The sequence below is a fragment of the Letharia columbiana genome (assembly GCF_014066305.1).
Source record: "Letharia columbiana isolate WasteWater2 chromosome Unknown Sc0000033_s0, whole genome shotgun sequence".
Classification (NCBI taxonomy): domain Eukaryota; kingdom Fungi; phylum Ascomycota; class Lecanoromycetes; order Lecanorales; family Parmeliaceae; genus Letharia; species Letharia columbiana.
The window spans coordinates 387304-459392 of NW_023501076.1; the positions used below are offsets into that span (position 1 = coordinate 387304).

Sequence of the window (72089 nt, forward strand, 5' to 3'; positions counted from 1 at the left end):
TTAATTAAAGTTAATTAAAGATATAATATATTAATATTTAATTAAGACTATTAAGATAATTATTAATAAAATTAGCGTTAATTAAAGTTTACTTATAATTAATTAAAGTTAATTAAAGATATAATATATATTTTAAGAAATAATATTAAATATTCGACTCGAACTCTATAGTCTTATTTAAATTTCTTTTATCTTATATCTTACTTAATCTAATACGCGTTTTCTTATTATTATATTATATATATTATTATATTAATATCTATACTTTCTTTAAACGATATATTTATAATAGTAGCGTTTATCGAAATTAATTTCTATCTTAAAATCGATATCGCTAAATTAGACGTTCTCGCGAATTAAGATAATATTTATAAAGAACTTTAATTTTTAGAGCTTATATTTAAAGTAATAAAAGAGAAGTTCTCGCGTTAACTAAGATATAAAGATCTTTAAAAAAAGTTTATAAAATTATATAAGAGAAAGATTAATATTATTATAAGCGAGATTATTTAATTACTATTTATTTCTAATTATATAATTATATAAGACCTTAGCTTTCTTTTTAAATTCTTATATAAATTAATTTTATTAATTAATAAGACGTTTACGAAGTAAGAGAAGCGATTATTTAAGAGGGAATCGATAAAAATATAAAAAGATAAATATATGAAGATCTAGAAGCTCTTAACGATTAAGAGATTAATAAATCTCTATTAATTTAATAAATTATTAATTAAAAATCTCTCTAGTATTAACTTTCTTTAATTTATTATTATTAATAATTTAAATAAGTATAAGCTTATCTCTATTTAGAAGTTAATAAATAATTTAATAATAATCTCTTAATTCTAGAAGTAACTTAATCTTAAAGCTTTTATTATTTATCTTTAATTAAAACGATTTTAGAGCGATATTAATAAAAATTCTATAATATTATTTTATCTAATTTATAGAGTAAATAATACGAGCTTAATTATAAATAATAATAATAATTTATAAGAGATATATAAGTATTAAAAGCGAGTATATATATTTAAATAGCGAATATTCTTATAGCGCGTAATTAAAGATTTATTAATTTTACTTCTTTATATTAATAATAAGTATTAATATTAATTCTAGCTTCGATTAAGACGTTAGATATTAAAGTTAATATCTTTAAAACTTCGCGAGATTTATTAATATACTTATATTCTTAATCTTAATAACTCTCTAAAATATTTAAATATCTAATTTTTTCTTCTATTAAATAAAAATAAATCTTAAAGTTTTTAATCTCTTCTAATCTTTATAATATTTTATCTTAATCTAATTTTATTAAAATTTTACTTTCTCTTTATTCTATTATTACTTAATCTTTAATCTTATTACTTAATTTACTTAATATCTATAAAGAAAATAAAATAAATTTTTAATTTATTAATATTAGCTTAAATAAGAATAATTCTTAATTATAAATTTATTATTATTTTTTATAAAAGAAGTTTATTAATAATTTAATAGATAATATTATTATATTTAAAACTTATAAAAATAATAATACGCTTTTATTATAAAAGAAAAGGCGTTTAATAATAAAAGATATTATATTAATAAAGCTCTTAATTAAATAAAGATTATATTCTTTTAATTAACTAACTCTTATAATATTAAAATTAATAAAATTATAAATTAAAGAAAGATATAGAATAATATAAAGGTCGATAATAAAGATCTAATATTAGAGTATATATTCGAGTATTATTAATTATCTATTCTTTATATTAATTAATATAATAAAAAAATAAAGCTTAATAAAAAAGAGAGATTTTAATAATTTAATATAATTTAATAAATTATAAAGTAAGTCTTATAGCTTAATTATAATAATATAAATATTAATAATATTTAAATATTTAGAGACTTAGATTACGTCTTAAATTTATAAAAAATATTAATTTCTATTATTTTAAAGGTTTATTAACTCTATAATTTAATATAATAATATTTTTAAGTAAATATCTATAAAGAAGCTATTAATATAAATAAGTCTAACTTTAATAAGATAAATATATTTAATTCTTTTATTTAACTCGCTAATATAAATATTTCTTTAGACTTTAATATTATTAATAAGTTAAATATTTAAATAATAACTTACTCTACAATTTAATATTCTTAAAAAATATTAAAATATTATTATTATCGAAGTCTTTAAAAAGTCTCTCTTCGCGAATAAATATCTTATATTATAATTTATTTAAAAGAATTAATAGTCTTAATATTCTTTAATTAAGATATTTAATATTATTTATTTATATAAAAATAAAATAAATTATATAGCCTAAATAATATTTAAAATAAAATTCTTTCTTATTATCGTTTTAGTAAAGACTTTAATAAACTAATTTATAAAAATTATTAAATTTATAAATCTCGATAATCGCGATATTATATAACTTTATATATTTTATATATATAAATTAACTCGATATTATAAAGTTAGCGCTAAGCTCTTAATCTCTATAAATATTAAATTATTTAAATATATAATCGACGATTAAGCTTAATCTAAATAAGAGAGATTCTTAATTCTAATAATTCTTAAGTTATATAAAAATTATATAAAAGCTATAATTAAAGATAAAGAGAAATTTAAATATAACTTCGCTATCGATTAGATTTATATTAATAAATTTTATAATATAAAATTAAATATCGTCTTAATTCTTATATTAATTAATATCTATAAGATAGAGTAATTTAGAATTATAATTAATAATCTTATAAGTATATAAAAACTATATAAGAAGAGGCGAGTATATCGTAATAGACTAGCGAAGAAGTATAAATACTATTTATTATTTATATATAAATACTTAATTATATTATAAATTAAATTCTTTATAGATATAGTAATAATAATTCTCTTAATAAAGTAGTTATAATAAAAGATAAATCTTATTATATCGATAATAATAGAGAAAGTATATTATAAGATTAGAAAGCGAATAGAGAATATAAAAGCTCGCTCGCGTAATTTATCGAATAAGAAGTTAAAGAGAAATATTAATAAAATATAAATAATTCTAGATAAGCTAATAATTAAATAAATAGCGAAGATAAGAATTATTAATAGCGATACTTTACTTATTAAACTTTTATTATATAAGATAAAAAAAATTTATTTATATATTAAGCGAGAATTAAAGAAAGATATTATAGAATATTAATCGAATTATTTAGAATTAAATTAAAATAAAGTATTTTATATAATATAAAAAGATCGTAGTCTAAGATTATAATATTTCTAATTTTATCTATAACTTATATTTTAATAGAGCTTATAAGCTTTAAATAGTAATAATAATTTTAAATATTCTTAATTTCTTTAAATAATATTAACTAAAGCTAATTAATTCTAAGTATTAAAATAATAAAAACTATTATAAAATAAGATAATAACGATTAAACTTTATAAAGCTAGATAATAAGAAAGATAATTAGCTTTAATATTTAGAATATAATATTTATAATTACTATCTAGACAAGCTAATATAAGATATTTTTAAACTTATTATCTTAAAATAATTAATTAATACTCTTAAGAAGAATATATATAAATATATTAAAAAATTAATTATTTTTATAAATTCCTTTATTATTAGTCTTATTATTAATCTAATATATTTTTCTTCTTTATCTAATTAATCTTAAATAATACTAATAAACTTATAATAACTTAAATAAGAGTATTTAAATTATAAAACTCTCTAATACTTCTTAACGATTCTTTTTAAAAATCGTAATAATATAATAATATAACCTTTCGAGAATAATAACGAATCTCGCTTTCTAATCTTTATTAAATATTTTATAAATATAAATATAATCTTAATAAGATTCTTTCGCTCTATAAATCTAGATATCGATTAAGAAAAATAATAAGATATCTAAATAGATAATAGGATAGTATAACTATTATAGAAAAATAAAAAGATTTATAATTATTACTTAATATTAAATAATCTAAAAAACCTTAATAATAAGATATTAAATCGAAATATATAAAGAGAGATAATTCGATCTTAGATATATAATAATATTAAGAATAAGAATAATAATATTAAGAATATAGATAACGCGAATATATAGATAGCTTAGATATCGCTTATTTAATTTTAATACTATTACTATATTTAATATTCGAGCTAAATAAGTAATATATTCGAGTTAATTAATAGTAATAATAGATTTAATATTTAACTTTTATTAAATATCTATAATTCTTTTAATTATAATCTTTAATTATTAATATAATCTCTAATCTAGCTTCTAAATAATATAAATTATAATTAAATATTTAAATTAAATAGGCGATTTAAATAATCGATAGACTATTAAATCGAAGTTAAATAATTAATTATCGCGCTAATTATTAGCGCTTATAATATTATATTCTACTATTTTCTCTTTATAATTTATTATTTAATATTTACTTTATAAACTTTATATTATAAATAATATTTAATAAAATCTTTATCGAAGTTACTCTTGATTTTAATATCGAGTTTTATTTAATATAAATCTTTTATCTTAACTTCTAAGACTAGCTTTCGATCTAAATAAATTATTAATAATATATTATATTCTTCTTTTAAACTCTATTTATTATTAAAGTAAACTATTAAATAGATTTTTATCTATAAAAAAGATTAAGCTATTTATTAAAGTACTCTAACTCTAATCTTAATTCTTAATATCCTTCTTTTTTATATCTTTCTTTTACTATACTTCGTATAAGATAATTCTTAGTAAATCTTAAAGTTTTTAATCTCTTTTAGATTTACTAATATCTCGCCTTAATTTAAATCTACTAAAACTTTACTTTCTTTCTATTCTATTATTACTTCGCCTTTAATCTTATTATCTAATCTATTTAATATCTATAAAAGAAATAAAATAAATTCTCGACTTATTAATATTAGTTTAAACGAGAATAATTCTTAATTATAAATTTATCGCTATTTTTTATAAAAGAAGTTTATTAATAATTTAATAAATAACGTTATTATACTTAAAACTTATAAGAGTAATAATACGCTTTTATTATAGAAAAGAAGATATTTAATAATAGAAGATATTATATTAATAAAGCTCTTAATTAAGTAAAATTACGTTTTTCGATTAACTAACTCTTATGATATTAAAATTAATAAGATTATAAATTAAAGAAAGATATAGAATAATATAAAGGCCGGCGATAGAGATCTAATATTAGAGTATATATTCGAATATTATTAATTATTTACTCTTTATATTAATTAATCTAATAAAAAGATTAAGTTTAATAAGAAAGAGAGATTATAGTAATTAGATTAGACTTAAAAAATTATAAAATAAATTCTATAACTTAATTATAATAATAGAAATATCGAAAATACTTATATCTTTAAAGATTTAAGATATATCTTAAATTTATAAAAAATCTTAATATCTATTATTCTAAAAATTTATTAACTATATAATTTAATATAAAGACGTTTTTAGATAATTCTTTATAGTAAAGTAATTAATATAGATAAATCTAACTTTAATAAGATAAATATATTTAATTCTTTTATTTAACTCGCTAATATAAATATTTCTTTAGACTCTAATACTATTAATAAATTCAATATTTAAATAATAACTTATTCTACGATTTAATATTCTTAAAGAATACTAGAATATTATTATTATTAAAGTCTTTAAAAAGTCTTTCTTCGCGAGTAAATATCTTATATCGAGATTTATTTAAAAGAATCGATAGTTTTAATATCCCTTTTGATCGAGATATTTAATATTATATATTTATATTTTATATAAAGATAAAGTTAACTATATAGTCTAAATAATATTTAAATTAAAATTCTTCTTAATAATTATTCTAGCTAAAATTTTCGCGAACTAGCTTATTAAAATTATTAAGCTAATAAATCTTAAAGATCGTAATATAATATAACTTCGCGTTTTTTATATATATAAATTAACTCGATATTATAATATTAACTCGAAGTCTTTAATCTTTATAAATATTAAATTATTTAGATATATAGTTAACGATTAAGCTTAATCTAGATAAGAGAGGTTCTTAATCTTAATAATATTCGAGTTTTATAAAGATTATATTTAAATTAAAATAAAGGGCTTATTTATATATAACTTCGCTATTAAATAAATCTATATTAATAAATACTATAATACGAAGTTAAATATCTTCTTAATATTTATATTAATTATTATCTATAAGATAGAGTAATCTAAAATCGTTATCGAAGATCTCGCTTATATATAAAACTCGAATAAGAAGAAGTAAATATATTATAATAGAATAGTAAAGGAATTTAAGTATTATCTATTATTTATTTATAGATATTTAATTATATTATAAATTATATTCTTTATTAATATAATAGCGATAATTCTATTAATTAAATAATTATAATAAAAAATAAATATTATTTTATTTAAGATAATAGAGAAGAAATATTATAATATTAAAAAGTATATAGAGAATATAGAGTCTCGCTTACGCGCTCTATCGAATAAGAAGTTAAAGAGAAATATTAATAAAATATAGATAATTCTAGATAAGCTAATAATTAAATAAATAGTAAAATCGAGAATTATTAATAGCGACGCTTTACTTATAAAGCTTTTATCTTATAAAATAAGAAAGATTATCTACTTATTAAGTAATAATTAGAGAAAAATTCTTTAAGATATTAATTAGATTATTTAAGATTAAATTAAAATTAAGTATTTTATATAATATAATAAGACCTAGAGTTAAAAGTATAATCTATTTAAATTTATATATAAATTATATTTTAATAAGATCTATAAACTACGCGCTATAATTATTATTTCTAATATTCTTAAATTCTTTAAGACGTATTAATTAAAGCTAATCGATATTAAATATTATAATAATAAGAATTATTACGAGTTTAGATAATAGCGATTAGTCTTCTAAGCTAGATAATATAAAGAAGAATTAACTATAATATTTATAAGATAATATATATAATTACTATCTATATAATTTAATAAAAAATATTCTTAAGCTTATTATATTAAAATAGCTAATTAATACTCTCGATAAAGATATTTATAAATATTCTAAAAAGCTAATAATATTTATAAATTCTCTTATAATTAATCTAATTATTACTCTAATATAATCTTCTTCTCTATTTTATTAATCTCGAATAATATTAATAAACTCGTAATAATTTAAGTAAGAGTATTTAAATAACGAAATTCTTTAATACTCTTTAGCTATTTAATTTAAAAATCGCGATAGCTTAATAATATAGCCTTTTAAGAATAATAATAAATCTTACTTTCTTATTTTAATTAAGTATTTTATAAATATAGATATAATATTAATAAGAGTTTTTCGCTCTATTAATCTAGATACTAATTAAGAAAAATAATAAGATATTTAAGTAGATAAGAGAGTAATATAACTATTATAAGAAAATAAAAAGATATATAATTATTACTTAATATTAAATAATCTAAAAAGCCTCGATAATAAGATTTTAAATAGAAATATATAAAGAGAGATAATTCGTTCTTAGATATATAATAATACTATATCGTCTTTTTAGATATACTATTTATAAGTATACTTAGTTATCTTAAAGCTTCTATACTATTTTAATATATAATTATAATTTAATATTAGATAACTTATAAGATCTAGATAAAAAGATTCTAAATAAGAAGATTAAATAAAAGATACTTAATTTAAGAATTAATATTTATAATAAATATAAAGATAACGATATAAATAAAGAAGTAAAAGATAAAGTAATTTAGATATACGATAGATAAAGAAGTTAAGAAAGATATATATTATTCTTAAATAGATATTTTAAATATCTAAATAATATATAATATAATTCGACTTTATATTATATTATCTAACTTTAACTATTTAATAATCTTATTAATTAATTTTTTAAATAAATAGAATAAATAATATAATAAGATTTATTAAATAAAGATTAGCCCGTAAGATCTATTTCTAAATTAGAATCTCTATTAATTCTATAATATTCTTTCTAATATATTCTTCTCTAGAATTATTCTACTTCTTTTAAAATTCTATAATTTAATTAATTTTAGATATAAAATATAAGTCTCTATAAGTTAGCGTTACATTATCTTTATTTATCTTATTTAAATTATTCTATATTAATATTAATTTAAAAACTTAAATAATATTAATTATCTTATATAACTTAATAATAGAAGAGTCTAATTATAAAAAGATTCGCTTCTTTTTAAAGTAAGAGATAAGAAAGAGATATCTAATTAAGAGCGCGTTTAATATTTCTTATAATTAAATAAAGCTCGACGAGATCTTTAAATAATTAAAGAATACTTTCTCGAGAGTCTTTATATTTAATATTCTAAGAAAATAGTTAAGTAATTATAAATTAGATATAATTATAAAAATTAATTATATATATATATAGACTTATAAACGTAGGCGGCTAAATAAATAATCTATCTTTATTAATAATATTAATTTTATATTATAATTATATATCTTTAATCGAGCTAGTTTCTATATATATTTAAGAAAAATTATAATTAATACGCTAATATTATCTCTTAATATTATTAAGACTTAAATATTAATTCGCGTAAATAATAAATAATATCGATTTTAATATATTTATAGATATATTAAAAGAAGATAAAGTATATAACGCTATAATAGATCGAATTATATATTATATTAATAATAAAGATATTAAAATTAATTATTTTCGAAAGTTTAAAGTAATTATACTATTAATATATAAGCGAAATTAAAATCCTATATTTTTTATAGTTAAAGAATATTAGACGAGTAAATATTTATTTTTTATATATATCTACTATTACTAATACGCGAAGAGATCGTCTATCTTAAGAAAAGAAAAAGATAGCGAAGATACTAAGAGAAATACATAAAGCGATATAATAATTCGAGTCGACCATTCTTACTATTAGCGAAAGAATTTAAAGTTATAATATATATATATATAAGAAATAGTTAGATATTTATACTATAATCGTTATATTTTTTAGAATTTAATTAATTTCGAGAAATTCTATAATATAAAGAGTCTATCTTATTAAAATAATTTATAATTTTTACTTTCTCTAAATACCTTTCTACGCTTTATACGATATAAGATTTTTATTTTTAATATAATTAGCGTTTTACGTTATTTAATAGCGTTAAATATAAATAACTTCTAGAAAATTCGCTAATATAAGTTTTCTTTATAGATTATATTCTAGTAGACTTCGATTAGAAAAAATATATAATCTTTATTAAATAGAGAGAGATAACATAAAAGATGCTAAAGCTAATATTTAATTTTTATATTCTATTAATAAAGATTATAAAAAGGCGGTATTAATTATAATAGAAATATATTATTATATATAAAATAGCTTTAAGTTACTAAAAAGAATTATATATTATTTTTAATAATTATAAAGTCTATAATAGCACCGTTATCGATAATTATATAAATTATAATTTTATATATAACGCTATCTAAGAGATAGAATATATTATTAATATATCGAAGTAATTATTATCGATAAGTATTTATACTAAAAGATCTATAATTATATATATTAAAATAGATATTATTTATAGAAAAATATTTAAGAATAGAGAAGTAAATAGAGAAGTATAATTAGAATAATAATAGTTAGTAATAGATAATAATTAACTTAATATTAATTATTAATAAAAAATTTATCTAATTCGAATAGAAATTATTAATAGAAATATTATTTAGTTCGAATAGAGTATTTAAGTTAAATAGATAATCGAATTTAGATAGAGATTCGATACGCTTTAATTTAAATAAGTTAAAAACGCGCTAATTAATAGCCTCCCTTTTTAAATTAATAACTTTCCTTTACCTTTTCATTTTTCTATCTATTTAAATATATTTACTTTTATATTTTATTTATTATTATCTTTAATATTTAGTATTAATTTTATTTTAACTTTTAATAACGATAGAAGATTTATAATACTTCGTATTCTATTAAGTAAGTCTATTATATTTAAATTATAGAGATTATAAAGACTTTAGAATAGAATATAAAAAAGAGAATAGCGATAAAGAGAGCTAAAAAATACTAGAAGAGAGAAGAAAATTAAGAAGATAGAAAATATAAATTATAATTTACTTATTTGCGAAGATATTATTAATTATATATTAATAGAAAGCGAGTAAAATAAAAAAGATTAATAAGAGAAAAAGATATATTAAAGAATATAGATAGATAGATCTTAGATTATCTAAATATTATAGAATATATAAGCTTAAGAAGAGTATATATATAATATCTAATTACAATAATAATAAATTCTTAAATAACTCTATTAGTTTATAGAAGATAAAGAAGTTATTAATAATTATAATTACTATATATAACGAAGCTCTCTCTAATATTAACGATACTCTCTTAATTTTATATATTATTATAAATATTAAAAAAGATTCTCTTTCTAAAATCGAAGATAAAGGCGAAGATTATAAACTTAATATATTCTTATTTAATCTATATCTTCTATCGAATTAATACCTTAATAGAAAGCGATAAAAAAGCTCTTATTCGAACCTCGATTAAGTATTAAAATTATTAAATCTAGAATAAAAGATAGTAATATTAATTATTAGTTAATTAGTTCTAGAATTAAGTAATATCGATATAAACTAGCTAATATAAATTATAGAATTTAAAATAATCCTTATTAACGACGAAAAATTAAAATTAATAAGATGAAATAAGAATATATTATACGATTAAATATCTAAATTAATAAATATATATTAAATCGAGATAGAAAATAATTTATCGAGAAAAACCGCCTTTATAATAACGAAGTTAGAGTACTTCGTATAAGGCTTCGATATAAGAATAAGTATATATTCTAAATATAGTAGAATAATAACTAAATCGCTATAGATAATTCGATATTAAAAAGTATTACGTTAAATAAAGTTATTAGACGTTATTATATCGAAGCCGCGTTATTAGTATATAGCTCGTTTAAACCTCTTATCGATACGTCTATTAAATAAGATAAAGAAATTTAAAGCTTCGTTAATATTTTTAATAATATTAAATTATATATCGTTAATAGATTAGAATAAAGAAAGATATATAAATTATACTTTATAAGATAGCTTAAATAAAGATAATCGTTATATCGCGCTTTAGAATAATTTAATATAGCGAGAAAAATACGATTATAATATTAAGAAAGAGTATCTTAATATATTCGAGATAATAAGAATTATCTTACTTATAATAATTATAATTAGCGAAGATTTTAAATATCTAAATCTTTAAAAGCTAAATTTTTAATTAAAGTATTATATTAATACGCTTAGTTAAATAATAATTAGAATATAAAGAGATTAAAGATAATAACTTTATAAGAATACTCGATTTATATAAAGTATTAATAATTAATTTATAAGTTTCGAGGCGAGAAAGATATTAATATCTCTAATTAATTATTATTATTAATACTTTAGACTCTTTCTAATAAGAATATAACTTTTTAACTATATAGGCGATTTTCGTTCGATTCTAATAAAGAAAATTCGAGATATCGTTTAATCTTATCTTAAGGCTTATATAACGTCGTTATTTAAAGATATAAAGGCGATAATTAGCGATTTATTAATTAATCTTTAATTTATATATTAAGATCTATAAAATAGATAGAATATAATATATTTTATGAAATTTAGATTAATTAACTTTTCTAGCTAATAGTCTCTAGAATAAAAAATACTTCTTATTCTAATTAATAGTTATATCGTTATATAAAATTTTCTTTTATAGTAAGAGAGTATCTCTCGAATTTAGATAAAGAAGTAAGTATCTTTAATTATTCTTATTTAATAATATTATAATTCTTATAATAACCGCCTTTTATTATAATCTAAAGAACTATAGTTCTAAATATTTTTATATTAAAAAATAGAATAGTAAGAAAGTCGAAGATAAGCTCTTTACTATTATTCTACTACTTATATAATTATAATATTTCTTAAAAATATATAAGTATATTAAGAAGTTTTAGAGAGATATAAGATAATAGAAAAGACTTATTATATACTATATATTACGATAGCGTATTCTAGAGATATATCTTAGATTAATAAAAAAGATATAAAGACCTTTTAAATTAAATAACTTATATAAGAATTCGCTAAATAATATTATTAAGAAATCGAGCTTCGTAAGCGTCTTAAGAGAAGTTATATTAAGATTCGCTAATATTAAACTACTTAAAAGATTAGATTTAAATTTATTTAAAAATAACGAGAGAATCTCGTGGGTTATTAAGAAATAATTAATATATAAAATAACTAAATAAAAAGAAACCGATTTAATAAATAATAATTAAAACTCGAATCTCTCTAAGCTTAAAGTATAAATACTTCGTATCTTAATAAGTAGAGAGAATAAATAAAAAAGGCTAAACTTTAATATACTATCTATAGCTTTACTATAGCGAATAAAAAAAAGATAATTTATAAAAAAAATAAGTATCTATAAATTAATAAAATTATATTAGATAAAGAGAAAAAATATAAAGAATATATAACGTAATAAATAGAATAGAGAGAATTAGTCTCTTTATTTATTAGACGAATTAAATAAGAATTAATAAAGAATTAAATATCGCTATAGCGCCTTAATTTTTAATTATTTAAAAACCTATATTTTAGAGATTATAAATATTATTAATATTACGATAAGATATCGCGATAAATCTTAAATTAATAACTTCTATTAGATATCTAGAGATATCGAGTTTAATTCGAATTAAATACTCTAGAGACGTCGTTATAATCGGCGATATTATTTAATTTAAATACGCTATAAATATTAATATTACTAGCGAGACTAGCTAATCTAGAATTTTTATAAATATTATTATAATTAATAATACTATCTAACTTAAATAATCTCGAAAATCTTTTTAATATATATTTAATTAGTCGAATTAAACTTTTAATAAATATTATTATTATTAATAATATTATTTAACTCGAATAATCTAGAAAATCTATCTTATATATAATTTCTCGAATTTTTAGATATATACTATTAAATTAATAGCTTATAATTACTTTAAAATCTAGTTAACTTAAATAAATACTATCTTAACTTACTAAACGCGAAGTTTACTATATTTAATTATTAAATTAGCGAAAAGAGTTAGATATAGATAAAGTCTACTTAATAAACTAAATCGTGCTAAATCGTGCTTTTAGGGGGGGACCGGGGGGAAAAAAAAGGGAAAAAAACTTTTTAGATTTGAAAAAAACAACAACCCCCCCCCCATCCCATAACCCCCCCCCCCCCCCTTCCCCCCCCCCCCCCCCCCCCCCCCAAAAAAGAAGAAGGGGGGGGGGGGGAGGAAAAAGAAAGGGAGGGGGGGGGGGGGGGAGGGGAAAAAAAAAAATGTGGTGAGGGGGGGGGGGAGGGAACCATCCACACACGTATGGGGAGTGGGGTGGATTGGGGGGAGTGAAAAAATGTAAATAGTGCCCGAGCCCCTATTCCCCCCCCCCCCTTTCCCTCTTCCCCTCCTCCTCCCCCCCTTTTCCTATTTTTACTTTTTTCTTTCCTCTTTCCCTTGTTTGGGTTTTGGGGGGGGGTTGGGGGTTTGGGTGTGTGTTGTTGGGTTTGTTGGGGTCTTATTTATTACTTCTTTCTTGCCCCTCCTCCCCCCCCTCTTTTTGGTTAGTTATTGAAGGGAGCCCCCCCCCCGAAAAAGGGGGGAAGACACGGCGATATCCAAGGGGAATAAAAAAGGGGCAGCGAAAAAAAAAACCGTGAACGTGTAGGGACTGGGAGGGAGAAAATGTAGGGGAGAATGGGGTTGTGGGGGGGGGGGGGGAGGGGGGGGGAAGGGAAAAAGGGTGGGAGAGAAAAAAAAAAAAAAAAAAATGAAAGAAATAAAGTTTTTAGAAAAAATTTTAAAAAAAAAAAAAATAAATAATTTAAATTAAAATTTTTTTTTTTATATATTTAATTTTTTTATTAGAGCCAAAGGGAAGGAAAAGAAAACCCAAACAAACCAAGTAAAGACAAAAGGGGGGGGGGGGGGGAGGGGGGACCGTTAAAACCCAAAACCCATAACCACAAAAAAAAAAAAAAAAAAACCCAAACCCAAACCCAAAAACAATAAAAAAAAAAAAAAAACTATAAACATAAAAAAAATAAAAACAATAAAAAAAAATAATAAAAAAAAAAATAAAAAAAAAAATTAAAAAAAAAAAAAAAAAAAAAAAAAAAAAAAAAAAAAAAAAAATTTAAAACAAAAACTTAAAATTGAAAAAAACAAAGGATTTCGCGTGCTAGATCCGATGCTAGGTAGGATATGACAGGATCTTGGCTCGAAGCATGCATATTGTCAAAGCGCCCGCAATGACGGTGGTGACGGTAACCCCTAGCCCTTAGCAGGCGGAGGTGGCGGATAAGTTCAACAGCCCCTCAGATCATGTCAATAGTCGAGCAAGTTTCAGGGGTCATAACACAATATAACTGGGTCCCTGGCTGGTAAACCCAGCGACAGCAAACACGTGGAATTTCTTTTCGGGACTGGCGACACCATTGCCATTCACTCGCGCGCGAAATGGGAAAAGGCGAGGAGAGGTTGACTGGCCAAGCGTGATTCAGGGTCTTTCGGCATCTTACCATGGGAAATTATAACATTATTGATTGGATCATTTATCGTTGTACTTTAATCTCCCGTCAACATAATGATGAGATAATTAATTGGAAGTAAGGTTGATTTAATGGTGTCCGCGCGGATGTTACGGAGACTTCCAGTCTTTGCTTGAACATGATTGGCAGAGTGGGGAAAAGAAAGAATGGAAAAATAGCGAAAAAGTAAATGCATCTTCCCGCTGCCTGTGCCTTCTTTTCCGCGAAATAGCCCAAGCCAACGGGACACTGGATAGCCCTAGAGTATTCACCCGCGCCAATGGCGGCTGTATATCATCAACTACTGTTCTTCCCGCTCGCATCGTCCCATGATTCTACTTTACTACATGAAAATTATACTTCGACCTTCCATTTCGAATCGCCATTTGACCACATTGGAGCTAGCAGCAAGCCATTTCATGATGGTTCCTGAAATCCAAGACCCACAGGCCACCACCATCATCATATATACCTAACCGATGTAGCATTTTCCTGATTCCGGTCGCATATGAAACATTCCGGTCCCACTAACCAACGGCCGACTTGCATACATCGCGCTTTACCGCTCCATTCGGGGAAAAGGTTTCAATGAGCATAATCTTAACCCCAGGTTTCTCCTCATGTCTCTCGCGCCCTGGCTTGCAGCCTCGCAAGCTAAAATGTTGCCCTATCCCCGCATTATTTCTTCCGACTTCCCCCCCTTCCTGACGAACTCCAAATCTCCGTCCACGAGCATCGTCTGTACTTCATCTCCAAGATGGATGGAAAGATATTGCCAACGGTGCCTGCCGGCCCTCCACCACCAGGTGTCCATTCCAACTTCATCGACCCGATCAATCGTGCGCCGAACTTGATCGCTTGCAATGTCATTCTCCTTGTCGTGTCAACAGTGGTTGTGGGCGCGCGCATTGTCTCCCGGACGCTTTTGACGGATTGGCGGCTCGGCTGGGATGATTGTATGTGCTCTTTTCGTGACCGGTTTCATTGATATGTATAAATCGGCTAACGTACCGAAGATACCATCATTATGGCCTTTGTATGTAGAGACTTTGAGCAATTGGGACCACAAAGTTGATGAGTTGAATTAGGTCGGGACGGCGATTTTCGGCTCTTTCGTGATCGAGAGTCAGTGACAATCCCTTAATCCAGAAAAACGATACTGATATTCACTTTTCAGCCACGCACTTTGGACTAGGAAAGCATATATGGGATGTGCCCATGAAAACGTACACTCCTCAGTACCTCTGGGTCAGTGCATCAATCTAGATGTCCTACCAAGTCTTAAGAAGCTGACGGCGCTATTCAGTGGATCATGGCCACCTTTGCCGCCTGCCCAGCATCCTACTACTTTGTCAAGATATCCATCCTCCTCTTCTACCTTCGAGTTTTCCAGCTGCAAGCGAAGCTGCGATACATTATCTACGCCCTCATGGTCTACTGCACCATCTACTATTGGGTCGCCTTCTCCACCGTCATCGGCCTCTGCAACGTCCGGAACCGACAATGGGACCTCACGGTGACAATGAACTGTTTCGCCTACGGCAAGCTTACCTTCGCGATCGGAGGCCTTGATCTCGTTGCCGATGCCATCATCCTCGGCTTTCCCATCCCCATGGTGGTGAAGCTGCGCATCTCGTGGGCACAGAGGACATACTTGCTGTTCGTCTTCTTAGCTGGTTTGATGTGAGTCCCAGCCACGCTTGGAGCAATGCCCCGGGCTTCGTCATTAACTCGTATGCCAGTGCCTCGATAGCCTGTGCAATCCGGGTAGCTTTCGCCGTCCAATCACGAGGAACGACCGATGCCACCTTCGCCCAATACCGCGTCGTGACCTTGTTGTGAGTGGTCTTCCTCACCTTGCCTTGCAGAGGCACTGCTAACCATTCCCATAGCTGCATCGAGCACTACTTCGCCCTAATCGCCGCCTGCATGCCAACGCTCGGCCCATTCTTCAAATGGCTCCGACCCAACCACTGGAAACACGTCGCCATCGGACCCCAGTCGATAGGACACGGCCGCTATGGGGACCCGGAAGCCTTTGAGCGCGTGTGGCCGCGACCCAGCAAGACACCTTCGGATGACACGCTGCTTGGCCGCTCATCTGTGGCGCCGGAGGCGGAGCAGAATGACCCGACGTTTTCGTACAGCGTGCAGGCGCATCAGGGCCGGGATCAGACGCCGCAGTATATGGAACGGGTGTGGGTGAAGTCGGATGCGCATGGGAGTAGGAAGGGGGATCTGAAGAACGAGATGGAGCTGCAAGCGAGGGACACGGGATCACAGTCGTCGTAGTGACGGATGAGGAGATGGCTCGCAGATGGCGTGGGACGCGAAGCACGGCCGCCAATGCAGGATCGTTAGCACGATTACGAATCACGGCCGTTCGATATACTAAGTAATAGCAGCCAAAGTGTGCACTAGTTAGTCGAATAATTGTACATAGCATCAAGCGAGAATTATAATTATAGTCACATTATCAAGCCCCAATACTCTCCGGCATCAGGACCAAGAGGTGACTTCAAGAAATGTGCACAGACTCGGTGCTGCTCGGCCGATCAAGACTTACATGTCGATGAGCTTGATAGCCCGCTCCAGTCGTGGACAAACCTTTATGGCCAAAACCAAGGACACTAGAGTCTTAATTTCAGGGAGACGTCTTAGCCGTGACAGTTGTGCGCTGTAAGGAGAAGTGTTGTTTTTTTTCCAACGAATGTATATGCGGAAACCTTCTACTGACTCGCGAGCAAAATCTGCCGACCGCTCGTTGAACTCTTCTCGTCCGTCGTCAGGCTTTTGGATCGGTGGTACGAGGGTCTCAGTCCACGATCCCCCTCCGACTTCGGTCGACGGTGCATCGATCGCGACGCTCGCAGTCTGAGTATGGGAGAGCGGGGTGAAATTGGCCGTCGCGCGAGATGACGAGGTTTACTTTCTCGCAGTCTTCAGTCACTTCGACGCAGCGCTTTCAAGCTTTCACCGCAGCGTTTTCCATGGCATGTTGCTTGAATACAACCAGCTGCATCATCTGGAATCGACTCGAGAAAATTGGTGTTCTGCCCTTCAGTCTGTGCGCATTCTCGAGACAGGGACACATCCTCCTAACTTTATCAGGTCCGCTGTCAAGAGTTCAAGATTAGCTTACAGTTTGCTGACAACGCCAGCTTCGCGGAACTTTGTGAATGGCTTTGGGAAGGGGCGAGCTGGCTCGAGCCGCGCTTTTGATGTCCTGAAGGGAGAGTACTGATGATCGATGGGGGGTAGAACATTCAAGCATGCAGGAATGGAGCAAGCTTCTCGTCATTACGCGTGATAAGTTTGCTCAAAGTATTCAGTACAGATGGATGAAGTAACTCCAAGGTCTCTGGGAGACTGTCCTATAAATGGTAATCAGTCCAGTGGTTAGCAACACGAAGTGGCGGGCGGGGTCGGTAGATTTTTGATGGTGTCCCGTTGGCAAAGCCCGCTCTAGCCTTTCGGGCTTAAGTCTTACACACGCTTGACACTGCCGGCGGGAATACGAACGCTTGCTAATAGGTAAGAGTGGTACTCTCACAATTTTAGCAACAACACTGCAATCGATTCACGCGAGGCTGAGGTAAATAGTCGTTGCCAAAGGACCGGTATTTCTTGTTGTAAAGTAGCGAATGATGATAGGCCCCCCACGTTGCCCCGCCCCGTTGCCCCCTGGTGCCGGGATAGGATCTTCGCTTACTCCTTCGGGAACCTGCCTATCAGCGTCCCATTCGGGACCCCGTATATGCAAGATCATGCAGCTTACTCCGTGTTCTTTCACGTGATGCCAAAGCATCTGTTGTTGTGTGTTGGGCGGTGAGAAATTTCTATAAAGCGGATGTTTACCCCACGGGAAGCGTACCGATTGCTGTCTCAGTCTCCCAATAAAATCAACATCTTGCAAAGAGAAAGACATTGCCTCTATCTACCGAAGGGATCTAAATCAAAGCGCATTACCAACCCAGACTCAGCACCATCACCACACAATGCATCTCCTCACCACCGCCAACCAAGCCCTCAGCCTCCTCCCCCTCCTCTCTCTCGCCCTCGCCCTCCCCTCCTCCCTCACCCCCCGCACCTGCGGCACCGTCCTCCCTCCCTCAAACTTCTACCAGATCTCCCAGGGCCCCGCCGTCCTGCGCAACAACACCGGTGACCGTGGCCCCTTCTTCAACCCCTCCGCCCCGCCGGGCCAGCAAACCACCTTCAGCTTCTTCGTCGCCGAATACGCCAACGACGACGGGAAGCAGGACCTCGTCGCCTCGTTCAAGGACGTGCCGTGCCCGCCCGCGGGGAGGGGGGCGTACGCGGTCCAGTTCGCGTTCGATGGGACCGTGGGCGCCACGACGATAGGGAATACGAAGATTGATGTTTTTGCAATCACGGGCGATCTGCCTACGGAGACGGTCAATGGCGTCATGAGTGAGGCGCCGACGTGGGATAATATCGCCGCGCAGACTGGGAGTTTGATTGGGACGTTCGCTTTCCCGGCGAGTGGATCCGCGTCGTCGGTCATTTATATCAACTCCGTGACTTGCACGCCGACGATCAATTTGAGGTTTAGTATTGCGGATCCGAATGGGAATACGCCTGCGGACGATGGGACGGTGACGTATGCGCAGGATGGGGCGATGGGGTTGCAGATTCAGTATGGGTGCTAGGGAGGGATTGATGGAGGCTAGTGTCGAGTATATGCGAGAAGAAAATAGAAGGCGGTATTAGTGGAGATGAACGAAGCATGTACTCGCGTTTGTGAAGCTCAGAGCATTAGAACTGCATACTTGCATTTTACTCTCCGTGCTAGCTGCGCAGACTGTGGAACCTGGAGTCGCAGGTACCAACCCCAAACAATTGAAAAGTCAGAAGAGCGCCAGTTTGCCCCCATGTGGAAAAGTGAACAATGAACCTCTCCGTACGTCACGTCCCCGGATGTTGTGTATCCAATTGTCTCTGCAATGCCCCCGTCTAGGCATCTTTCTTCTCAGCCTCCTCACTTGGCACGCTACCATCGCTGTCAGGAACACCACGCGCCTCCTCGTCTCTCCTTTTATCCTGCTGAAGATCCGGCGCTGGTGCAAAGTGGCTCTTGGCTCTGATCTTCTTACCGTAAAGAAGGAACACAATCGGCAGTGGGACTAGCGCCAGTGCCACACAGCCCAGGAGTGTCGCAGCCCACTGTATACCCATTCCGTCAAACATGTAGGTCGCGAACAGCGGGAAGACAGCACCGAAGCCAGATCGAAGGAAGGTGTTTGCTGCCAGGGCGGAGGCGGCGAACATGAGATAGGCGTCGACGATGTAGTTGAGCAAGGAGAGGAAGATGGTGAAGATGCCGAAACCAGTGAAGAGACCTGAAAGTGTGGGTACGATCCATGGGATTTTGTCGCCTTCGAATCCAGTCCATCCGAACCAGAAGAGTCCACCCGCGAAAAGAACACCCCCAACTATGGAAATAGGTAGACGCCATTCTGGTACGGGGATGTTGTTGTTCGCTTCGAGTTTGCGCGCATACGAGGGATTCATAATCACTACGACGATGAAGGCAATGATTTCTCCGGCAACCATACCAAAGTAACAGAGGCCACCTACACCTTCGTTAAAACCGTACTGGCCCTGGAAAACAAGGGCGTAGGCTGTTAGGAAAAGGTAGAGCAGGCCGTAGATGAAGGACATGTAGAGGGTGATGAGCAGTACGATAGGCTCTTGAAAAAGGATCCGCATTGGACGTGAGACGTTCTTGGTGATCAATTCTTTGAAGTCGACTTCAATTTCCTCTTGCTTGGCGTGGATGCCCCAGTTCTTGGTGGCCCGACGCAAATCTTGGGCCTTGTTTACCAAAATGATTGGTGGGTAGGTCTCTGGCAGGAAAATGGTGATGAGAGCGAAAGCGGAGAAGCCCATGATGGCGGAGATGTACTCGGTCCACCTCCAGCCTAGGTAGGAGATGGTTATGAACCCCCCAATGAATGGGGCGAGCAATGGACCCATGAAGACGGTTGCTGAGAAGACCGCGACGGCCAAGCCACGGGTCTTGTTGTCGAACATGTCCGCGAATGCTGCGGCAACCACAGCTAGAGGGCACGAGCCGAATAAGCCGTCGAAGAATCGACAGATCATGACTGTCTGAACATCTTTTGCTACGGCGACGCCAATAGCGAACACGGAGAAGCCGAAAGCCGCTATGACAAGAGGCAGACGTCGGCCATAGAGTTCCGACCTAAAGGCAGATCAGTCAGCCCTACCAGATCTTAGTCTCGTGCTGATAATGAGAGGATGCCTACATCGGTGCCCACATGATAGGGCCAAACGCGTAACCTAGCACGAAAAGCGATGTTCCCAAGGTACCGACCTCCTCCCCGACGTGAAAGGTGCTTACGACTCCTGAAATGCCGGATGAGAAGATGCTGCTCCCCATTGTGGCCGCGAGTGCATCGTAAGCAAGGATGACACCGATAAGGAGTTTCTTTCTCAATGGCCAATTCTGAGCGTGCCTCGGATCATCGAAGCCATCAAACTCCACGACGTACTCTTCCATCTCTGGCAACATGGGAGGATACGGCTTACCAGCTCCCATGGCTGGGATTTCCTTCTGGCTTGACTTCCGGGACTTGATGGCACCCACAGTTCCCGAGTGCTGGGTTCGATGGGTCTCGATGCGATCAAGAGCATGTGGATGGGATTCTTGGTGGTTGATGCGGTTGGTAGCCGTTCTGCTCATATTGGCGGTCCGGATTGCTTCCAAGCGGACTGAGGGGGCGGACGAGGATGAGGCAGCGGAAGAGCTTGGGGGCCGATCATTGTCATCGCCTGGCATGGACCGATGAAGTTTATCCTTTTCTTCGGGGCTGAGGCGGTGATAGCGCTGGAAGAAGCTGTCGTGGGGATCCCAATTGGAGAAGCGGCGTGGGGAAGCGTCCCGCTCCTCGCGGAGCATGTCCACGTCTGCTTCATTCATCTTGATAGGCGCGTGATATGTCTATGGCAAGTGTGTGTCTTGAAAAGGCTAATTTGAACTGGGCTTACAATAGTAAGGGGAGATCAGTCGTCATCTATGACGACTGAAGGATAGATAAGTGGGGGAGGATGTTGCGCCTCGCAGGATAGAGGATGTATGTGGTGATTGTCAAATCGTCCTCTCAGGACCTTGCATGAAGCTCAATGAAGGAAGCGGACGAGATGATATAAAAATATGTACGGATGGAGTGAAGGATTAACAAGGTACAGTAAGGAAGGAACAGACGTTAGTGGGAAAATTTGAACGCGGTCAGCTTACTTTACCTTACCGGGTAGAGGCGGGGGAACGATACAGCTATACGGGGCTTGGCGCGCTATGACAGAAAAGGTCTAGATCTGAGCTCAGCAGATCCGCCACAGCGTCATTGTTCTCTTGACCCCTGCTCCTACTCTATACTCTGCACTCTTAATTATTACTCTACTCTACAATCCATTCTTGCAGGACAGTGACATATCAAATGTCAATCTCGTCTCAACATTAAATTGTGAATCTAGTCTTACAAGACAAAAAGATCACCAACATTCTATCAGCATGAGTTGTGAGTGAGCTGAGCCGGTACGCAGTACGAGTCGGTCTGCTTGGAAAATCAGCCACCAACAAGCCCAATAACGAGCACGGAGGCTTGCAGCTCGACCTTTTCGAGTCGCCCATGGCCATCATCTTCCCGTAACCTATCGAGTACCGATTTCCTTCTTAGCCTCCGTTTTCCATTGTGTCCCGTCACGGTTGCTGTAAGACTCCCTGCTTGACGCGCAGCCGTCGGCGGTTCCCGCATTGGCACCATAAAGTATGCATTGTCTTCAGACCGGGATTGTGGATGATTTCCTCTACTGCCTTTTATGCCGCCCAAAGAATTATTCACGGTGTCTTTATTCGATGGCAGCAATATCTCGACACCAGTATCGCAACTTTCTCCAAGTTCAACGATACGCCCACAGTGCACCGACTCCGACTTTACTATCACATGGATTGGCAGGACGTAGAAGTCAAAGGCTGCATCCGAAGCGACCGCACATCTAAAAAAGCCCCCTTCGTACAATCGCGCCCACTCCTTCAACGAGTGTCCAAAACAATTTGCGGTACGATGAAGAATAAATTTTGATGTTCGACCAAGACATCTTCCACCCCAGGTGACAATCCATGGGACATTTCTTGGGGTACGTAAAGACATCCGTAACCGGCACCTACCCGATACAAGCGGCGAAGAAAGCTACAACTGCTCGCGCCTTCTGTTCTACCCAGAGACACACGTCTTCCTTCTAAAATTTTCTGTATCTTCCCCAGCTTCGTTGTCCCGGCCGCTGGAGAAGTGGTTGCCAGAGATCAAGCATTGGGTGCCGGGGGCGGCCTGGGCAACAATGGGCTTGCAAACTGAGACAAGGAGCGAAAAAGAACGAGGTGGACATATGTCGGTGAGAAAAAGCAAGGCCAGGAGCTGGGAAGAAGACTGATAAGGATGAAAAAAGACAGAACTGTATATATAGAGTGTAACGCGAGAGAACAGAAAGAGCTTGAACCGGTCCTCAGAAGCAGTGGGTAGTGCAGACCAAATCATATCGTGTCGGGCTTATGCTGTAAAAATAACTGTGATGTTGCTCATGATCACTTCCAGATAGTCGCTGCTGCAATTTCACCGCCCAATGACGTCGAGGGACCATAGGTAAAGACACTCTTACGCCATTCTCTAAGACTCATAGACTCTAATGGTAGGCTAGTTGTAGGTACTCTCCGAGAATCAACTGGCCATCGTGGCGACCTTGTGCACACAAGACAGTTCCAGCGTACAAGTAGTTCGTTCACTGGCAGAGGGTCGGCATGCCCGGATAGCGCGCTTGAGAGGTTTAGTGAGTCGAATCTAGACTTTCTGGGTGACCGTTGATTACAAACTAAGAATGCCTCAAGACCTCCAGGTCAAAAGTCCCATCGAGGCATCATCCGCCGAAATTTGTCTCTCAAATTCACACATAGGCAAGAATCTTGACGAGCAAGGCATAGGCGGCACTTGCATAAGCTCCTCCTTGCGGAATGCTTCGTTTGTGGCTAGAACACGTGGTTTCAGTACGTGCAGCGCGCACTTTATACGTTCCTAGCTTCGCCGGTACGATATGCCACCTAATGCTAATTGACCCTACTCGACCGAAAATGATGTATCTGCCCCTGCATCAATCGACGGCGTCTGTACTCCCGAATTGTTTGGCACGTCCTGAATGCTTTTCAAGTTTCCGACCTCCCACCGCTTAATCTCCTTCTTGAAAACGGGGAAGACCTTATTCGGTCCACCAGGTATGTGGATGCTGCCGTAGGCTTCGAAGATCAGGACATCGTAGACTCCACTCTGCACCACGTATAGCCGGGCTTCTCCGTTGATTATTTGTATACTGTTTGGGATCTTCATATCGATGCCCTTGATCAGATCGCCGTGGAAGACACCGATTCTTTTGTCGACAAGGTAGTGGACCCAGAACTCCACTGTGACCGAGTAATCGTCGTCGATTTCGCCTTTGACCTGTACCATCACGATTAGTCGTAACCCCAAAGCCACTTTCTGGTGTTTGGAAACGCTCAACATACGAGGAAGTAGACGAGGTCTCCTAGCCCAGGGATATCGATTTCTTCCTCGAATGGTATTGTCTCCGCGACCTCCCCATTTGTGCTGTTCAGGGCAAGTATGTTAGAAGCAGTCGGGGTGCTGGCAAAAAGAATAGCGTCTTTCTTGTGAAGCAAGTTCTTCAAAGGAGTCGACAAGCGTTTCACATGGTGAGCTGCGAGGTTGACCGGATCCTCTGAAGTGGTGACGTGGGCGGAGGTGAGAGCTGGTAGCAGAAGACACATGAGATTCGACAGAACCATGAAGAACAACATGATGGTATGACGAAGGGTTGTCACCGCAGGCTGGCTAACATTCCCTTGCAGAAAGCGTGACAGGTCGAGAATCGAGCAATCGGTCGTATATAGAGCTACCCTAGGACTCTGCAGAAATGGTGCACGGGAATTTAACCGCGAGGCAACAAAGGACGCATAGACGGTTAAAGCGAGTTGGGTTTTGATTTTGAACTAGTACATAGGGACAGCCTTGATGTATGCTATTATACAAACGCTGCCTCTGTCATTGGTTGAGATAGAAGATAAGTGTGCTGCGAGGGAGTCGCACTTGGAATTAGAATGACCGCGGATACGCCGTCGCCTACAAGTAAGCCAAGTAAAGAGCCCCAAGAGTGTTGTCTGGCAATCTGCCGCCTTTTAAGCTAGGGATACCCCACTTGTCATTGGCCTAAAGACAAAGAAACTCTTTCTGGGAGGTGATAGGAACTGATAGAGCACCAACCATCATGTGGGCTGCCTGAACGCCAGTGAGGTTTTGCGGGAGCAAGTCACTATCCAGGGAACAATGCAGATGGCGAACCGGGTTCACCGTTTGGTAGCCAATACCAGCATGGACCGGATCTACCTCTCCCTGCAAAAGCGATAGCCGAGCGGGTAATATCAAGGTCGATGAATTACAGCCACTCACAGACTGGGATCTCATCTCTATTCTTGATATTCTTCAATCATCTCTATCATCTTGTTGCTGATCAGATCAGCGCTGGAAGGTAGCAGAGCTTTGGTACGCCAATTTGCCTCCTGGTGTTGTGGTGCGATTGCGCATGAGGTCAGCACTGGCTGTGTTTCTTTTCGCCAAGCGAACGGTCAGCATCGTCCAATGACCAACCACTGTGGCCGGCTAAAAGCAGGCTGATTTTGTTTATAGCATTCGAAACATAGACAACCGCGCCACACAGCCGCTAGGTCCCCCAACGCATGTCGCGTGTTAAAAAAAACATCATTGCGCATCGGCAAGCGCAAAATTCCCCTAGGCCCAAACGTCAACCTTTTACCAGGAGCTGGCTCCGAAGTACACTTCCACTGGGTTTTTATATTGCGAGCAAACCTCCACGCTTGCATGAAAGCTGTGATCCCACGAGAGGAACATATGTGAACCATTTGTGTATCTCGAAATCTTGAATCGTTTCAAGATGTTTCTATCTAAAGCTCCCTCGTGGTTCCTGTTGTGCGCTCTACTATGCTCGCAGTGCGTACTTGGTGCCCACTTACCTCGTAGGGGCCTGACAGAGCGCTCCTCGCTATCAAATGCTCAGAAACAGCGTGAACCACGGTATCTAATTCAGCCAATTCCTACTACCATACACTGCATTGATGGGAACTGACATTGTCCAAGTGCCAACGCAATCGCACAACCCGATCTCATCCCAACCGTTGTTCCGGCAGACGGGGCCAAATCAATCGGCATCCACATCCATCCCCTGACTGCCTCAATCCTCCCACAAGCCGTTGGTCAAGTCCTCATCCAAGCCCTCTTCACCGCCTACATCACCTTCGGCCGCGAACCTCTAGCCCTCTCCAATTCTTTCCACCACAGCGTCTCGTCTCGATTGCCGAACTTCAACGTCGAGTTCGAGCTGTCAGCCACGGGTAACCAGACGGCGGATTTCGTGTTGACAAATAGTCGGATTGTGGAGACGCTGTCCCTGCTGGGCTTCGATTACTCGAATCAGCAAAACGTGAGCAGTATGGTGGAATACAATTTCGATGTCGTGATTGATGTCTGGATGCAGCCCGAGGTTGTTATTGCGAGGGGGTCGGTGAAGAATTTACCACCAGCTAGTGCTCCTGCGGCTACCATCACGGCCAAGGTTTAGGGAATAAATGGATATTGGAGGGCGCTATGACTACGGCGCAGGGTTGGCGCCTATCCAAAGGCTCCTCCCTGGGAATTATCAGACTGTGAAGCTCAGACGACTAAGTACAAAGCATTACCATCTGCGAGGGAACATTTGTCTGACTTCAGAGCGCTGCTTCGATGCTTTCTTGCCTACCTTAGACACAAAGCAATGCTTATCGTCTAGTATCACCACGAGTCTGCGATCGTAGACAAATTGGACAACGGCCTCACAATGAAGGTAGAGAGACATCGGCAAGTACCAATAAATTACTATCGTTGTGACCAGGAGCAGAAAAACGTATTCTGAGCTTAGCAGTGCCTCGGCACCAGCGAACCCAAGGCCCAGCACGTTCTTTGACGAAGAATATCAGGATACTGAGACTCGAAGACTGATACCTTGATACGGTCGCCGAAAATTAATGAGAATCTAGTACTCACACGGCGGTAGCGCCACCAAGCAGGAGTAGCTTTGAGACGCCATCAACTTATTCGGCGCTTGGCCCATCTTTGGCAGCTAACATTGAGGAAGCCCGTTTCCCATGGTTGACTGGCGGCTTCGCTTGTGCGCGTAACGTATATGCCAGTCTCTATCGCTCACGCGCTATCTAGAGTCTAAAGACTCCCATAAGCTGCCGTATCTACATCGTGCAGACAATGCGAGGGATCGGCGATGGGCTCATCGTAAACAGGAAGTACAGCCAACTTTCGCGTTAAACCGCAATTCCCAAAGTAATCGAACACAAAGAAAGCCACAAACCCCTTGTGAAGCGAAGAAGGATTGTTACTTGCGATGACCGAGGGAATAGGCGCCGAGATGTAGTGAATGTTTGTTTCCGCAATGGGCAGTAGTAGCTGTGCTTATTGCTAGGCCAAATATGTACGGTCAACCATATATGCCTTGTAAAGGTCAATTGTTGTTAGCGATGGGTTACACGGGCAGGTGTTTTCTGCCTGCGTGATATGTATGAGCGAAGCGAATAGTGGGGCCACGAATGGGTCGAGGCGGTATTTCGATACTGCGTTTCCCTTGTAAAAAACCAGCCCATTCGACTGTTTTACTTCGCGTACGCATTGCCAGAATGCTGGCCGAGCAGGCGCCGGAACGGGTTCGAATTTCTGCCGTAAATAGAGCCAAAAGAGACTCAGCGATTCTGGCGACCATTCAGTGTAAGCCCGATTAACACGACTGCAATCTCATTGCGAAACACAATGGGAGTGTGGATACACCATCAAAACCAGGAAAGAACAACTAGAAGGGATAATCATCTCGGGAACATATTGGTTGAGTGATGGGAAGCCTTAGATCGAAAATGGCGGATAAGGATACATCACGCCGCGATGTGTTGCAGGGCTGGTTGGATGCAAAAGCTTCGAATCCACAAGAATGTTCCTTGCCTCCCAGTCCTTGCTCTCGTGCTCCATTTCGTAACGAATGCTCTGCTATCCTCCAGCCATGTCAATTTTCTACCAGCTTACTCTAGTTGAGACCTTCACTATTGCATCCTTAAATTGGTGGAGCGCCTTGGCCGCGCGCATCCTTTCACGATGCTAGGCTTAGCTCTTTAACCTCTCTCTCGCTCTCTTTCGTACCCAGAGACGGACATCCATTGGCTGCTCTGCTGCTTGATACCAACTCGACAGCCCACTCACCTCCCTATGTCGTTCGATGGCAGCTTCCTGTCCATCTTCATCTTTTCCAGGAGGGAACGAAAAGCTCGCAAACGACCTTTTGGGTACGATCGGCAATTTTGCCTCGACGTTGAAGCTCTAGCAGATGGCCCGTTTCGACCGCTGGGGATCCCCTGGAACGAATCGTGGAGGTCTCCCTGGTGCGACAGAGTCAAAAAACGAGCTCTGGCACTGAGAAATCTGATTGGGTGAGATCCGCTGAGTAAGCAAGATAATCTTCGACGCTATGATTCCTCCAATCACTCCGCCAATTCCACTCCTCAACATTTTAACGCCGTTGATGTTGGCAGAATCATACTCCCTCTAGACGCGAAATATTCGAATATCTGACGATATGGTATGACCGCAATACGGGAGCTGATCTATCCTACGATGTGTTTCAGCGCCCTAGTGACCCCGCAAAGCGCATAAACAAGACTTCACCGTTCCTTCTCCGCATTCATATATTGTTTCGGTGGTTCCGTCCATCTCATTGTTTCACATTCTCTGATCGATCTTGTTGCAAAGTGTAAACAATGCTAATCATTTTTTATGTATTAAACTTGACAGGTAAATTACAAATTCATACCCCAAAACCTTGGATCCTTACAAATTCACCCTAATTACATTTTCATACCCCAATGGGGTATGAATCGGTTTTGCCATTCCTTGGGGTATGAAAATGTAATTTACCATAGTGCGCTGAGGTTAGGTCTTCGGGGGTTGCGAAATTAGCCCGGACCGGCCTCGGGAACCCGAACTGAAGACCTCTAGGGTTCGCCGTGTAACTCGTCAAAACCTCGCTCCGGGGTTTAATCCCCAACTCACCCCATCCGCGATAACTTTAGGGTTCAATTTTCTAGGGGCTGTTTAATGCTTCCGGGGCTTCTTTAGGGACGTTAAACGCCGGACACTCAAAGGCCAAATTTTAATAAATTACAAATTCATACCCCAAAGAATGGAATTACATTTTCATACCCCAAGATTTGGTGGAGGGGTATGAAATGTAATTATATGATTTGTAAGGATCCAAGGTTTTGGGGTATGAATTTGTAATTTACCCTAAACTTGACACGCGTTCATCTCCTCTTGCTGCCGTAGCACATAAAGATCCTTCCTGACCTTTAAAATGGACAGAAATATGTTCTTTTGCCGAGGATTTTTGTTTCGTCGCTCTTTTCCAGCAGTTCGCTCACTCCTTCGCGAATTGATTGCGCACCACACTCCTTCGGTTTATACAATTCCCTTTTAAAGAGACATTCTTCAGGATAGTTCAGTCAACATGCACCCATCAAACATACTGCTCCTTACGCTGGTAGCGTCTCTTTTAGCACTAGCTGTTTCCCATAATCATCCCAACCCTGGTCAATGGGGCCCTTGGGGGCCTGCCCAGTCCCCCGTACTACCTCGACAATTAAGATCGCAACTTCCACTCATAACACCCTGGCCGATACTTCACTAACTCCAGTGGTGGCCGGTCCTTCCGTTGCTGCAACTTCTCCATCAAGCAGCAGCACTTCTTCCGCCTCGGGTAGTTGCAGCGCAAGTTCCGGCCAGGATTCCTTACTATACTCTGGGCCTTTCACATATGTATTCAAAGACCGGACGATTTATCGAACCTTGAGACACTTCTGAAAATTTCTCTTGGAAGTCAAGATTGTACAGCACCACAGAACGTGCCAAGAAGCTGAAGCTGACATGAACTCCTCTTCTCAGTATCAACAACAATCTCTGGGGCATGGCTAGCGGAACCGGATCTCAATGCCTCGGTTCTGCATCCGGCGGCAACCCAGTCGCGTGGAGCACTAGTTGGTCGTGGGAGAACACCGCACCAAACAGTTCGGGAGAGAACTATATCAAAAGCTACGCAAATGCCTACGACCCATCTATCGCGTGTCAGGCGCTGAAAGAGTACAAGACCAGCCCCACGAGTTAGACATGGAGGTAAGCTAGCTGGCGCTAAGCTTGCCCTAAGCTTGTCCTCAAATCTCCCCCTTGATCACTTTCGCAAGGCAAAAACACACACTGACGATGGGACCGAATAGCTACGACGAATCGCAACCCGCCATCGTAGCCGACGTAGCCTATGACGCCTTCTTCGGCGGCTCTGAATGTGTCGCTCCTGGCCCTATCTATCCCATCGAAGTCATGATTTGGCTAGGAGCTTACGGCGGTCTCGGCACATAGCGGCTCTCGAGATGCCGCCACAGAAGCTGCGCTAGCTCCTGAAATGCCGTAGGTCCAATCGGCTCCCCAGACGACGGCGGTTCCGCAACTCCGATTGGCACCATAATTAGCGATGCCATCACGGTCAATCTGTTCAGCGGTCTGAACACTGGGACGGGAGCAACGGTCTATAGCTTTTTCGTCGCTAACGGGTCTACCTACCTGGAGAAATTCGAGAGTGGATTGTCTGGAATGCTGCTGCAGAGTGTACAGGCGGGGACAGAGGCAGTCACCGGTAGTGCTACATTCTTGACTAGCTCATACACCATCAGCTCTAGCTGAAATCTTAACATGAGAAAAATGAGGGAGAGCAGGGTCTGCCAGTTTTGATAGCTATCATCGCAGCGGCTCTTCACTAACATGCCGCAAAGCTGAGACGAGCTTAGGCTCCGAGGGAGCATTCTTAGGAAGCATTGCAAAGTATTCGGGAGCTGCGGTGCTCTCATGTAGCTTCTGTGGTGGAGTAGTTGAGCGCTTAGATGTCAAACTTGATTGAATGGATTGTAAGAAAGTTCGCAAAGGCAAAGTGTTCATTTTAAATTGGCGACTATCGTGCTAGGTAACATGCTCTGCGAGAATAACCGCAAAAGTTATTTTTCCTAGGCTTCGAGATATAGTTACACTTGCACCCATCCCACATGTACTCCTCTTCTCCTTAAATCACAGACCTCCTTGCGGCCGCTAGTATCCCTTAGGCCAAAGCGAAGGTGGCCTTGAGAGCAGGGATGGAGGGCGAGAAGAAATACTCGCCTCCTTTCGGCACTACCCATGTGGGCAGAGTGAGTGAGGTACTTTGGCTCTGTGGGTTGGCGCCTATCATCGAACGAGCTCCTGCAGCATTCTGACCGATGAGAGGGTCGAGTCCTGAAATCACTGCAGCCCCCGTCGGTCCCGTCTTGGGAGGAAAGTTGGCCGTGTTCGACCAATCTAACAACCGTTAGCCGATTGTCAACAAAGACTTGTACGGATGGTAAGTTACTGTTTTGCAGAAATTGGAACCCGAAGTGAATGTTGCTCTGGTATGCTGCGAAGAGGAGGCCACGCCCGTGGACAGTCTTTCCGGATGCAGCTTCAGCTGCAGTAACTTCTGGTCCGAACTGGACACCGCGACGAAAGATACGGTGTTTCTCGTTAGCGTTCGCGGTAGTTGCGTTGAGATCCTCAATGTCGGCTCGAGGGTTTGTCTTCCGTGTGTGCGCTGCGAAGGGGCATCTATCTTGCGTCTTTGAGTCGTCTGGAAAAGCGTAGCGGAAGTTGTTGTTGCGAGAGGCGTCTTTCCCGAGGGCCGGGTCATCATGCGTTGGTGCAATATCGACAGGTGCTCCTGTGCGCCATCGCCACCATTAGCATAAGCGACAAGGCTCGCAAAAAAGGCACAGGCCAACATACCGCTCATCCAACGACCGACGAAGCGGGCCCCGAGGAGTTCACTGCCAAGATCAGGAGCTAAACCAGCGATAGGATTCCGCTTCAGAAATGTTTGGAATTCAGGGACAAGTTGAAAGAGATAGCGAAAAGCAAGAAAGCTCCCATCCAGTGCCCAGGATGGTCGAGTATTGGGTCCCTGGTCCACAAAAGCGGCATTGAATTTATCATCGCCTTCGCGGCCGAGGAGTGTTATTCCTTGGCGTACAAACTCCTGCCCAGGATTGTTTGTGGCATTGACACCACGGACTGCAGGCTGCGAGATGCCGTCCAGAAAGCCAAAGCTATGATAAGATATCAGCGTTTGAAAGGTCTTGCGACTCTAGTAGAGATACGAACTGCTCATGACCCTTTTCTTTTCCCGGCCGGACATCTCCGACAATGCGGAGCGCTTCATGAATGGTGGCGCAATGTGCTCCAACGAAGAAAATCCTTTCGATCTCAGCTAATGTTTCGGCGACTGTTTGGTGGCTTTCGCCTGAGACCAGGATCATGCCATCAACACCCTGCTTGAAAGCAGGGACCCAGTCCGGACTGTCTGAAGTTGCCGTTCCTGGGTCACCGAGAGTTGGTGCATCAGCGAGCATCCCTTTGCGAAAGACGTCATCCCCAATGTTGTCGTTGATCCCCATCTGCGAAGATAGGAGTCCAAATTAGCAAGGCTTCAAACATATGGCATGCCAAGCAGTTTGGCCCACCTTCACCAGTCCCTTTTGACTGAACACTATGTTGACTCCGCTGATCTTCAAAAGCGACGGAGAAACTCCACGTCCCACTGCGTCTTTCTTGTTCTGAGATATTTTCTCATGATGGCTGAAAACCTGCGCGGTCGTGGTGATAAGAGGGATCAAAGTGGCCAGTTGTCTACGGAACGCTTGGACGCGAGATTCGTCGATGAGAAAGAAAAAATAAGTCTGAGTCTTCTTGGGAAGACCCGCCCTGTGAAAGTGAGTTTGGCCGGAACGGTACTCATTTCTGGCTTCAGGTTTAGACTCACAAGATGTCACCTTGGACATTGTTGAGATCTAGAGGAGCAGGAGTGGAAGACGTCATGTCGAAGGCTGAAGGACGGCTGTCAACTGTGGAAGTCACGAGTTGGAATTTTGAGAAAGCCACAAAGTTTATAGAGGAAGACCAGTCGCAGATGGAGAATGGTATATAGTTGGAATCCTTAGCGAAGCATCGGGGGGGCCTTCTTATATGTAAACCAGAAGGCGCTGGGCTGAGCAAGTACTGCAGTGTTACAGTTGGCTGGTCGGGAAAGCCAAAATAGCTCATACTGCAGCTCTGCTGTCAAGAAAACTATCACGAGGGCCAAAGCATGTAAGATTTTGGTGCCCGTCTCTCGGCGTACAATCCGGTCATCACAGATTACTATACGGATGCGCCGCTTCATCACAACGTAAGCGGCCTGTGCCCGAGGAACATGGCTAAGAGGTGGGAAAGGCCGGATCCAAGCGGGCAAGGGATCTTCTGCATGTTTTTCTCGTAAGCACGAAATTTCAGCTGTTGGGGTCAATGACGGAGAATCTGAGCAGTGGATCTTATTCTGTCAATGTTCGATAGCTGTTCGAGGACAAGGAGAAGTGTAGTACCGAGTGCAGCGGCTTGATGGAGCTCTGCTCTTGGTTCGCCAAAGCAACAGTAAGCCATGTTAGTCACAGCCGAAGCCCGCATTGTTCATGCAAGTCAGACGACAGATATTTTTATTGCCAAACGCTCATCATGTCAAAGCACAGCCCACATTATGTCTTTCGCGGTACATCGCATTGTTGTATGGAGCGTATAAACGGATTCGAAAGACCTATGTAGGCTGGATGTACGATACAATACAGGAACAACACGACGAGTCGGAAAGCACCGCAGTAGGTGTGCGTGCGCTTTACGCGCCAAGCCTCGAGATTCAAAGTATTACGTCATCTCCGTGAGCCGGGTCTTGTCTGGGGCAAGTCGAAAAGGCCTCTCGGTCGTTAATTCTTGCGAAACTGCGCGACTAAAGTACTCTACTACGCAAAATCCTGAGCAGCGCTAGTAGCAGCGCTAGTCTTTCGTTCGGAAGACGACCCTGGAGCCGAGCACCCTGGAATGTTTGTTTGCAAGCGTACAAATTGAACTTAGAAAGGTCTTTTGGGCCTCATAGAAGCATTGAACCCCAAGTGGGGCTTGAGCCGGGTACAATTCCGAAGCGGCTCTAAACGCATTGTCCAGGATACTACTTTATTGTCGAGGTAACCGTGCCTTACATGTAACTTTTCACCTGGGGTATTTTAAATGTTGGCGTAGCAAGTGTGGCGCAGAAGTCTTGGCGTCCTGGGTTTTCGGTGCCGATATCTATCATAAAGGGGCCATCTTTCTCAGCTTTTCCTCCCATGTTCAATCAAGAAACTATTCGACAGAAGGCCTTGTCTTTGTCTTTGCGGAATAATCGTACATCGAAAGGGAGATGGAATAACGAGCCAACGAGGTGTGGTCGACTAGCAACTTGATTAGAAGCATGCCATGAGACGGAAAATCTTGGCATGGCGCAGTCAGCAGCGGCCTGCATTACTTGCAAAGTCTTCCGATTCGTGCGTCTCGTACATATATCTGGATTAGTCTAGCAATGTGCCATAACCGCCCCTGATATCCATCGTGATCATCAGCCAGCAGCCGAGAATATGAGAGTCCGACTAATCATATGGCGGCACGAAGAGCTGTCGTCCGCTGCGTTCGCAGCAATCGCCCACAGCTGCCTTAAGCCAACACCTATCTTTTCATGCACGAATATCTGAGGTTGGATCTCCTCATGCTTAGCAACCTTTTCCCTAAGTCCCCGCGCAGTGTTGTGAGCATGTTCGTGCGGAGCTCCTCACGGCTCACTTGACGAGCGTCAACCATATCACGAGGTTAGACCCCATCACCATAGCTACCGTAGATTGCGGTAGCGATGCAGTTAATATCGCAAGCGCCTCCTGACACCCTTGATCGCTGGTCAGTTCAGATCTGATGCGTAGACATGAGCCAAAAGGTTGAGATTGTGCATTATTTGGATTTTATGTTATGCTATGCATGAAACTTTCGGATCTCGATAGAAGCATTACATGAAACCGCAACCACGTAGACATGAGAGGAAGACTGTGTGTGGCATAAACGCTGGCGGACAGCAGAAAGCCTCAACAGAGTCTCGATTTCATAGTCTGACTATGGAGACCCAAACTGCGCTCACCTTACAATTCTGGTCTACCGGAGTCGTAACATACTAGCCGAGCTCCGTTATAGTAACGCTTGAGATGTCCTTAGTCGAAAGAGCCGATACAGATCGAATTGGTGGCATGATGGTATCTTTCCCTTTACCAAGGTTTCCAAGGACTTGGGTTTCTTACTGTTACTTATGTGGGTCATAGACACCAACAAAATCAAAACTGAGCATGGAGACATTACTGAGGGCGTGAGTATCATTTAATGGATGGAGCAGAGTTCCCGTGGTATGGAGTCTGTCTTGGGGATAGGAATGTCACTTATCACTAGAAGGTGCTAAACCTGCGACAGCAATTGTGGGTATTCAGATATCGACCTTTCCGCTCCACCCTAAAAAAGATAGTTAGTAGAAAAAGAAACTTGGATGTGGGATACCTATCACTGATAGTGTGCAAAAGTTATTCCTGGGGTCAATGTATGAAACACACATAATCTGAAACATTATCCGTGTGAAACTTGGAACCCGTTCCAAATCTTTTTTTCTTGAACCAGTGAGGTATGACAGTATGGTGAGCTCTAATTCGCTCAGTCAAAAGAAAGTCAAGACTCCGTTTATTGTTGTCGAACTTACGAAATGTCTCGCGAGAAAGCAAATGGTCAAAGCCATCTCTTTCACGATGAAACAAGGGCGCACAAACAAGGGCGCACAAAGCAAGCTGCGACGTTGACCAGTCAACTCACTTAGAGAGAAAATCTTTCATGATCGGGAACAACGTAAATCAAGAGCCACCTTGTTCTTAACCATTCTGTTATTCATTGTCTCAGGATTCATTTGTCTCAAACATACCTTACTCTCAACCTTCCCTCTCCTTACCACTCTATACTCATCCATCATTTCATCCTTCTCTTTCGCCGATCACCGAATACGCCTACTTCCCCCAACACACCTTTTACTATGTTCTACTCTTCAACCCCTATACTTGCGTTGGGCGCTATCAGCCTTCTTGCATCGGCCGGCCATGCAGAAGCTAATCGCCGAGAACCCCAAATACACAACAGCCGCAGGCAAGCCCCTGCTGGTTTTGTCGAAGTCCCGCTCGCAGAACTGCAAATGCTACAGTCCGAATACAATACCTTTCATGGTTGGATGACAGCTTACCTTTCGTCAGCCAACTCGACAGATCCCCAGACAGCCCAGCTGAACCAAGATGTTCTAGCCTACGATATGTGGATAAATATCTTCCTCAGCAAATACGCCAACAGTACCAATGCTCCAGCAGCCGCACTCACACCTGCGGCCGCAGCTACACCTGCAGCCAGCTCAACAGCCGCAGCTCCATACGCTGTTGTGGCGAATAGTAGTACTAATGGCTCGTTCAGCGCTCAGTCCTCAAGCAACCTTGCAGTCTACTACGGCCAATCACCCGCTACCGACCAATTTACCCTGGAGCAAATGTGTCAAGACCAAAACGTTGACATAGTTGTCCTTGCTTTCCTCACTACCTTCTTTGGCCCTGCAGGACAACCAGTCATCAATTTTGGGCCAGCCACCGGAGGCACTCCCACGCTTGGAGCCCAAAAGATCAACGCTACCGGCCTGTTAGACTGTCCATATCTAGCCAAGAACATCACTACCTGCCAAAGTCTTGGCAAGAAAGTCTTGTTGAGTCTAGGAGGTGCCGCTGGTGTCACAAATTTCACTAGCGATGCGCAAGCCACCAGCTTCGCGACTGACCTTTGGAACCTCTTCGGTGGCGGAATGACCAACTCCGATTTGAGGCCTTTCGGTTCCGTCAAGGTTGACGGCTTTGATGTCGATAACGAAGACCACAGCACAAAATACTACGATACTTTTGTATCATCCCTCCGCAATACCTACGCGGGTGACAAGAGTAAGCAGTACTACATATCTGGTGCACCGCAGTGTCCTCGCCCCGACGCTTCCATCCCACTAGGTTCAATGCAGACGATGGATTTCGTCTTCGTCCAGTTCTACAACAACGCCGCCGCTGGTTGCGATATCGGACAGCCTGGCTTCGTGGACTCTTTCAAAGCCTGGTCTGGTGACTTGAGCGGTAACGGTACCGTGGCCGGGGGAGGACCTAAGTTGTACATTGGCGCGCCAGCCTGTGAAGCCTGTGCTGGCAAAGGGTATTTAGAGCCTGCCAATATGACAAGTGTTATCAAAAGTGCGATGATGGCAGGCGTTAAAAACTTTGGTGGTGTTATGCTGTGGGATGGCTCTGAAGCGAAGAACAACACCGGAGCTGAGGGTGACTATCTGCAGGTTGTGAAGTCAGCTTTAGATTAATGCCATGGTGGGCTTGATGGGAAAACTTAATGTATGGGCGCCCTGGAGGTGTGCTCAGCCCGGTCTGCAGGATGAGAACGATGGATTTGAATTTATGTATTCTATTTGGCTCTGTGCCGTGAGCATTTCTTGAGAAATATGTTGGGTAAATGCACATTGCTATGTTCTTAGCCGGACACAGTATAGTCTACAAATTCCAGTCCAGAGGTACTTGGTTGGGATGGATGAGCAAGGTAAACAAACAGACAAGGTAGCTTAGCCAGTGAATTAAAGACGAATGTTAATCAACGGTCGTGGCATGCTTCGATGTATGCATAGTGACTTCGGCTTTGATCCGCACTGAAAACTAAACTCCCCTCCGGAGTGCTTCAGATTCGTTTGAAACATTGTGCTGTAATAGATCAAGGCTTTCACTGCTTAGACTTCTTGGACCCCGTCCACATTGAACACTCTACCGTCAAGTACGGCCAGCCTCGTCCTGGACCCGTTACTCCACAATTCTCCATGCCAATAGCACTGTCAAAACCAGACAAACACACTAATATTGCACGCCAACCTTCGCCGTGCTTGCGGGTAAGGGCTCATTGCTTCCCAAAGAACTTATGTTGTTTGTCCCGAGTCTAGACTGTGGACTAAATGTCGGAGCCTCACCGTTGAGCCCAGCAACTATGAGCCCTCCCAAACTAACAGCTGAAGGTCTATTCTAGATTATCGGGTAAGGCAGAGCAGAAGCTCCAACAACTGAGCAATCGCTGGATCGAGAGATTCGCGTTCCCTAGACCGTGATGCCCGCTGCTCCTCCCATTAGGTTCGTATCTGCAATGGCGATCCCGGGACATGGGCACACGGTAAATGTCTGAGTCAACTTTGCGAAAGGAGAAGCTAAGAGTCGAATAGCAAATGTTTAGTGTGAAAGTTCCATTGTCCAAATCGTCTGGACCAGAATAGAGGCGTGACTCTCCCACCGAGAGCCCATAGAAAATGACGTGTAGATGGGGGCCGTGATTCAATTTTCAAGTCGATGAGCACTGTTCTCATCTCTTACCTTTGAATGCCTTTGTAACCGATCTCGCGGTCAAACTCTCCATCCGGGTTCGTTGTTTGTCGGACAATTGCCTCGCTTGAGTGTGAGTCACCGGCGATAAAGAGAAGCACCCCTCGGAGCTAACTTGGTTGCCAAGAGTCGCCACCAGAATCGTATGGATGTAAGGATTTGATGTCTAAGCAATCTCGAGTATAGGATTGGAGTATACGCACAGCATACTTTGTCTTATAGTCTTCTTCAACCATGAAATCTAGCCATAAGTCACTGTTTAGGCTTAGTCGCAATAGACTTCATAACGTTGGGTATAACTTGTAGACTTCAAATGCTTTGCTGAGTCTGTTCCCACTTGGCGGAGAGGATGCAAGGCTTAGCGCCAAGACTTTCCGTGACATCAGATTTGGACGTACTTCTACTTTATGATTGGAGGAGAGCTAGCGCTTATGCGTTAGACTGACCCGGGAGATCGGCAATTCCCGTGAGGCTACTCTATTTGCTTAGTTGTCAATAAAGGCAAAATTTTCGCTGAAATCATTCCACTTTCTTCCATCGTTCACATATCTTTCATTCAGATTTGAAGCATAGTGAATGTCGTCGCTGTATAAGAGCAGATCATTCATCTTCCATCTTTTCAAATCCTAAGCGTGCTATCCACAGACTTACGCGCCTGGCTCCGCTTTGTTTATCACACAAACGCGCGTCTTGTCGAGCTATAGACATCATCTCCACTGACATCCTGCCAACTTCCCCTCGCGACGTTTCCATCGAGGCACTTTCTCCCTCTGAGACGAACTGTAAAGCTGCCTTGCAAATGAGCATGGACGTCATCGCCAACGGCCTCGGAGCCGACAACTCATCCACTCCGCCACTGTCGCGCTCAGGTAAACCAGAGTCTGGCGATAAACCGCCCTCTGTCATCGGCCAGCGCGTGGAATTACCTCCTGCGCATGAATCAAACGACTCGACCGATTCATACAACTCGACATCAGCGAGTTCTTCTACTGATGAACTAGAGACTGATGGAAAAGATGACGACTGTGATAGAATGGTAGAAAAATGGCGTTTGATCAGACTTGCTGATAAAAACAGAGTTCAAAAAAAGAAGGTAGCTGAAGCTAGGATTGGTACTTTGAAGAGGAGCTGACGTATTGCTGCAGATCTACCCCACTCACGAGGTGTATGTTGCACCATTTGGGCAAAACTATTCCAAGTTCTACGAGGCCTTCCGACAGGGTGTCAGCACACCTCAGGCGCCTAGGCGTCCTGCCCCAACCATACCGGCAAAACGTCCAGCTGCAGTGTCTAAGCAGACAGCTAAGAGGAGAAGACAGAACGACCGTACTTCTCTTCCGCGTTCAGATCAGCACCAGGCTCGTACGATTTCAGCTCAACGATCAGCTGCGATCACCACGAAGGCGTCATTTGGCGCGAAGTCAAACGAAGTTGCTCCAACTTCGAATATAGCTAGAGAATCACCGATGACCCCGAGGCCAAGATCTGACTCAGAAGCTAAAGGTAAGTCTCCAGGCGTGATCATTGTACCCACAGATCCTCTTTACGTTTTCAGGATGTCTGAGATTCTATTTGTTACGGATGAACTTCTGTTACTAACTAAATCCTCGTAAATTAGAGCAGCCGTCCAGGCGAAAAGGCGTGGGTATTTACGCTGGGAATTGGGAGTATGTCACCGACGAGGAAAAGGTACCGGAGTATTTGAGTTTAGCCGAGAAAACCGCGGACTTCGAAGGGCGAACTACTCGTCGCGCATACGCCAAGATGACGTCGGAAGAGGGTGCAGGAGACTCTGGTCATACCGTCGGACCCCCTTCAGGAAACAATGTTCGGAAGTCAGGCCGAGCACGCAACGCCGTAGACTATACTAGACTGCCCGGGCCTAAAGAAAACACCCGTGAGATTACCACACCGGAGCAGATCGAGGCAGGTGACATAGTATTCGCACGAGAAACAGAGCAGATATCAACTTCAACGTCCGCTTCGTCGACTTCGAACAGATCGACCTTGATGCCTGATCATCCTAGTAGGTCAACATCTACATCCACTGCGATGATTTTAGAGCAGCTTGAGAGGCCAAAGTTGTCATGGAACGCTATTGTGTATGAGGTCCTCGCAACTTCCGAGACTCCATTGACGTTCCCTCAGCTCGTGCAAGGCATCAAAGATCGGTTCCCGTTCTTCAACGCTTCATCACAGGATAAGGTATTGAAGTCTGGTCTGAAAAACCCTCTCTACTTCCATGAGGCTTTCTGCAAAGGTGAAATCATTAATGGAAAGCAAACATGGGCGCTGAAGCCTGGAGAATTTGTGGATAAGAAGACCGGCGAGGTGCTGACTCCCCGACCGCTCCACACAATTGCTGATCCTCTGCTCACTGCGCAAGCGCACGAGATGGAAGATCAAAGCCCTCGGGACTTGACCTCCAAAACGTCACAATCCTACCATCCTCGGTCTAAAAATCCTCGGTTTGGGCGGGAGATTCTGAACTCGCCTGAGATACCCGATTCGCAGGACGCGAAGGCGACCACACCAAGTCCCCAGGAAGCAGATAGTCGCATTGTCACGGAGCACGCATGGAATTTACAACATCCTCATCAGCAGACCCCACCTAACGTCAGATACCGCGCTCACGAGCTCGCCGATTCATCAGATGGCTCTTCGACAACGACTTCATTTGGAACTAGTCCGTCTGGCCAAGCACCGCAGCTGGCTTCCCAGTGGACAAACATGACCGGCAGCCCCATGAATGTTACCTCAACCAGTAGATCCCCCATAACAGCCGGTGCGAAGACCCAGAATGTCCAGGACCTCACAGGCGCAATTGTCAATGAGCCATCAGCAACAGCGGACCGATCTCCTGGCGCCCTTCAAGCTGCACAACTACGCACATCTTCTATTCCATCACGCACTGGAGAAGGTGGACGTGGCAGCAGTTCCAATACAACTCAAGCTACGTCTACGCTTGTTCCACTACTGCATGCAGGACTACCTACATCTGTACCCACTTTACTTGAAGAATGTGCCGCTACGTCTCAGACTCCTACAGTCTCTCCAGCAGCACCCACGCCTTCCGTGATCCCTTTGAGTTGCATGCAGCTGTATGTCATCCTCTCCCCACTCTTTACGATATGTTTGCTAAGTTTTTCAGTGACGCTGACCGATTGGCCCTGCGTTAACGGTTTCCTCCAGACGGCGAGGCCAGAGCCAAGGAAATATATACGCGCACTTCCAACAATGCGTAGACAATCGGCTACGCTCCTTAGCACTGTGTATAAGCGTCGGGCGCTGATGACTGCTACATTGTATGTGTTCGATGGGCCCTCAATGCAAGACTGTTTTGTTCTGTTGGTACATACAGCTGGAATGAAGGTGAAGCGAATTAGTATTGATAGAGGGATCTTGCTCGTACACCTATTAGGCTAGAAGAACAGAATTCGATTTAAAAGGTTCATTGCGGTCGAAGCACGTAGGATAGTCGGACTACCGAATCAAACCGAATCAATATTTTGGTTAAAAGTGTGGGTGCAGCCTTGCGGACTACTCATAATGGCCACCATGTATTGTTAGTAAGTTCGTATTCGTAATGAACTTGCAAGATCACCTCCTCTGTCAAGGAGAGAGCGATGAATATTTGAAACGCGATGTATGATGAAGATTTCTTAAGTCGAGGTGGATGTAAACTAATAAAAGGCGACTAACAGTACTCTGCCTATGCTTTCGCGTACGCTCAGATAGCGTTAATGTTCGAGTGTGACGGGTTAAAGACATGCTCCCAATTATCTGCACTGTTGTGGAGCGAAAGCTGCCACTTAAACCAACAAGAACGATTGATAGCACCGTTTCTGTGATGTGAGCTTCTTACCAGGACAATTGCGTCCAGACGCAGAAACAAGTGATGATTAGGGATGTGACGACCGTTTGTAGATCTGTTCTATTTTTCGGCACAGCCGTATCTCTTGCGAAATATATTCATCCCGTTCAAGAGCCCCCGCCGTGCGTAACACCTTCGACGTCTCCCCACCCAACAAGTAAGTAATAGTCGGCTTCGAGGTCTCTCATAATGAAAGGGCCAGTCTGCCCGGAAAGAGGGAAACGCAATTCCCCGGCTGAGAGTGTCGAGGCGGTCATGCAATACGGCCTGTTTTGATACGGTAGTATCTGTGGGTTTCGACAGAGTGCGCCGAAGGATCAGTCATATTGTAAAGCACTTTTCTATTAAATAAGCGATAAGATTAGAATTAGAGCGAAGCATATATAAAACTTAGCGAGAAAAAAAAATCGAAAAAATTCTTTCGATTTTTCTTCTTCTTTATTCTATACTTTTTAGTAATAATATTAAAATCTAAAGATTTTATTATTAAAGTTAATAGATTAAATTTAATAGTACTCATTAATACTTTTAATTTTTAATTATTTAACTTACTTTCTTCTTACTTTATTACTTTATTTAAAATCTTTTAATAAGTAATCTATAATTAAAGTAATATTAAAGTTTATAAATTATAATTATTTTAATATAAAAACGAGTAAAGGTTTATGAATTAAATTTATAATCTTTTAAAGGGCTATCGAGTAAATTTTGGTGAGCGATCTTTGATGAGCGAATATTATTAGCAATAGCTGTAAGACTATTAGAATTTTTTAGCAAAGTTATATTAATTCTTATTTTAAATAACTAATTAATAGAAAAAAAATTTAAAATAAATTTTAAAATTTTAAAAAGCGAAAGCGACGTTCTAAAATTTAAAATAAAATCTTAAAAGTTAATAGAAAATAAAAAGTTATTCTATATTAATAATATATTTATTTGTTTTAATAATTCGAACGCTAATTTATTTACTTCGATGATTTAATTAAAGAGCGTAATTAATAAATTAATAATTGGCTATATATATAAATTTAGTTTTTAAGTTTAGCTCTATCTTATTAAAAAAATAAATATAAAAAATTTTTTTTATTATATATATATAAGTAAAGATCTATAAATTAAATTTATAAAGTTAAATTTTTCTAAGTTAAATAAAATTTTAGCTTTAACTCTAAGTTAAATCGAACTCTAATCGCTTACTATACGTTTTTAATCTACTTTTACTATTATAAAATTAATAAAGAAGATAAAAGCTCTAACTCTAAGTTAAATCGAACTTTACTTACTTTTTATATAGTATTTAATTTATTTAATTTACTTTTATTACTATAAATCGCTAATTAATTATATTCTTATTTAAAAAAGAAGTATTTATTTAATAACCTTATTTTTAATATATCTCGTTAGTCGAGTAAGTTATTTTTTTAATAAATCGTTTAAAATTATAATTAATAGATTAATCTTATTAATAACTCGATTTAAGACGATATATAATTAATTATAAATAAAGATCTCGAAGTATAAATATAGATTAATCTATTATAATAATTAATTTTAAATCTTATTAATTATTATATTAAAGATTAATTAAATTAAAAATTAAATATATTAAAAGAAAGTATATAAATCGTTTAAATTAGACGAAGTTAGAGAAATATATAATATATAATATTATTTATTATTATATTTATCTTTAAGAATATAATAATTAAATATTTTAATTTTAATATATTTAATTTATAGATATATTCTATTATATAGATTTATATATTACTTTAAATTTCTTAATAAATTTATTATATAAATTTATTTTAATTTTAAATAATAGAATAGAAGTAAGATTAATTTAAAGATATTTATTATTTTAATAAAAAGAAGAAAGCTATTCTTTTTATTAATAACTTAATCTCTATTATTATAAATAATCTTAATTTTAAAAAACTTATTAAAAACTTAACTATTAAATCGAGTAATATTCTTATTAAGAGTATAAAGAATTACTTTAAATATATAGAAATTAGCTATTTAATATAAGTTAAAATTATTATAAATAATATTAATTAATTAAATAATAAAGTTATTTAATAATTATCTAATAAATTAATTAATAGCTTCTTATTCTTTAAAGTTTATTAAAATATTATTATCTATATCTAATAGTTTTTAAATAAATTTCTCTATATTAGTTTAATCTTAATTAATTAAATTAAGATTTCGAAGTCTTATATTTTTTATTAATTTAAAAATTTAAATATAATTTTAAAAATAAAATATTTTTAATATAGTTTAAGTAATATAATCTAACTTAATACTCTTAATAATTAAAAGAATTTAATAAAAGTTATTATAGAAGTATATAATTATATTATTAAAAGAAGTAGAATTCTTTTAAATATCTTAAAGTATATAATCGATAATCTTAATATTATAGCGATTTTATATAAAAACTTTATTTTAGAAAATAAGCTTAATCGCCTTTAATAATTAAGCTAAATTAAACTTTATTAATATATTATAATTAAATTAAATAATAATATTAAGAGAAATCTTAAAGCGAGAATAAGCGATAATATTATCTTAAAAAAGAATAAAGATAATATTAGATAAAATTATAATAATAGCTATTTTAGAGTTATTTTATATTCTTCGTAATATAATATTCTAAAGTATAATTTTATTAATATCTTTATAGTTATCGAGAAAAAAGAGTTAGCTATTAAAATAAGAGATTATATTTTAAATAGCGTTAGCTATAATAATTTAATTATTATTAAAATTTATTTATATCTAATTCTAGATATTAGTTTAATAGCTATATACTTTATATAAAAGTTAATTTTAATTATTAATATAATACTATTTATAATTTTATTAAATTATAAATAAATTAAAATTAATAATAAGACTAATATTCTTTATAGAGCTAATATTATTTTTCTTTAAATAAATTTAAATTAAATAAAAATAAAAGTTTTTAATAATAATTTATTTATATTATATATTATTTAATAGAGAAAAAATATAATACTAAGTTTAAAGAATATAAATAAAATTATTAGATAATTTAAATAAAGAATAATAAGTATTAATTAAGAAATATATATAAAGTATAAAAGAAAAATTAAATTATTTATAAATAAAAAAAGAAAAAATATATCTAACGCGAAAAGTTTTAATAGCTAAAAAAAGAATATTATATTAAAAAAAGTCGCGATATTTTAAAATTATTATTAGCGCGATAATCTTCTTATTCTATAACTTAAAATACTTTAATTTATTAAAAAAATTATTAAAAAAAAATATATCTAACGCGAAAAGTTTTAATATATAAAAAAAGAAATATTATATTAAAAAAAGTTATAATATTTTAATATTATTATTAACGCGATAAGCTATTTATATTATATTTAAAGTATTTCTATTTAATAAAAAAGAAATTATCTATATATTTTAATTTATAATTATTTTATAAATTTAAAGAGTTATCGAGTTTATATTATAATAGAATTATTATAAAAAGATCTTATAAGTAATATTCTCTCTTTTAAATCGCTACTTTATTTAATACTTAATTTTATTTAATATTATTATAAAGTAAGTCTCTTATTATATAAATATTATAATAAAAAGAAAAGATATTATTATCTATTATATATAAGTCTTTAAAAAATATAGAATTTAATATATTTAAAAAAAAATATAAATAAAAGAGCTTTCTAATATTTAAATTAATATAATATATTCTTATAATAATATCTCTATACGCCTTTAACGTAGACTTTATTTAAATATATCTTACTTATTATTTTTCTTAGATATATTATATTAATAAATTAATATAAAAAAAATCTTTTATTTATTTTCTTTATTAACATTATTAATTTAGTTAAAAAAAGACTATTAACTTAATTTAACGTTTATATTCTATATTTACTATTTAAAATAGATTATTATTATTATTAAATATTATATTATATTAATTTAAAAGATAAATAAATAATTATTTAATAAAAGAATTATAATTATATAATTTAAAGCTAAAAATTCTTTAATAAACTTTTATAAAGCTTACTTACTATATATCTTAATATTTTTAAATCTTATTTATCTAATTTAATCTTATATCGTTTTAATTTATATTATCTTTATACTCTATTTAAAAACTAGCTTAATTATTACTCTTATAAATATATTTAAAAATATATTTATAAGCTTTAATATTAATATAAATCTTTATATTAATATAAATATTATACTTAATTAATAAATAAAGATTATAAAATATTATTTAATAATTCTATTTAAATTTATTATCTAATATCTTAATAGATCTATATCGATAATATATAGAATATTTAAAATCTAATTTAAAGACGATATAGTCGCTAAAGTTCTTCGAAAATTATTTATTATATATATTCTTATCTAAGTTTTAATAAGATAAAATAATATTTATTTTATTAATAGTATATTAGCTATAATTTCTATAAAGTATATATCTAATAATAATTATATAGAGATTAGAAAATAAATTTTAATTAGAGATCTTAATATTAATAGCGATATCGATCTTAGCGACGTTAAAGAATTAATCTTTAAAATATAAAATAATAAGAATATAGATATACGATAAACCTCGTTTTTAAAATTTAATAATATAAATATAAGCTGAAATTCGATCTATTACTTATAAAGTTAATTAGAATTAAAATTAATCGATATTTTAATTAATTATACTTCGTCTTTATAAAGATAAAAAAAGATTAAATAATATTATAAAGCTAATTAATAGAAATTATAACGTATAATAAACTAAATTATATTAGAAGTATTTTTAGAAACTATAATCTATATTAATCGTCTAACTAATATATCGCTTAAAAGACTATTCTATTAAATAAAATAAGGGAGGGTTATTATATTATAATAGGAGGTAAGAAGAATAAAAATATATCTAATATCTTTTTCTTTAGAATATTATTTATAAAGATCTTTAATTTTAATTTAAATATTTTAATAATTAGATTAAATCGATTAATAGCGTATTTATTAAATAGAAGATTTTTAATAATCTCGATTTATTTTAAATTATAGATAAAAGTTATAAAGAGATTTAATTAATCGAACTTAGTAAATAGAGTAATAATATTCTAATAGAGTTATTTTATAAATTATAATATTAATAAAAATAATAAGATTATATATAAGAAAGAATAATTATATTATTTATTAGCTTACTTATTATTTTAAGAAATTAGAGTTATAGCGACGAATACGTAAAACTTAGAAAGAAAAAAAAAAAAAATTCTTTTAGATTTTTATTTTATTATTTTACGTCTTTTAATAATAATATTAAGATTTAAGATTATAAAAGCGAATACGCTAAATCTAATAATATTCTTAATTTTTAATTATCTAATCTACTTTCTTCTTTATATATTACTTTATTTAAAATCTTTTAATATTCTATAATCGCGACGCTAAAATCTATAGATTATATTTATTTAAATATATTTTATTTAATAATAATTTCTATTTATAATTATACGCGAAGTTAAATATTTTAATATTACTTATTATTATAAATAATATATTTAATTAAATTTAATCTTATTCTATTAAAAAATTAATATCGTTTATTATTATAAATAATATATTTAATTAAATTTAGTCTTACGCTATTATTATTATATATAATTTATTTAATTAAATATTATTAATAAGTTATTATTATCTATAAATAATATTTATTTAAATAAAAAAAAAACTCTCTATTACTTTATCTCTAACTATTTTAATATAAAATTTTATCTTTAACTTATATTTATTACGCGCTTACTATATATTTAATTTAATCTTATCTCTTATAAAAATATAATCTTTATTTCTTTACTCTCTTTTCTTTATTATAATAACTTATTCTAAAAAGACTTTAAAAGAAAAATACGTTTTCGCTTATAAGATTATAATTAAATATTAAGTTAGATATTAAATTAAATATAAAACTTAATTTTTATAAGTAGATATAATTATTTTATTATAATTTTTAAATCTTATAAATTTTTTATTCTTTAAAGTTATAATTAAGTAATAAGAGATAATTTAAATAAAAAATAATTAGCTTATTAATATTATAGAGAATTTTAATTTATTAAAAGAGTTAGAGAAGAATAATAATATTATCTTTATTAAAATAAGATTATAATAATAATAATCTCTCTTCTAGATTATATTTAATCTTTTAATTAAATTTTAAAATAAGAGTAATATAATTACTTAATTTTTAATTAGATTATTATTTAAAAAAGCTTTTTTAAATTTTAATAAATCGCGTAAACTAAGTAAATAGACTTTTAATATCTTATTTATTTAGAATTTTATTAAGATTATAAATATTTTAATTATAAATATATATTTATAATTAAAATTAAACGATAAAGTTTTCTATATTTATTATTATAATTAAATATTTATATATTTATAAAGAGATTTTTAAATTCGCTTCTTTTAATATAACTCTTTCTTTCTTTTTAATTTAAAAGTTCTTTATCTATACTTTCTTCTTTATAATTCTTTCTTTCTTTTTAATTTAAAAGTTTTTTATTTATACTCTCTTTAATATAATTCTTTCTTTCTTCTTAATTTAAGAGTTTTTTATCTATACTCTTTTTAATATAATTCTCTCTTTCTTTTTAATTTAAGAGTTTTTTATATATACTCTTTTTAATATAATTCTTTCTTTCTTTATAATTTAAGAGATATTTAATATTAAGCGAAGTTAAGTTTAATCTTATTAATTTTAATACTTTTAATCTTTTAATAATTTATCTCTTTTTAAAATATTTAAATAAATATAATTATAGATTAAAAAATATATATAATTTTAACTCTAAATTAAAGTAATATAATTATTTTTTAATTTTTATAAATAAATTTAAAAGATTAGAAACTATATTTAAAGATATTATTCTTTTTATAAATTTATATAATAATATTATAAAGATTTTTAAAATTAATTAAAAGACTCGCTATATCTATAATATATTATTATTAAATTCTTTTTTAAAATTTAATTAATATTAAATAGCGAGTAATCTTAATATTATCTTCGAAGATATTTTCTTTTTTTACGAAATAATTAATTATTAAAATTAATATTTTTTTATAAAGTTCTTTTTTAATAATACTTTATATTTTTTATATTAGAATAAAATTATAAAGTAAAATAAAGTAATAAATAATTTTAAGATTATTAATTAAAAAGCTTTTTTTATAAATAATAAAAATTTAGCGATAATTAATTTTAGTAAATCGAAGAAACGCTTTTTATATTAGACTTAAAAGAAAGATTTTATATTTTAATATTTTTAGAATATTAATAATATAATTTTCGATATTTTAAGCTTAACTATTTATCGATATAGATTTTATTTTATACTTTAATTATTATTTCTATAATAAATTATTTAAAATTAATAAATAATTATTTATAATTTAAAATTATATAAGATAAAATAACTTTATTTAAATTATAACGTCGCCGATAGTAATCTAAAGATTATTATTTATATTTTCTTCTCTTATCTTTTAATAATTAATTTTAATATTATATATCTAAATAATAATAAATAAAATAAATAAATTAATAATATTATTTAATTTATATTTAGAAATATTTATAATTATTATATATAATAATATTAATTATAGAGCTTTATTAATATAAATTATAAGATATATATTAAAAAAGAGTAGAGTATTAATAGCGCTAATTATTTAATTAATATTAATTATTTACTATCTATTAATCTATTAAAATAATTTTAAAAATATATATTTTATAAAAGTAATAAATATTTTAAATTTATAAATTTAATATTAATTATTATAATTTATAATTTTAAGAGTTTAACTTAATATAATAATCTCGCTTTAATAAAATATAACTTTTTTAAACTTATAAAATTCTATTATAATATTTATAATAAGAGTTATTTAAATTAAAATAACGCGTAACTTAATATTAAAGTTAAAGATATTCTTATTATTAATAATATTATATTATTATAAAAGATATTATCTTAAATAATAAATATAAGAATTCTATAATTCTCGATAGATTATATATTATCTTATAATCTTAAACTATTCTTTTATATTAATATATAATATAAATTTAATCTTTATTAAATTAAATCTAAGTAATCTATTATAAAATAAAGATAATCTCGTTTATAATAAGATCTATAATAGTAATAAAGATCTATTTATTATATTATTTAAAAATTATTTTATATTTAATAATAATAACTTTAAAGACTTAGAGTTCTCTTAATTTTATATTAATAAATACTTTAAAATAAATTAATATAGTTAAATTATAATTAATACTCGAGAATTTTATTTAAAAAGAATTAATATAATTAAAAATTATAAAAAGAGTAAGTAAAGAGTTATTATTATATTAAAAGATTTAATAAAAATAAAGTTCTTATTTAATATATAATCGAAATATTATATAAAATAATTATTCTTTATATATTATACGAATTTAATATTAATAATTATTTTATTATTATCGCGTAAATTATTACTTCTTTATTAAGTATTTAGAAATTTAATAATTTAATATTATTTATAAATAATATTAATAGCTATTTATCTATAGATAACTATATAAAAATCTTAATTATTAAAGATTTTTATTACTCTTATTAAATACTTTTAATTAAAAAGATTAATAAATTTATATTAATCTATTTAAATAGATAAATAATATATTTAAAAGTATTAATAACTAAAGCTTATCTCGAGTTAAATAATTATTTTATTACTTTAAAAATTTAATAACGTCTTTATAAAATTATAATTAATACTTATTATTATATTCTTATATTAATTATATAAGAAGTTATATTATTATAATAATTTAAATTAATATTAAAAAAAATAAAAAGTTATAAATATTAATAATAGTAATTTTAACGATACGCTCTTTATTATAATAATAATAAGATTTCTAAAAATAATCTTTTAAATAATTTAAAATCTAATTAATATAATTTTATTAATCTTAATTTTAAATAAATAATTAAGTAATATAAGATTATATAACTTTAAATAAATTAGTTTTTATAAAAGATATTATTTATCTTTTAATTATATTTTCTAAATTAGCTTTAATTAGCTAATAATATATTTTATAAATTCTTTTATTATATTTAAAATATTTCTATTATTTTAATTAAATAAAAGAATATTTAAGTTATATTTTGAGAAAGATATATAAATATTAATTTTTATTATAATTATAATATATTTAATTAAGAGAATAATAAGAAAAGATAAGCGATTATCGATATTACGTAGTTATTATTTAATTTAAATATTAAATTTATCTTATAATTCTATATTAAATATATTTTTAAAATCTTAATTATAAGATTATATAAATATTATAATTTCTCTAATAGCGTTATTAAGATAAAGAAATAATTATTAAAATTATTAATTATAAATAAAGTTAAAAATCTTTATAATTTTAATTATATTATAATTTAGCGTATAATTAATATTTAATCTTATATTATTAATATTTAAATTATCTAATTCTTTAATTAAAAAGAAAATATCTTTTATAAATATTAAAATTTTGAACTTTAAATTAATTATATTAAAGATTTATTTATATATAACGATTTTAGCTTATTAACTTAATAATAAAATATCGCGATCTTTTAAATATTAATATATTAATTATATAAAATAATATTATAAAAGATATATTTAAATATTATAAGCTAATTCTTATATTAAATAAACTATTATATCTTATAATAATTAATAATTATCTTTTAATATAATTTAAATAAATTATTAATTTAATATAAAGTTAATAAGAATAATAATTAGAAGATTTAATAGAATATTTATAAGCTTAATTCTCTAAAGAAGATTAATTAATATATCGCTACTTTTATATTTAATTAAAAAAATTTAATAAAAATAATTAAGTATTTCTTTATTAAAAATAAGATTTTTATTAAGAATATTTAAAAAATATTTTAAGATATAATATTTTATAGATAGCTTTATATCTTAATAATCGATATCTTATAAGTTTTTTATCTTTAAAATCTTATCGATATTACTTTTAATATAAAATTATATCTATTAAGAAATTTTAAAATAAAGTTAAAAGATAGAATTTAAAGTAGATAGTAGTTAGATAATAGTAATATTAAATTATTAAATAAAAGATAAGAGTTTTATTATCGATAATTTAGAGTCTATAATTTTTTTAATAAATAATTTAAATATTTAATTTTACTTTAATTTACTCGAATAATAATATTATTTATATTTATAAATTAAAGTAATAGAATAATAATAATAATTAATATTAAGCTTTTTAGTCGACTTTATTATATATTTAAATTAATATAATAATCTCTATTATATATTAATATCGCTATTAACTAAGAACTTATACTTATTAATATTTATTTATTTAATATATTATTATATTTAAAATTTATAGATATTATTTATAAATAATATATATAATAATATACTAATTAGTAATAATCTTAAAGATCTTTTACTATTCTTATCTCTTTACTTAATAATCTCTCTTTATATATTTATTTAGAATTTTCTATAATAAAGCTTTTATATATATTAATTTTAAATAATATATATAATATAAATAGCTAATAAGAATTAATTAATATAAATTATTATTATATTTAATTTAATTATTTTTCTATTCTTTATATTTATTTAACTCTCTTTATAATTTAATTTTATATAAATATTATTTATAAATAAGAATTATATTAAGACTCGAGTTATTTATATTAATATAATTTCTTATATTATTATTTATCTTTCTTTTACTTTATTATAATAATTCTTTTTTAATTATAATTATTATAATAATCTTCTCTTACTTCTATTACTTTTATATACTTATTATATATTTAATTTTATATTCTACTTTTATACTTTATATATTTAATTAAAATTTATATAATAAAAGTTTAAATTTAAATAAATTTATATTTAATTATTAAATTTAAGTAAAAATTTAAATTAACGCGATCTTATTTATAGATAATATTTATTATTATTCTTTATCTTCTATCTTATTCTATTATATATTACTTCTATTTTATTTATCTAATTATTAATTTAATATTAATTCTCTTTAAAACTCTTACTTCTTTTATTTATCTTTAGATTATATATTATATAATCTATCTTTCTTAATTCTTTAATTACTTAATATCTTCTTTTATATATTTAAAAATCTTTTATTATTTAAAAGTATATTTAATTTATCTAATCTATTAAAAATATTATAAAAAAAAATTAAATATTAAAGATAAAGTAAAGAAAATCTTAATTTTTATTATATTAATAAAGCTCTTTAAATCTTTTAAATTTAAATTTATAAATTATTTAAAAAAGATAATAGAGAAAACGTTAAAATAAAAATATTAGAAATAATAATTCGTAGTTAGTAAAAACCCGCGAGAAGTTTTTATTTTAAATATTAATAAGCTTTTTATAAGTAAGTAATTACTATTAGAATATCTTTATTTAGAATTAAATTTAAATTCTATAATCTTTATAGATAATAAAGTTAATAAAAAAATTTTAATAATATAATAAAAAATTAGAGAGAAAGAATTAAAGATAAAAGAAAAGAGAAAGAATACTTTATATATCTAAGCGAATATCTTTATTATTTTATATAATAAGAATTTCTCTTAAATAAGTCTAATCTCTCTTTTTTATTTATCTTTTATAATAATAATCTTTATAATATCTACTTCTAATTAATAATAATAAAACTTATTCTTAAATAGAATTTATATATTATTCTTAAATATATATAAATTAATATTAAGTAAGTTTATTAATATTATATCGAAGACTAATAATAAGTATATATACTTCTTTAATAATTTTAGTAAAAGATAATAGAAATATAAAGAAGAGTTAATTAATATAAAGATATATTTAAAATATAAATAAATTTTATATAGATCGTTAATTTCTATAATTCGAAATATTGAAATTAACGAATAGATAATATAATAATATTATTTATAAATAATATTAAGAAGAAGATTTAAACTCTCGAAGACGTCGATATAAATAAAGATATTATTTATTTTATTAAGAAGAATAAAAAACGATATATAGATAACTTAGTTTATTTATTAAATTATTAAATTATAAAATAAGAAGTTTAATTAAAAAAGAATAACGTTTTTAATAATAATATTAAAAATCTATTATTTTAAAATATTAAAGATATAATTTAAATATAAAAATAATATTTATAAGATCGCGAAATTATCGATATAAAATAATAGAAGATTATATATACTTAGATTAATAGTAAGATTTATATTATCTATTTAACTTCGAAAAATAATATTATTATTATTTCTTTTATCGAATTAATTAAGAATCTAGTTATTTAAATAATTAACTTTAATAATTAAGTATTAATATATAAGAATCTTTAATAATAATTCTTAAATTAGATAATTAGCGAGAGAAAAACGCTTAAATTAATAAATAATATTTTAAATATCGAATATAAAGAATTCTAAATTTTTTAAAATTATATTAATTCTTTTAATATTATCTTATCTAGCTATATTAACGCGTATATATATACTTTTAAATATAAATTCTCTTAAATTATTTCTTAAGTTTATTTTAATTATTATTAATAAACTTTAATATATATTACTTCTTTTATTATATTAAATATAAATTATTATCTAACTTCTTATTATCTATAACTTACTTTTTTAAAAAAATATTTTAAGCGATAAAATAGATCTAGATAAGACTATTATTATATTAATATTTCTTATTATTTATATAAGATATTAATCTTTAATATTATTTATAAATAATATCGATTTATTATTATCTTAATTAAAGTTATTATTAAAAGTTATTTATAATAAAAAAGATATTTATAATAATAATAAAGATTATAATAAGAAAGATTATAGTAAGAATAATTAGAATAAGAAAATATATAATAATTTAATTAAGTAAGATACTTCTTATTTAAATATCTTAATTTAAATTAATAAAAAATTCTATATATAAAAGATAGATCGTTTAATATCTAAGCTAAGTAAGATTTAGAAATTATTTATATATATCGTTAATCGAAAATATAAGACTATACTTATTCTCGAACTCTTATAGAAATTAAATATTTAAAAGAATAAGAAGCGCCTCTACTTCTCTTAATTAACGATAAAATAATTCTATAGCTCTATTAAAAAAAGTAATATTTATTAGCGAGCTTAGATCTTAAATATCTCTATTATTTATCTTCTATTATATCTTAATTCTTTATTTAATTATCTTAATACTCTACTTATTATTATTCTAAATAGCTATATTATTTAAATTTATTAATTAATATACTAGAATAAAGATATTAGAGCTATATATTTTAAATTTTTAAAATTAAAGATATAATTCGCGATATTATTAAAGATTAATTATAAAGATAATAATATAATTAATAATAATAAGATTAATATAAATAAAGATAAGCTTAATCTTATTTATTTATTTTATTTAAATATATTCGCGATAATTATAAAAGATAAAGTTTAAAAGCTAAAAAGCTTATTTACGATTATATATAAATCGATTTTGAACTTATATATTATATATTATATTCTATTAATAATAACTTTTATAATTAATTACTCGCTAGACTTAATTAATCTTTTATTACTCTTTTAAAATAAAGATTAAATTATTCTTAATTCGAAGTTCGTTAATATTAATAATTATATTTTTATTAAATCTAATATTTATAATTAAATATTATTTATAAATAATATTAATAAATTCATCTAGCTTATTAACTCTAGAATCTTTAAATTTTAAATTACTCTAGATAAAGAGCTTAGTTATCTCTCGACTTTCTTTATTAATATCTTTATTTTATTAATTCTTTATCTTATTTAATTAAAGCGTATCGTTATAATTTAAATTAATAATATCTTTAATAAAAACTCTTATTAAATTAATACAAAGATCTCCTCGATATATTAATTTATAATTAAACTTTAATAGAGTAAATATAAATTAAAGAAGTATATTAAGCTTTATTTAATATATACTTAATTTTTTAATCTAAAATTCGATAAGATAAAAGAAATAGATTTAAGAAATATAATATTTTATTATAAGTTATATCTAAGAATTATAAGTAATAATCTTATTCTTATCTCTTTTAATAAGAATAAACTCGCTATTATTAAGAAATTTTATTATAAATATAAAGATTATAATATTATTTACTTCTTTAACTTAATTAAGATTAATTTAAATATACTTATTTATCGCGATTATATTAATATAGTATACTATCTTATATATAACTTAATTAAACTATTTTATATTATTAATCTTATTTATTAAATCTATAATAAAAATAATTAAAAGATTATTATTTTTTATAACTAGTTCTTTACGATATAGCTAGTAAAGATTCTTTTAATAATTCTAAAATTTAATATTATTAGTATTTATATAAAGTATAAGTTTAAAAATCGAGAGACGGCGATTTATTAATTTAATAATAAGGATTATTTTATATAAGTTTTAATTATTAGCGTTAAGATTAATACTATCTTAATTAATCTATAAAAGAATTATTTAAATATAATCTTTATAAATATATTATTAAATATATAGTTAACTCTATAAATCGATATATATATTATTTAAATTAAATAGAAAAACGTCTATAATATCTTTATTCTTATTAATAATTATTTTTATAACTAAGTTCTATAAACTACGATAACGCGTAAAATAATTAATATTATTATCGCTTATATTAATAAGAATTTTATTAATATAGAAGTCGAGATACGCTTAACGCGATATTCGAAGTTTAATAATAATAAAATTTAAAATAAGCTTATAAATAAAGTCTACGTAGAAGACTATCGAACTATATTTAAATAATATTTATAATAAAATTAATAAGTTAATATATATAATCTAACTATAAAGAATAATTTATTAAATAAATAAATATTTATAAAGAAATTATATATCTATAAATCTAATTATAATTTAAATTTTCTCTATAAAATTTTTAAAATCTATACTTAATTTCTATTATTTAAATTATTTTATATTATCTAAATATCTTATATAGTATAATTATTAATATAAATACTTAATAGTAAATAAAATATAGATTTAAAGGTCTTCGAAATTAAATTTAAGATTTATCTTCGCTAAAAAAAATAAGATTACTCTAGCGCGATATTTTCGTTTATATACGCTAGAATTTAATTTTTATATATTTATTTATATATATTAAAATTTAGCGTTATATATTTATTTATATATATCGAAATTTAGCGTTATATATTCGTTTATATACGTTAAAATTTAACGTTATATATTCGTTTATATATATCGAAATTTAGCGTTATATATTCGTTTATATACGTTAAAATTTAGCGTTATATATTCGTTTATATATCGAAATTTGCTTATATATTCGTTTTTATTTATATATTCGTTTATATACGTTAAAATTTAGCGTTATATATTCGTTTATATACGTTAAAATTTAGCGTTATATATTCGTTTATATACGTTAAAATTTAGCGTTATATATTCGTTTATATACGTCAAAATTTAGCGTTATATATTCGTTTATATATATTAGAATTTAGCGTTATATATTCGTTTATATACGTCGAAATTTAGCGTTATATATTCGTTTATATACGTCGAAATTTAGCGTTATATATTCGTTTATATACGTCGAAATTTAACGTTATATATTCGTTTATATACGTCGAAATTTAGCGTTATATATTCGTTTATATATGTTAAAATTTAGCGTTATATATTCGTTTATATACGTCGAAATTTAGCGTTATATATTCGTTTATATACGTTAAAATTTAATATTATATAAATCTTATATTATTAATATTAAAATCTATTCTTCTTTATATAAGCTATAATATACTTTCTTTTATATTTACTAGTTATATATATTAAATCTTCGCGTTATATTAATTTAATATATAATATTATTAAGCGTTATAGTCTTTTATATATAATCTTAACTTAATTTTATTAATCTTAAAATAAATCTAAATAGAAAACTCTATTAAGACTTAATTTTTTAATATATCGCTTAATATATAATATTTATACTCTATATATATATAATTCTTAATAAAAATACGTAACTACGTAATATAGCTTTTTTTAAAATTCTTAATAAAAGTTAAATAAATAGTTAAATAGATTTTTATTAAATTAGAAGCTATAATATAATAATTAAAAAGTAAACTTTTAATTTTATTTTATTAAAAAACTTAATTAATTTAATTATAGTAGCGATATTAATATTTAAAAATATTATATATCTTAATAAACGCGTAATATTATATAGAAATTCTTTTATAATATATAATTCTCGAGATAATTACTATAATACTCGTCGAATTAATAATATAGCGTATTAAAGAAAATATTATAATCTTATTAATTAGTTTATTACTTTAATTAAATATTATAATCTTCTCTTATTTTTTAAATAATTAAATTTATAAGAGTAATTATAATAATATATATAAGTAAATAAATAAGTAGAATATCGTCGCGGCGATATATATAAATAAATAAGTAATTAAACTTATAAAGAGTAGAGCGAAGAGCGAAGCGGAGATAATTTATTCTTTTAAGTCTATAGCTTCTCTATTTTAATATACGCTATATAATAAAATAAATAAGAGATATTAGTTTCTATATTTAAGTATCTTTTAATATAAGAAAAATATCTAGACTTCTTATAAGTAAAATAGTAAATTATTATATATAATCTTTTATTATTAATTATTTTTTCGACGTAATATAGTAATATTCGCTATCTTCTATTTTATCTATTATTTATTAATAATATATATTTCTTATATTAATTAATTATCTTATCGCTAGCGAGTAAATTATTTATCTTTATTTTTAAGAAAGTAAATAAAGTTAAAAAAAGAGTATTTAAAGAGTCTAGTATAAAGAGTTATAATTCGATTTTAACACTTAATAACTAAGAGTAAAAAAAGCTTTATTTTTAAGAAAGTAAAATAAAAGTAAAAAAGAGAAGTCGATGAAGAAAGAAGAAGAAGAAGTTATCGAAGAGAGAGAAAGCTAATCTATTATTATTAATAGAATTTTAATAAAAAGACTTTAAATATATATCGAAGCTTCTATTATTCGTCGAGCGATTTTCTTTTTTATTTTAATAATCTAAGTTTATAATTTTATCTTATTTTTAGATTTCGTTAAGATTCTAGATCTCTTATTTCTTCTCTTATTTATTCTTTAATTTATTTTTTAATATTTAAGACTTTTAGCGATAGTATTATCTCTTATTTAAAAAACTTAATCTTTTTAATTTCTTTTAAGTTTATAGCTTCTCTATTTTAATATATATTAAATAATAAAATAAATAAGAGATATTAGCTCTTATATTTAAGTATCTTTTAATATAAAAAAAATATCTAGACTTCTTATATATAAAATAGTAAATTATTATATATAATTTTTTATTATTAATTATCTTTTTAACGTAGAAGTAATATTCGCTATTTTTTATCTTATCTATTATTTATTAATAATATATATCTCTTATATAAATTAATTATCTTATCGCTAGCGAGTAAATTATTTATCTCTACTTTTAAAAAGTAAATAAAGTTAAAAAAAGAGCGTTTATAGAGTTAAGAGTAAAAAGTTATAATTCGATTTTAATATTTAATAACTAAGATAAAGAAAGCTTCGCTTTTAAAAAAGCGAGATAAGAGTAAAGAAGAGAAGTTAATAAAGAAAGAAGAAGAGAAGTTATTAAAGAGAGAGAAGACTAATCTATTATTACTAATAGAATTTTAATAAAAAAACTTTAAATATATATTAAAGCTTCTATTATTCGCCGGGCGATTTTCTTCTTTATTTTAATAATCTAAATTCGTAATTTTATCTTATTTTTAGATTTCGTTAAAATTCTAGATCTCTTATCTCTTCTCTTATTTATTCTTTAATTTATTCTTTAATATCTAAGACTTTTAGCGATAATATTATCTCTTATTTAAAAAACTTAATTTTTTTAATTTCTTTTAAATTTATAGCTTCTTTATTTTAATATATATTAAATAATAAAATAAATAAAAGATATTAACTCTTATACTTAAGTATCTTTCGATATAAGAAAAATATCTAGACTTCTTATATATAAAATAGTAAATTATTATATATAATTTTTTATTATTAATTATCTTTTTAACGTAGAAGTAATATTCGCTATTTTTTATCTTATCTATTATTTATTAATAATATATATCTCTTATATAAATTAATTACTTTATCGCTAGCGAATAAATTATTTATCTCTACTTTTAAGAAAGTAAATAAAGTTAAAAAAAGAGTATTTATAGAGTTAAGAGTAAGAAATTATAATTTAATTTTAACGCTTAATAATTAAAATAAAGAAAGTTTTATTTTTAAGAAAGTAAGATAAAGAGAGAGAGAGAAGTTAATACGAAGAAAGAGAAGAGAAAAGTTATCTAAAGAGAGAGAAGACTAATCTATTATTACTAATAGAATTTTAATAAAAAAACTTTAAATATATATCGAAGCTTCTATTATTCGCTAGACGATTTATTTATTTATTTTAATAATCTAAATATATATAAAAGAGTTAATTTTATTAATCTAAATTCGTTAATATAAAAAGCGTATTCTTATATATCTCGCGACTTTTTATATTAAGAAGCGTTTTATAGCGTTATTAATATTAAATAATATATAATATAATAAAAATTAAGCGAATTTTAATATTAGCTTTTATAAGTAGAGATAAATAATAAATATATTATAATAAATATATTATAATAAATTTATAGTTTTTTATATTATCTTATTATAAGTAATAATAAATATATAACTTTATAAGAAGTTTAATCTTAAATAATAATTATATAATTAGAGATTTTCTAATAATATATATAATATCGAGTTATAATTTATCGAGCTAATAGAATATATAATTATCTTCTTATTAAGATTTATAATAACTTAATTATTATTTAATTATAATAATTATTATAATAGAGTTAACTTTTAAGATATATTAATAATTTAAATTATTATCTTTAATACTTAAATATTATCTTATAATTCAAAAATAATTATAAGATATATATTATAAGCGATAGCGAGAGTATAAGATATATAATAAATCTATTATAATAGAGTTTATTAGAAAGAAAAGAATAAGCGTTAAAATACGATAATAAAAATAATAATAATTAGTCTTATTTAAGCGAGCTAGTTAGAGCGTAAGACTTTTTACGTTAAAGCTATATATAGTATAATTATAGCTATTATTCTTCTTTAAGCTTTCTTCTATTATAGTCTTATAATCTTCTATCTCTTTTAATTATAATAATTTCTTCTCTTTAAATTATAATAAAATTAGATCTTAATTTATTAAGATTTATTTTCTAATCTTAATTATTAGAAAAGCTAGCGCCTTTATATTTATAAATCTAATTATAAAATATTATTAAGCGTTATAATCTTTTATATATATTAAAATCTTATAAATAAAGATTTCTTAAAGCTCGATAGTTAGCTTTCTAAAATAATATATCTTAATTAAATCTTAATTAATTAAGAGTTAATCTTATTAATTATATATATAAAGATTTAAATTAAATATTTTATTTTATTTTTAAGAGAGTAGATAAAGTAGTATACTTAGCTATATTATATTACTACGTTTTTATTAATCTTACTCTATTTATAGAAAGCGAAATAGCTCGCTAATTATTAAGCTATTATTTTAAATATAATTTATACTTATAATCTATCTTTAATAAGTCGAAGTATTATATTTATATTTAAAGCTCATATATAAATATAATTTTATATTATCTCTTAGATTTTATTTAAATTCTAGATCTCTTATTTCTTCTCTTATTCGTTCTTTAATCTTTTCTCTAATATCTTAAACTCTTAATAATAATATTATTATTTATTCTAAAATATTAACTTCTTAAACTTCTTTTAAATCTATATCTTTTCTACTCTAATATATATTAAATAATAAAATAAATAAGAGATATTAGCTTTTATATTTAAGTATCTTTTAATATATAAAAAATATCTAAACTTCTTATATATAAAATAGTAAATTATTATATATAATCTTTTATTATTAATTATCTTCTTAACATAGAAGTAATATTCGTTATCTTTTATCTTATCTATTATTTATTAATAATATATATCTCTTATATAAATTAATTATCTTATCGCTAGCGAATAAATTATTTATCTCTACTTTTAAAAAAGTAAATAAAGTTAAAAAGAGAAAGTTTAAAGAGTTAAGAGTAGAGAGCTATAATTTAATTTCGACGTTTAATAATTATAAAAGCGAAGTAAAATAAAAAAAAGAGAGAGAAGTTAACGAAGAAAGAGTTTTATCTATTATTTATTAATAATATATATCTCTTATATAAATTAATTATCTTATCGCTAGCGAATAAATTATTTATTTCTATTTTTAAAAAAATAAGCGAAGTTAAAGAAAGAAAGTTTAAAGAGTTAAGAGTAGAGAGCTATTATTTAATTTTAATATTTAATAATTATAAAAGCGAAGTAAAATAAAAAGAGAGAAAGAGAAGTTAATAAAGAAAGAGAGAGAAGTTATTAAAGAGAAAGAAAACTAATATATTATCGCTAATAGAATTTTAATAAAAAGACTTTAAATATATATTAAAGCTTCTATTATTTATAAGGCGATTTTCTTCTTTATTTTAATAATCTAAATATATATAAAAGAGTTAATTTTATTAATCGAAATTCGTTAATATAAGAAGTATATTTTTATATATCTCGCGATACTTTATAATAAAAAACGTCTTATAACGCTATCGATATTAAATAATATATAATATAATAAAAATTAAGCGAATTTTAATTATAAGAGATATATTATAATAAATCTATTATAATAAATCTATTAAAAAGAAAAGAATAAGCGTTAAAATATAATAATAAAAATAATAATAATTAGCTTTATTTAAATAAGCTAGTTAAGATATAAGACTTTTTACGTTAAAGCTATATATAATATAATTATAACTATTATTCTTCTTTAAGCTTTCTTCTATTATAATCTTATAATCTTTTATCTCTTTTAACTATAGTAATATAATTTCTTCTCTTTTAATTATAATAAAATTAGATCTTAATTTATTAAGATTTATTTTTTAATCTCGATTATTAGAAAAGCTAGCGTCTACGCTAGAAGCTTAATAATCTTAATAATATAATATTCTTTAACTTCGACTACTTTATAATAATTATCTTTACTTTTAATTTTTTTATTTATATATATTAATAGATTTTTTTATTTATATATATTAATAAATTTTCTTATACGCTATTTTTTTATAAATCTCGAGTATTATAATCTTTAATTATAATTTTAATTATAATAATTTCTTAATTAATAATTTAGCTATATATCTTAATTATATAAATTTATATTTATTATTAATCTAGCTCGAATTAATATAATTTAAACTCTATAAGTTATCTATAATTATATTAATAAAAAGAAATTATTTAATTAAGATATCGAGTATAGAGCTAATTATATTCTAATATTTATTTAAAAGATTATTATAAATCTAAAGAAAGTAAAGATAGATATTAAGAAAGTAAAGATAGAGATTAAAAATATAAAGATAGAGATTAAAAAGATTATTAAAGAGTTAAAATTAGCTATTAATAATAATATTAATATATTTTTTATTATTAAAAATTCTAAATTTAATAAAAAAGATAAGGTTTTTAATTAGAAGTTTTATAATAATAACGAAAATCTAAATAATAAGAATTTTATTTTATTAAGCGAGACGACTAGTTAAATAATATTAAATTTTAAAATTATTTAATTTAATAATAATTATAAGATATAAAGATTTAGCTTTAAATTAGAATAAATAATTATTAGCGATTATAAAGTAGAGAAATATAAGTTTAAAAAATGCGAGAAACGCGTAATTAAGAAACGCGTATCTAAGATCGAAATAATCTCGATATCTCTACTTATTATCTTTTACTCTATATAGATCTTAATTAATATATATATATTTAGATAATATCTAAGAAGCGTAAAACGACTATTACGCTTATATTAATAACTTTATTTAAATAAATTTATATTAGCTTTCGCTATTATAATATTCTAAATAATTTATTTATCTAAAACTATACGCTAATTTAATCTTAAATTAAGATTCTTTATTATTTTAAAATAATATTATTTAAAAATAATCTTATTTATATTTAATAAACCCTTCTTTTAATATAAAGCGCTTTCTTCTATTATATACTCGCTTTTAACGAAATATTAATCGAGTTATAGAAGATTATTAATTAATATTATATTATTTTTAATAAATTTATTTAAATTATAAATATTAAGTATATTAGATTATTTAATTTAGCGAAATTTATATTATTTATAATAGAGATTAAGAAAATCTTAATTAATAATCGCGATATCGAAGTTATTAGCTATATTAAGAAGATTTATAAAGAATATTAACTAAGAATAAAGAAGAGAGACTTAAATCTTATCTCTTAATATATTACTTATTTTCTTTTTAATTATATATCTAAATATCTTAATTAAATTATAAAATATAAGAGAGTAATAAAGAAGAAGTATATTAAAGATATATTAAGAGAACTTTTATAAGTCTTTAAATATATAATCTTCTTTTTTCTTTCTTTAAATTCTCTCTTTTTATAAATATAAGAAACTTAAATAATTATTTAGATTCTATATTAATATTTCTCTAGCTACTTAAAAGTTTATAATTAGAGAATTTATATAAATTTAATTATTTATTAATTAATAATAGCTAAGAATATAAAGATTTTTCTTATAGTATTTAATATATATATTATAGAGATATTAAAGCGCGATATAGTACTTTAAATTTCTCTTATAAAGATTAATATAACGAATTTAGAGGATATAACTCTTAAGAAGCTTTTTACTCCCTTTAAATTATTAGCTCTATAATCTCTAAATTAAGTATTTCTTAAAGCGAGCGATATTATTAAAAGTAAGATAGCGAATAAAAAGAATATAAATAAAAAGAATATAAATAAAGAGAATATAAATAAGAGAGAATACAAATAGAGAGAATATAAATAGAGAGAATACAAATAGAGAGAATACGAATAGAGAGAATATGAATAAGAGAGAATATAAATAAGAGAATATAAAGAGATAAGTAGTTAAATAAAGCGAATAAGAATAAAAGTATTAGATTAGATTAGAAAATAAAGAAATAAAGATTATACTATTATAAGCGAAAATAATAATCTTAATTAAATAAGATTTAATAATCTAATAATCTTATAATAGAGAAAAGTATACTTTTATCTATAAATCGATAGTTTATACTTTTAATTACATCTTATTAGCGTTATTAAATAAATCTTAATTAATTAAGATCTAATACTAGTAATATATACTTTTAAATTTCTAATTAATTTACGATTTATAGACTCTTCTATATACTCTACGATAGCGAATTTATATAGAATCTTATATATATAGATAGCTTATATTTAAGAACTAGTTTATTATATATATAAAGATAAATCTATTATCTTATATATAATATTTTTATATTTCAACTAGAAGCGTAATATTATATTTAAATCTCTTTCTATCTTTTAACTCTCTTTTAACTTATCTATTATTTATTAATTATTCTTATAATATATTACTTTTAACTCTTTATTATTATTTTATCGCTAGACTCTATTAATTACTTTCTCTTCGCGTTTATTAACTTCGCTATTTCGATTAAAGATATATTTAAAAAGCGTTAATATTACTTTTAACTCTTCGCTATTATCTTATTATTAAACTCTATTAACTATTTTCTCTTTGTATTTATTAACTTCGCTATTTTAATTAAAGATATATTTAAAAAGCGTTAATATTATTTTTAACTTTTCGCTATTATCTTATTATTAGACTCTATTAATTATTTTCTCTTCGCGTTTATTAACTTCGCTATTTTAATTAAAGATATATTTAAAAAGCGTTAACGTTATTTTCGACTTTTCGCTATTATCTTATTATTAGACTCTATTAACTATTTTCTCTTTATATTTATTAACTTTATTATCTTAATTAAAAATATATTTAAAGAAGATTAACTCTTTCTTCTATTAAGTACTCGCTTAATATAAATATATTAACGCTAGATATCTTAGTTAAATATATTAATAATTTATATAAAACTCTTATCTTTATATTAGATAGAAGAAGACTATACTTTATTATACTCTATATCTTATATATAAACTTAAAATTCTATTATTAATATTAGTTAGTAAAGTCGATAATTAAATAATAATAAATATCTATATCTATAGTAGATAACTATAATTTATATTTAATTATATATTAAAACTTATATATAGACTTAATATTCTTTTTCTAATATTAGTTAATAAGATTAATAAATAAATAATAATAATAACTTATATCTATAAGTAACGTCGATCGCCTTTCGATACTATTATTTATCTCTCTTTTAATTAAAAAAGTAATCTAATTATCTAGCTTATTCTTAATTTATAAAAGACTCTATATAATATATTAGCTTTAGCGCTATTAAATCTCGCTATATAAATATATAATTTCTATTATTAGCGTATTTATAGAGTTATTAAACTCTATTAAGCGACTTTAATACTTTAATTATACTTTTAATTCGCTCTTATATAAATTAAATACTATTTATTAACTATATTAATCTATAAATAATTATAATTAATTATTATTTATATTTAAGTCGTCGAGCTTATAGCCTTTTTAAATATTTATAAATATATATATATTCGCGCGTAGAATATATTAATCTTCTTACTAAATTATCTTTAAATTAATCGCTTATTTATAAGCTCTTTTAGATCTATATATAGTTAAGATTATAATTAAAAATAAATTTATAACTAGAATTAGATATTAATATTTATTATTCTATTTAAATATTTAGATATAATCTACTTCGCTTTAAAATATATTTATCTTTATTATAAATTCTTTTAAGATTAAATTTAATACGCGTAGCGGTAATATATAAGTATTATTAATAGTAAGTTAGCGTATATTAAATCTCTCTATATAAAGACGAATATTAAAATCTTTAATAGCGTCTCTAATTTAATTTATTAATTATTATTATAATATTATATTATTAATTAAAGTATTATATAAATTAATATTAACGATAGAGAGCTTAATATATATTCTAATAAAATCGTATTTTATTAATAACGCTTATTATTTTAATTATTTAGAATATATAATAAAGTCGCTTAATAATATAAGTTATAGAAATAAGAGTTCGATTATATATATTCTACGTAGACTACGTTTTATTAATTATTATATATTATAAGATTTATTATCTTATCTATTCTATAGCTTATAAACCTTTTATCTATTATTTATCTAACTTATACTTCTATAGCTCTATTATCTATATTATCTTCTTAAGAAATTTCTCTATAATTAAGATTAATATAAATTAGAAAATAATAGATAACTCTTATTTAATAATTAATCTCGCTTATTTACTTTTTATATAAACTATATAAAATAATTTTATTATTATACGCGATATATTTAACTTAACTTTATAATACGTAATAGAATAAGATAATTATTTTTATAAATTCTCTATAATTATAATTAGTCTAGATTTATATAATAATAAATAATTATAAAAAAATTAGTTTTTAATTTATTATAAGATAATTTTATTATATTACTCGCGATATTTATAACTTTAATTAAGAGCGTAAAGCTATTTATATAAGTCTTCTTTTTAAATAACTCTTTTAAGAATACCTCGCTACTCGAGAGAAATACTTATTTTCTCTTATCGATATATCGAGATATTAACTTTTAAGCGATCTACTAAAAAGCTTTATTCTTCTTCTTATTCTTATAGAAATTCGAGTTCTTATTATTATTCTTCTCCCCCTTTATATCTCGTATATTCTTCTTTCTCTTTATATTTTATACGCTCTTATTAATTAATAAACTTATAATCTTTTTATATTATTTCTTCTTCTACTTCTCGCTATTTTTATATCTCGATTACTTATTTTAATACTTTATCTTATTCGCGAAATAATTAAGAATCTTTAAAGATATCTTAAATTTATTAATAACTTCTACGCTAGCGAAGTAATTAATAAATATCTTATTATTTATCTACTCTATTTTATTATTACTCTCTTTCTTTATATTCTTCTCTCTCTTATAATTTTATATTCGTTTATATTACGCGAAAAGTCTCTTATTATAATATTAATTAATAATTAAAATTTTATATTCTAATTTATATCTATCGTTAATTTCTTTAGATATTAATATTTATAAGTAATTAGAAAAGATTATATATATATTCTATTATCGCGCAAATAATATTATTTATATTAAAGAATTAAAGATTATAAATATCTAATAATAATTTAATTTATAATATTATCTATTAAATTTCTTTAAGAAAAGCTATACTTATAATAATATTTAGATATAAATTTTTTAAGATATAAAGAGTAAATTAGAAATAATAATAAACAATTATTTAATATAATATTAAGGCGCTAGATCTAGATCTTAATCTTATAAGATCTAATAAATTAATCTTATTTTCTAATATATTTTAAGTAAAAATCTTATATTCTTCGCGATTAAGTTAATTATTAATAATATATCTATTATAACTCGATTTATATAGTCTTATTAACGCTTTTATTAATAATATTTTATATATTATAATTAATATTATAAACGTTTTATCGAATATCGCGAATTCGTTATTACTTCTAATATCTATATATTAAATTTATTAATTAATTAATTATCTTAATAATATTAATAAAATTAATATCGCTATTAACGCTATTATTAAAGTCTATTAAGCGAAGATTAATATATTTACACGCGATTTATAATTAAGTTATTAGATATAATCTATAAACTTTCTATATTTTATCTAATATTAATCTACGCTATAGATTATTAATTATATTAATATCTTAAATTAATTTTAGAATATTAATAACGTATTACGAAATCTTTATTATATCTTTTAGAAAAAGAATATATCTTTATAATTTAAGAATAGTATTAAAGTCTTATAATATATAACGAAGCGTAAATAGCGAATACTAGAAGAACTTTAAGCTCGAAGATATATAAAGAATATATAGATATTTCTCGAGAAATAAGATTATTAAATAAATATATATTATCTAAAATATACTATCGATTAGTTACGAAGATAAATTAAAAGAGCGAATATATATATCGTAATATATTACTATATATATACTTTCTATAAGATATATACGCGAATATAGAAAAAGTACTTAATCTCGTTTATAATTTATATATTATAATTATATAAAAATACGCTATACTTAAAGTTTTAGAATTTAGATATAAAATCGATTCGCGTTAAGATAGCCTTCGCGTTAAGATAGTCCTATATTAAATATAGCGTATTCTTATATAATTAAGTCTTATATAATTTTTATTTATTCTCTTATATTATACGTTCTATTATTTATAATAATAGAAACTATAGAGACTATAGATTAGTAAGTTTATTTTAAAACTATAGCGTTTATAATTATTTAATTAATTATTTTATTATTATACGATATATGATAGTAGAAATATAGATAACTATAGCGAGTATTATTTATATAACTACTATATTAATAATAAACTCTTTATTTAAATTATTCTCTTTTAAAGCTATATTATTATTCTCTCTTTTATTTATATCTATATATATTATATATAGCTTTATTTTTACTTTAGAGTATATCGCTTAGATATTAAAAGTTTTTCTAGCGCTAAAAAGTCTTTTTAAATTATTTATATATTTAGAAAGATCTTAACTATCTCTATATTAAATATATTTAATTATATATCTATATATCTATATATCTATATAATTACTTATATATACGTTATTTCTATATAATTATACTATTTACGAGTACTAAGTTATCTCTTATATCGATTTTCTCTTATCTTAAATAGTCGCGATTTAAAGTATATAAGTAAAAAGTAAAGTAAAAAATATATAGAAAGTACTTTTTAAGATATATATATATTATTAGCCTTCTATTTAATAATCTTTTACGATTATAAATCTTATATAAATATTATTTATTACTCTTATAATCGAAATATAGTTAAGAAATAAAATAACTCTTCTTTTTTACTCTTATTAAAAGTAATATCTACGTTATTTCGATTTAATAATTAAATCTTCGAGGCCGAAGATATAATATTATTATCTAGCGATATTAGATTTAGTAGCCTCTATATAATAATATCTATATTCTTCTTAATCTCTTAAATTTATCGCTAATCTTCGCTTTTAATATTCTTAATATCTACGCTTATAATTAGCTTAATCTTTATTAATATAATTAATTATAATAAGCTTAGTTAACTACGCTTCGAGATCTTTATCTTTAAAAATTAAATATTTTAATCTTCGATTAAGAGATTTAATATAAGCTTAAGAATATTATAATATAATATTATAATCTTTAAAATACTAAAGATAATATGATACGTTATCTTTATAAGACTTATTTTTAATTATATTAAGCTTTAAAAGCTATTATTATATTTTTAATATAGATAATAAAAAGATAGATTTATAGAAGTCTATAGAAAAGATATTTATTAGTTAGAAATTTACTTCGATAAGAGAATAAAGATATTAGATATAAATACTTTCTATAAGATAAAATAGATCTTATTTATCGTAATCGAGTTCTATAGCTTATTTTAAGCTCGACGTAAATCGTTATTAATAATATCTTTCTCTTTTATTATTATTTACTCGATATTAAAGTCTTATATTATATAAAGATAATAGACTTTAATAAGAGTTATAATCTTATATTCTTAAGAGATTATTAGATCTAAGACTCGTATTCGCTTATATATATTAAAATTAGAAATTTCGATATCTTATAACGTCTTCTTATATTTCTAATATTACTTTATATTAAATAGATATCGCTTAAAGATAGTATTTAATTTCTTAATACGCGTTTAATATTATTACTATAAAAACTCGATTTACTTCTTTAATAATCGCTATCGATTCTCTAATAAAAGCTATATTATTAATAAATAATATTTTAATATCTTTTTTCTCTTTAGATATAATTAAATTTATTTTATTAGATTATATAGTCGACTAGCGTCTAGCCTTTTAAATACTTAATAGAAATATATAATTTAATTATTAATTAAGTTAATCGTCTTCGTCGATATATTTATTATTCTATCTTCGTCTTATCTTCGAGTAATTAACTTTTTTTTTACTTATTTATATTCTTTTTTTTAATTAATTATTTCTAAACGTAACTTCTATATCTCTCGCGTTATAGATTTTTATCGATCTATTATAACGATTAAGATTATATTATTTTTACTCTATTTCTAATATACTCGCACTCGATTAAAGAATAGATTCTTTATCTTTTATCTCTTATTTCTCTTTTTATTATAAATTTATAATTTACTATATTACGATTTACTATATTATAATTTACTATATTATAAAGAAG

At 29.2% G+C, this 72089-nt stretch overlaps 8 protein-coding genes across 8 annotated transcripts; 5 read left to right on the forward strand and 3 right to left on the reverse strand.

Moving 5' to 3' along the window:
• Positions 1-15547: 15547 nt before the first annotated feature.
• Positions 15548-17082, forward strand: HO173_008723 (uncharacterized protein; the record flags this gene model as incomplete). The annotated part of the gene is made up of 7 exons (XM_037310619.1): positions 15548-15746; positions 15807-15826; positions 15879-15915; positions 15968-16038; positions 16097-16473; positions 16533-16628; positions 16683-17082. 7 exons carry the CDS (start codon positions 15548-15550, stop codon positions 17080-17082), a joined length of 1200 nt encoding a protein of 399 aa, XP_037162601.1.
• A 1706-nt stretch (positions 17083-18788) lies between these two features.
• HO173_008724 (uncharacterized protein) lies at positions 18789-19463 on the forward strand (the record flags this gene model as incomplete). Its single annotated transcript, XM_037310620.1, has 1 exon — positions 18789-19463. The coding sequence occupies one exon, from the start codon at positions 18789-18791 to the stop codon at positions 19461-19463; it is 675 nt and encodes a 224-aa protein (XP_037162602.1).
• A 304-nt stretch (positions 19464-19767) lies between these two features.
• On the reverse strand, positions 19768-21757 carry HO173_008725 (uncharacterized protein; the record flags this gene model as incomplete). Its single annotated transcript, XM_037310621.1, has 2 exons — positions 19768-21019; positions 21084-21757. 2 exons carry the CDS (start codon positions 21755-21757, stop codon positions 19768-19770), a joined length of 1926 nt encoding a protein of 641 aa, XP_037162603.1.
• Positions 21758-23945: 2188 nt separating this feature from the next.
• Positions 23946-24679, reverse strand: HO173_008726 (uncharacterized protein; the record flags this gene model as incomplete). Its single annotated transcript, XM_037310622.1, has 2 exons — positions 23946-24323; positions 24389-24679. The coding sequence occupies 2 exons, from the start codon at positions 24677-24679 to the stop codon at positions 23946-23948; spliced, it is 669 nt and encodes a 222-aa protein (XP_037162604.1).
• Positions 24680-25830: 1151 nt separating this feature from the next.
• HO173_008727 (uncharacterized protein) lies at positions 25831-26514 on the forward strand (the record flags this gene model as incomplete). Its single annotated transcript, XM_037310623.1, has 2 exons — positions 25831-25970; positions 26034-26514. 2 exons carry the CDS (start codon positions 25831-25833, stop codon positions 26512-26514), a joined length of 621 nt encoding a protein of 206 aa, XP_037162605.1.
• Positions 26515-31122: 4608 nt separating this feature from the next.
• On the reverse strand, positions 31123-32909 carry HO173_008728 (uncharacterized protein; the record flags this gene model as incomplete). Its single annotated transcript, XM_037310624.1, has 6 exons — positions 31123-31358; positions 31411-31755; positions 31821-32140; positions 32196-32488; positions 32555-32795; positions 32854-32909. The coding sequence occupies 6 exons, from the start codon at positions 32907-32909 to the stop codon at positions 31123-31125; spliced, it is 1491 nt and encodes a 496-aa protein (XP_037162606.1).
• A 1446-nt stretch (positions 32910-34355) lies between these two features.
• On the forward strand, positions 34356-37344 carry HO173_008729 (uncharacterized protein; the record flags this gene model as incomplete). Its single annotated transcript, XM_037310625.1, has 2 exons — positions 34356-34423; positions 36093-37344. The coding sequence occupies 2 exons, from the start codon at positions 34356-34358 to the stop codon at positions 37342-37344; spliced, it is 1320 nt and encodes a 439-aa protein (XP_037162607.1).
• Positions 37345-39197: 1853 nt separating this feature from the next.
• HO173_008730 (uncharacterized protein) lies at positions 39198-41577 on the forward strand (the record flags this gene model as incomplete). Its single annotated transcript, XM_037310626.1, has 4 exons — positions 39198-39491; positions 39544-39901; positions 40017-41499; positions 41550-41577. 4 exons carry the CDS (start codon positions 39198-39200, stop codon positions 41575-41577), a joined length of 2163 nt encoding a protein of 720 aa, XP_037162608.1.
• Between the last annotated feature and the right edge of the window lie 30512 nt (positions 41578-72089).